The sequence below is a fragment of the Pimephales promelas genome, chromosome 16, assembly GCF_988280905.1.
Source record: "Pimephales promelas chromosome 16, fPimPro1.hap1.1, whole genome shotgun sequence".
Classification (NCBI taxonomy): Eukaryota; Metazoa; Chordata; class Actinopteri; order Cypriniformes; family Leuciscidae; genus Pimephales; species Pimephales promelas.
In genome coordinates this window covers 2,330,306-2,402,394 of record NC_142784.1, presented here as the reverse complement: position 1 = coordinate 2,402,394, position 72,089 = coordinate 2,330,306, and the positions used below count along the sequence as shown (strand labels likewise).

At 40.9% G+C, this 72,089-nt stretch overlaps 2 protein-coding genes, 3 long non-coding RNA genes and 1 pseudogene across 5 annotated transcripts; 4 read left to right on the top strand and 2 right to left on the bottom strand.

Annotated features, from left to right (window-relative positions):
• Positions 1–3,533: 3,533 nt before the first annotated feature.
• Positions 3,534–15,218, top strand: rabgef1l (RAB guanine nucleotide exchange factor (GEF) 1, like). The gene is made up of 9 exons (XM_039654096.2): positions 3,534–3,694; positions 4,468–4,644; positions 4,729–4,868; positions 7,513–7,676; positions 7,803–7,884; positions 9,235–9,367; positions 9,537–9,628; positions 13,404–13,660; positions 13,760–15,218. Exons 2-9 carry the CDS (start codon positions 4,469–4,471, stop codon positions 14,102–14,104), a joined length of 1,389 nt encoding a protein of 462 aa, XP_039510030.2. The 5' UTR covers positions 3,534–3,694; position 4,468; the 3' UTR covers positions 14,105–15,218.
• LOC148971926 (uncharacterized) lies at positions 5,421–6,690 on the top strand. Its single transcript, XR_016146786.1, has 3 exons — positions 5,421–5,596; positions 6,291–6,342; positions 6,510–6,690. It is a non-coding gene; the product is annotated as an uncharacterized LOC148971926 (long non-coding RNA).
• A 3,358-nt stretch (positions 15,219–18,576) lies between the features above and the next one.
• Positions 18,577–20,414, bottom strand: otol1b (otolin 1b). The gene is made up of 4 exons (XM_039654095.2): positions 19,985–20,414; positions 19,759–19,848; positions 19,602–19,673; positions 18,577–19,522 (listed from the first exon to the last, which is right to left on the bottom strand). Exons 1-4 carry the CDS (start codon positions 20,382–20,384, stop codon positions 18,639–18,641), a joined length of 1,446 nt encoding a protein of 481 aa, XP_039510029.2. The 5' UTR covers positions 20,385–20,414; the 3' UTR covers positions 18,577–18,638.
• Positions 20,415–41,528: 21,114 nt separating this feature from the next.
• Positions 41,529–42,879, top strand: LOC120477621 (uncharacterized). The gene is made up of 3 exons (XR_016146753.1): positions 41,529–41,755; positions 41,836–41,894; positions 42,603–42,879. It is a non-coding gene; the product is annotated as an uncharacterized LOC120477621 (long non-coding RNA).
• Positions 42,880–60,848: 17,969 nt separating this feature from the next.
• On the top strand, positions 60,849–61,940 carry LOC120476293 (uncharacterized). Its single transcript, XR_005622101.2, has 2 exons — positions 60,849–61,431; positions 61,506–61,940. It is a non-coding gene; the product is annotated as an uncharacterized LOC120476293 (long non-coding RNA).
• Positions 61,941–64,108: 2,168 nt separating this feature from the next.
• On the bottom strand, positions 64,109–65,560 carry LOC148971925 (52 kDa repressor of the inhibitor of the protein kinase-like; annotated as a pseudogene).
• Between the last annotated feature and the right edge of the window lie 6,529 nt (positions 65,561–72,089).

Here is a 72,089-nt window from a genome sequence, read left to right as displayed (position 1 = left end):
ATTGGTTATGTGCTGTGAAAATACTGCGTGGCAAATTAATTATAATAGCGGATCAATTTAATAATAAAATTTGCCTATAGCCCTCCACTAATAATGATAATACAATAATACTAATAATAATTAAATTCATAAATTGAAAATGCTAAATCATCTTGATATGGATAGCAGATGCTTGTTTTGACAATATCTCTGGATACATACACGTAAATAGGCGCAATCCAGGGGGTTATGGCAGATATTACACGTATAGTGTGAGCAGTGAATTCGCAGCTCGACGATCGGACCGTACAGTGTGAGCACATCAATCCTGAACTTTGGCTTTGCATCGCATGTGATTTACTCGTTGAGTGTGAGTAGGTACCTTGCTGAAATCGCACAGACATCGCACAGTGTATGCCCGCCATAAGTGGTTCTCAACTCCAGTCCTCGGGGCCCACTGCTCTGCACATTTTGTATGTCTCTCTTATCTGACACACTCAGCTCAGCTCATAGAGTCTATCCTAATGAGGTGAGGATCTGAATCAGGTCTGTTAAATAAGGGAGACATACACAATATGCAGAGCAGTGGGTCCCAAGGACTGGCATTGAGAAGCACTACACTAAGTGGTCTGAAGCCTATCCTCTAAAAACAAAAAAAGCAGAATAGGTCACGGGGTGCATCCTAAACTTTTTTTTTATTTATTTATTTATTTATTTTTTACAAATTTGGAACACCGCAGCATCTGTTAACCAGGGCAGAGGGTTTGTCAGCAAGGTTGGTTTAACAAAAATCAAGTCAAAATAAATGGATATGACCATAAGAAATATCTGATTTTTTTTTTCCTCAAAGGTCAATTTTAGCCTGTGTGAGAGACTGTGCATCACCTGGAGTCTGTATTCTCATTATCATCCCTAGACAAATGGCCTTGTTCAGAGAATGAATGGCATAATTGAAATGTAATTTATGTGAACATGTGTACAGGCACATGTTCTGTAGTTTTTGAACATTTAATGTTTGTCCAGAAGCCTGAAAAAAAATGGTTGGGGAAAATCCATCAACATGGCACCTGCATCTAAATGCAACAATGTTCACACTAAGAACAAAAAAACATTTGAACTATTAAAAACACAGTTTTCCCCATAATATTTAATGTTTGGGAGAGATGCATATCCATGTTAGGCACCAAAGGATTATGAGGTTAGTGGTTTGTCTTTTTTGTTTTTCTACTGACACTTGATCTTGATGTGAATAATTATTGTGAATATCTTAGATCTGTCATGAAAGATGGAAGCAATAGTTGCAAGTGAGCAGCTGGCTTAAGGGGTTGAGAGATCGGAGGGAGACAATGGAAGTTGTCAAACAGAACATCACAAAGAGTCAAGAGAAAGTACGGAAACGAAAGATGGAAAAAGGGTAGGAGGACAACTTAATGGCTGGGGATAAAGTGTTGGTTAGGAATGTGAGACAGGAGAACAGAAAGGGTGGAAAATGGACCCAGACATACTCGGTCCATTTACTATCATTAACATAGAAGGCAAAAATGATGTGATTTCAACCAAAGGGAAGAAAAAGTTGAAATTCAACATTTATCATCATTTAATAAATTATGTGGAGCCCGAGCCTCAGATTACAAAAAATGGATCCCATCAACCCCTCTCAGTCCTCCTGCTCCTCCAGCCAATCCTTACCCTGCCAAACCTCCATCACCAGCCAATACTCACCCTGCAACACTTCCATCACCAGCCAATACTCACCCTGCAACACCTCCATCACCAGACAATCCTCCATCACCAGCCAATCCTCACCCTGCAACACCTCCCTCACCAGACAATCCTCCTCACCCTTCCAAACATCATCACCCTGCCAATTCTCCATCACCAGCCAATCCTCACCCTGCAACACCTCCATCACCAGACAATCCTCCATCACCAGCCAATCCTCACCCTGCCAATTCTCCATTACCAGCCAATCCTCACCCTGCCAATTCTCCATCACCAGCCAATCCTCACCCTGCCAATTCTCCATCACCAGCCAATCCTCACCCTGCAACACCTCCATCACCAGACAATCCTCCATCACCAGCCAATCCTCACCCTGCCAATTCTCCATTACCAGCCAATCCTCACCCTGCAACACCTCCATCACCAGACAATCCTCCATCACCAGCCAATCCTCACCCTGCCAATTCTCCATTACCAGCCAATCCTCACCCTGCCAATCCTCCATCACCAGCCAATCCTCACCCTGCCAATTCTCCATTACCAGCCAATCCTCACCCTGCCAATTCTCCATCACCAGCCAATCCTCACCCTGCAACACCTCCATCATCAGCCAATCCTCCATCACCAGCCAATCCTCCTCGCCCTGCAACACCTCCATCATCAACCAAACCTCCATCACAAGCCAATCCTCACCCTCCACCAGCCAATCCTCCTCACCCTGCCAAACCTCCATCACCAGCCAATCCTCCTCACCCTGCCAAACCTCCATCACCAGCCAATCCTCACCCTCCACCAGCCAATCCTCCTCGCCCTGCAACACCTGCATCACCAGCCAATCCTCACCCTGCAACACCTCCATCACCAGACAATCCTCACCCTGCAACACCTCCATCACCAGACAATCCTCCATCACCAGCCAATCCTTACCCTGCAACACCTCCATCATCAGCCAATCCTCCTCACCCTGCAACAATGGCACAAACACAAATCAACCCAGGCCCACCAATTACTCACTCTTGCTCCCCAGACACCTTCCCTGTGTTAAAATATCCAGATTAAGGTAAAGGTAAAAATTAAGTGATTTGGTTATATTTCACAGTGCCATTGCTCAGAATTTTACTTTGTATTCATTGTGCTGATTTTAATGATACATGTTATATGGGAGGGCAAGAAACAGAATGTCCTGTGGAGCAAAATGGGCCCATACAAAACCTGATGGGTCTGGCACCAGGCAAATGGTTAGAAAGTGAGGTAGGTAGAATAGTTGCATTATCAAATTATATATGGTTACCTTTTGTTTTGGTTCCTTGTTTTATTTTGATTCTTTTTGTAAATAGGTTGTGAATGGTTATCTACACCATCTTAAAATAACGATTAAGTACAATTTGTCAGTACTCTTTCCACCACTGTGAAAAATATAGGAAAATGTGAATAAATATTGCAATATATAATATGTATAATTGAAATAGACATCATTTTATAATTTGCACCTGAATTCTACATTATTTAAATATTTAATTTAGAATTAAGCAAGGTTGAGGATACAAAGTCTGGCTTAGGGACAGAGGGAAAACAGTAAAAACAATGCATAAAAGGCCTCATATTATATAATAAAAAGAATGATTGAGCCATGGTGCATTTTTTATAAGTTCCCCTTAGGATGAAGTAAATGTGAAAAAAAAAAAAAAGAAGAAGAAATGTTTTTTAGATTTTATTATTTCATCCAGGGACAAGAAAAGTACCATAGTTAAAGAATCACCCATATATATTTGCAGCTGCAATCTTTTATTTTATTTTGGACTTTTATTTTGACGACTGGCGTGCATAAACTGACATCATTTCCGGTGGTGAAGGGATTTCCGTCAACAACACAAATACATTGATCAAAACACCAATGACGATCATAAACTGGCTATTCGTGACCTATTGAGCTTGAAAGGAAAGTTTAAAGTAACAATTTTCAGCATTCACACCTGTTCTACAAGTTTCACACGTAAGACAGAACATTATCATTGTTATTATAATTACTTCTGAATATCTCTCGCTTGTGAACTTATCGCGAATAATTAACGTTACGCTTGATGTTTCTGTAGCTAAATCCCTTGTTATTAATTTCACTGTAAATACACTAGAGTTTTCTGGAGAAGCTTTATTTTCTTCTTATCATAAGACTAATTGTTACTGTGTTTTACTGTGGTACTACAGAGAGTGTGTTATGGTCTTAGTATCATGGCATATTCACACATTGTGGCACTGAACAGTGGCTCGTGTTTGTATGTTGCGTTACCATGGCTGTTATTGAATTGATGACTAATCAGAGTCAATCATCGCATTACAATCATCTGATGTGAATGAATGGCAGCGCCCTGTCACTTAACAGTACTGACTGGGGTGTGTGTGTGTGTGTTTCTGTGAGTGAGTAAGAGAGAGAGAGAGAGAGCGTGTGTGTTTGTCTGAGAGAGATAGTGTGTGTGTGTGTGTGTGTGTGTGTCTGAGAGAGAGAGAGACTGTGTGTGTGTGTGTCTGAGAGAAAGAGAGAGACTGTGTGTGTTTGTGTTTCAGCATGAACTCTCAGGCACAAAGGGGCTTCAGTGTCCAGCAGTCGGACCTTGTGTGTATGCGTGAGACAGAGAGAGTGTGAGTGTCAGAGTGTGTGTGTGTGTGTCTGAGAGAGAGAGAGAGTGTTTCAGCATGAACTCTCAGCACTGCTGGGGCTTCAGCGTCCAGCAGTCGGACCTCATATATGTGTGTGTGTGTGTGTTTCAGCATGAACTCTCAGCACCGCAGGGGCTTCAGCGTCCAGCAGTCGGACCTCATGTGTAAGAGCGGGTGCGGTTACTATGGTAACGCCGTCTGGCAGGGCCACTGCTCCAAATGCTGGCGCGAGCAGAACCAGTGTACGAGAGCCAAGCAGATCGAGGACGACCGGGCACTGGCCGAGAGGTGAGGGCGTGCGTGTGTGTGTGTGTGTGTGTTTGGCTCTGTTGAGTTGTGCTCAGCTGCTGTGTGTGTGTGTGTGTGTGTCAGGTTACAGAGAGAGGAGGAAGCAGCAGCGTACGCCAGCAGACAGGAGGGGGCGCCAGCACAGCCCGCGTCCTCCAGGACACACACCGTTCCCATGGTGAAGAGGCTCTTCACACCCGCTCCCAAAACACCCGCGCGGAGAGGTACAACCACACACTGAATCACATCTTGAAGGGTTAGTTCACCCAAAAATGAAAATTCTGTCAGTATTTCCTCACCCTCATGTTGTTCCAACCCCGTAAGACCTTCGTTCATCTTCGCAACACAAATTAAGATATTTAAGATATTAAGATCGCTCCTGTATACAGTCCATAGGCTTCTTGAGGGAATGACACTTGCTGTCCCCGAAAAGTCATTAAAGACATCGTTAAAATAGTCCAAGTGACTACAGGGGCTCAATCTTAAGTTTATCAAACGACGAGAACACTTTTGTGCGCAAAAAAACAACAAAAATAACGACTTTATTTCAACTATTGGTTTATTTCTCCCTCTGCGCGAGTCAGGTTACTAGTTTAATAGCGTAAGCTTCTGTTATTGTACGTCACACACAGGGGCGGTTCTAGAGGCGGGGCCACAGGGGCCTGGGCCCCTGCTGAAATCTGATTGGCCCCTGATTGGCCCCCCTTCCATCAATCGTCGACGAGAAGAGCAACCGGAGAATTTTTCCACAACGATCACAGATGTAATTCCACCCCCAAACAATTGGCGGCACTGCGGTAGTAATGTGGCAATGTAATTTGGGAGAAGAAGCAGTGCTTGAAACTAATGCGCAAAATCGGAACTTTTGACTACCAGAACATCGTCGGTGATGTTGCCTGTACACAGGAGACATAATCCATCAAACAGTAATCCAACTTAGAGACAACTTTTGGTGAGTCACAAATCCTTGTGTTGGTTGTCATTAAAATATGAAAGTATATTTTAGCTGCTGCTCTTACTTATTTTAGGTTTGTTAACTTAATTGTGGAAGACTTGTTAAAGTTGTTAGCAATGTTAACATGTTAAGATAGCGTTAGCAAAGGTTATAGAGTTTTTAGAGAGTTTATGCATTCACTAACAGCCTTGTATGTAATTATACCTTTGTGATAATGTTAACTATCTTGTTTGGCAGATATAGTGAGCATGAAAAAAGGGACAGACACAGGGAGCTATTCAGAGTTTTTTTTTTTTTTTTTTTACAAGATTAACCCATGATACTCATAGATATATATGATGATACTACTAAAAGTGATGGTTTAAGCAAGGGGACGTCAGAGGACAGAATCAACCAGCAGGCAGCTGAAGACCAGGGTAGCCCAAACCCCTCTTCACCAGATCAGATAAAACATGATGTAGGCAAAGCCAGATGATAGAAACACAATGTTATGTATTAAATGGTATTCAATGAAACTGCAACGAGAAGAAGTGTACTGCTTGCTGAGGGTCTGAACATAATGATGCCAAAATGGATGTTTCTGCTAGCAGCTAGAACCAGAAATGTTAGCAATAATATAACTGCTCATATTAACATAAATTTCAGAAGACTCAGTGGTTATGTTTAATTGTTTTTCATTTGCTTCTTGTAGACATTCCCTGGTGCCTAGCAGAAAAGTTGTGCTGCTCCACCTGGACCTGATGGTATGCCTATATTATCATCCTGTTGAAGTTGTCAATGGACATTTAACAAATTATGCATTAATTAACAATAATTTACTGTTTATAAGCGACAACATGATTATGAAACTTAAAATGTCGAATTCAGAAAGAAGTTATAAAAAAAATCTATTTTTTTTGCTTCTCTCCAGACATTTCCCAGTCCAGAGCAGATGGTCCAGTGCAACCTGTCCTCAAGGTTTACCCCAAGACACAGCATGGGAACAGGAAGAGAGCATTCATTGAGACCTGGCAAAAGACTTTACGTGGCTGCAGTATTCTGTGTTTGGAGCAGCCTTATATCCATAAATAAATAAAAAAAATCATTAAGAACTTTACTGGCACATTTTTTTTAAAAATTAATAACTGCCGAACTGTATTTGCACCGTACTGAATAAATTATTTTGTGTGCATGGATGTACCCTGTACTTGGCCCCTGATTGTAACATCTGGCCCCTTAATGGCCCCTGTTACAGAAAAATCCTAGAACCGCCACTGGTCACACACATCACACACACATGACCAGCGTCGGCCAATAGTGAGCCTACGTGTGACGTAGCTCTACGCAATCACACTACGTTAACTGACTACAGGCTCATGGAGAAGGAAGTGAATAGTTGAAATAAAGTCGTTATTTTTGTTGTTTTTTTGCGCACAAAAGTGTTCTCGTCGTTTGATAAACTTAAGATTGAGCCCCTGTAGTCACTTGGACTATTTTAACGATGTCTTTAATGACTTTTCGAGGCCGGCAAGAGTCATTCCCTCAAGAAGATGCAGGAGCGATCTTAATATCTTAAATATCTTAATTTGTGTTCCGAAGATGAACGAAGGTCTTACGGGGTTGGAACAACATGAGGGTGAGTAAATACTGACAGAATTTTCATTTTTGGGTGAACTAACCCTTTAAAGCAGGCCAATAATGCCCTTTTCACAAGGAGTAAAACAAGTCTGATGTCCCCAGAGTGTGTGTGTGAAGTCTTAGCTCAAAATACCCGACAGGTCATTGATTATAGCACGTCACAATCGTCACTTTTAGAGGGTGAACAAAAACAAGCTGCCCCTGTGCCACAGCTCCCGGCACAGGGGGCACACACCGCCTCATGCGTGCTGTTCTGGAGTCAGTCAGAATGAACTGGACTGTAATGTCGTTGACAGACGCAGGAGCCGCACAGACGCCCGCGAGCCACAGCTCGTCCCTCGGCCGAGAGTCAGACCACGTCACGCAGACCTTCATCGACTTCCTCAAGCCCTTCCAGAGACCGGGATATGACATCTTCAGGCAGTGCCATACCTTCACGGAGAATATCGCACGCAAGAAGGTCAAAACATCCACAGTCATATTCCCACTGTTTTTTATTGCTACACAATACTGTCGGCTTCATCCAGACCATAGCGTGTAGTTGTTATTGATCTTCATGTGTGTTTGTTTTGTGTTTGCGTTGTAGGCTGTTGTCTGTGACGATCTCTCAGAATCTGTGCAGGATTTCTATCAAAACATGTCTGAATACCTACAGACCAACTTTAAAGGTGCGACATGCTAAATCCAGCATAACATAACCTGTCACAAACCTTTTTTTTTTTTTAAAGTTTTTAAATTTAGAGACTTTAAATAATGTTGCGGTGTGATCCTACAAACCTCCCACTCTGTGTTTGTGTGAATGCCGTAGCGCATCAGTGTGTGTCCGGATACCGAGTTAAACATTGATTATCACATTGATCGTGATGCTTGTTTATTTGAGCTGAACGTTTCTGTGGAGAGCTAAGTGGAGACGGGCCTCATTTGCATATTCATAGAACTGTGCATACTAAATGAGGCAAGGGTGTTGAGTTACTTTCAAGATATTTTAAGACAAGAAGACATATTTTCAAGAAAGCAACTTTTAAATGTGTAATTTTGGTGATCAAAGATGGGTTTTAAAGGGTTAGTTCACCCAAAAATTCTCACCCTCATGTTGTTCCAACCCCGTAAGACCTTCGTTCATCTTCGGGACACAAATTAAGATATTTAAGATATTAAGATCGCTCCTGCATACAGTCCATAGGCTTCTTGAGGGACTGGCTCTTGCTGTCCTCGAAAAGTAATTGAAGACATCGTTAAAATAGTCCAAGTGACTACAGGGGCTCAATCTTAAGTTTATCAAACGACGAGAACACTTTTGTGCGCAAAAAAACAACAAAAATAACGACTTTATTTCAACTATTCACTTCCTTCTCCATGAGCCTGTAGTCAGTTAACGTAGTGTGATTGCGTAGAGCTACGTCACACGTAGGCTCACTATTGGCCGACGCTGGTCATGTGTGTGTGATGCGTGTGACGTACAATAACAGAAGCTTACGCTATTAAACTAGTAACCTGACTCGCGCAGAGGGAGAAATAAACCAATAGTTGAAATAAAGTCGTTATTTTTGTTGTTTTTTTGCGCACAAAAGTGTTCTCGTCGTTTGATAAACTTAAGATTGAGCCCCTGTAGTCACTTGGACTATTTTAACGATGTCTTTAATGACTTTTCTATGCCATCAAGAGTCATTCCCTCAAGAAGCCTATGGACTAGTATGCAGGAGCGATCTTAATATCTTAAATATCTTAATTTGTGTTCCGAAGATGAACGAAGGTCTTACGGGGTTGGAACAACATGAGGGTGAGGAAATACTGACAGAATTTTCATTTTTGGGTGAACTAACCCTTTAAGGGATAAACTGATTGGGGATGAAGCGGGCTGTGTGATGTAGATGTGAGGGACTCTATCTTAATGAAACACGTACAGCTCTCTTGCCAATGCTGATCTCCCAACACTGCCATAGTTTACCCAGCCCTGCTCTCCATATTCACATGCACATCTCTCTGACGGCTGTGTGTGTGTGTGTGTGTGTGCTCAGGCTCTCCAGAAGTGATTGAGACTGTGATGGAGGAGGTGGAGCGCTATGTGATGGGCCGCCTGTATGAGCAGCTCTTCTGCCCCGAGCACTCGGACGACGAGAAGAAGGACCTGGTCATCCGCAAGAGAATCAGGTGCGCTGGAGCCGGCCCGATTTGGTTTCGCTATTTTTATTTATTTATTTATATATTTTAAACATTTACTTAAGAATAAAAAAGAGCCAGGGGTTCAGGGACAGCCAAAATGAGAAGAGTAAAGTTTAACACTGTCGTGTGTGTGTGTGTGTGTGTGTGTATGTTTCAGGGCTTTGCACTGGGTGTCCATTGCGATGCTGTGTGTCCCATTGGACGAGCAGATCCCTAAAGTATCGGACAGTGTGGAGAGAGCCATAACAGGTACAGGCGTTACACACTCACTGCTGACACCAGCAGATTTAGGAGGAAACTCGCTTTATAACACAGACTTTATAACATATAAATGGAATGCGTTTCCATTACAGATTTTACGTTAAACTAAAAAACTATTGTGAAATGACGGCGTTTCCATTAACCATTAAGTCATGGCGACGGAGACACGGCAGGCAAAAACATTGTTGTTTTTTTCACTGGTCAATTTTTGAGATTTTGGGATATTTGTCTTCAATAACATGTCTTCTTTCAGACTTGTGATGAAAAAAAGTCTGAAATACACATTTAGGTCTTTATTTTACTACACTTTGTCTGTTTGCGTCTGTAGATTTCTCATAAATTCTTCAAAAGTTGTCGTTATAAATCATCCTGCTGCTCCGAGATCGCGATTTGCACCCTGTCATCGCACACACCGTTAGAAAGCTCTCTTTCTCCTGTACAACGCTGTCAGATCCAAATATGGTAATTTCCTTTTTATTAGCAACCAATCGTGAAAGTAAAAGGGGGGATTTAACTCTAAATGCGCGATCTCATTGGCTGATGCTAAATCTTTAAAGCCAGTTTTCTCAAAATGACTTTTCTCTCATACTCCAAGTCCGAAATCTCCACTTCAGTAGCACCTATATACACACCAAACTTTCCAGTCTTGTACCTAGTTATATTATGAAGACATTTACAGAGGGATTTGTAAATATATTATTCCTAGCCTGATTTATATAACATTTTATTCCAAAAAACATGGCGAATATCATTTTTTTAAGGCAATTGGCAGTATATTCTGATTTACAGGATAATAAAAGCAGATATCCATAAATCGCTCTGTAATTTTTTTCTCATCTAATATGTGAACAGAATGAAAAAAGAATTTTGAACCTGGCTTTATCCAATTTTTTTTTAAATATATGCATATTTAATTAGATAATGCCTCATTTGCATATTTAAACTTGTAATATATATTTTTTCTCATCTTAATGTTGGTAATCAACTGGGAAAGTTTCATGGTGATATCTGCTAGTTAAAAAAATTACCCTATTCACCTGTAGTGTCTCGCCTTATGAGTTTAATGAAGAACTCGGTCTCGTCTTCTGTCCAAACACAGCTCGCCCTCTATAAAGAGTGAGCGACTGTTGCGTACGTCAGGTGACTATAAATGTGGAAAAATGGAGTGAAATATTCCTTTATCGAACTGCCTAAAAAACCACAAAATTCAAGCGTGAAAACGTTGTGATATATGGGAGTTTTTGCGAAATTGACGTGTTTCCATTTGACGTATTTTCACCTCACAATTTCATTTGGCGCAATTTGAAGGGTAATGGAAACACAGCTACTGACAGGCGACGCAAGGACACGGTCCGTAACACTGGTTAAAATAGCTGATTTCTGTGGATTTAAACATTTTTGGAAACATTTAGGAATATGTAAGTTAGAGATGTGCGGTTGGCGGTTACAGCCGTGGACTCCGAGGATAAACCGCGGATCGGGCGGATGACGTGACAAAAAAAAAAAATTTAAATTAAATTCGGGCGGGCGGTTGAACCAAATGATGTGCCAAAATGCGTTTTCTATTAGGCTACAATGAAAATATTGTACAGTAGCCTATCAGATAAGGTCAGTGTGAAGAGGTTCAGAGTGTGTGGAAGGAAGAAGACCGGGTCGGCGTGACTGGGACTCGCGTTTATTCAGAAAAACAAAAAGAAACGAGGCACACACTAGCGCATTCGCCACCATAAACAAAACACGCGATCCAACACTTGCTTCTCAGTCTCGGTTGCAGTAGCCTCGTGCCGCCGTTTATATGCGGTCTCTCCACAGAAAATTACTGCAATCAGACACAGGTGTTTTTTATCATCTGCACTTGACCTACTCACTCACCGCGCGGCTCCGTCCTTTCTCTCCCGCTACAGAATTCGCAAAATCACGCCCCCCTCGCCACAGTCAGGTTTGCCGAAGTGCGTTCCCAGATAGCAAACTGACGTTGAATCAACGTGGAAATATGACATCGAAACAGCGTTGATCTGACATTGTTTTGCTCATCGAATTAACGTTGAACCAACGTCAGACGCGTCATTCTTTCAAAACTAACGGAAAATCAACTTGAAATCAACGCGTTGTTTCAACGTTATGAAAGCAAACCAATTTTCGATTTTCATTTAGCTTTGAAGAATGCCGCGTCTGATGTTGGTTCAACGTTAATTCGATGAGCAAAATCAACGTTGTTTCAATGTCATGAGAGACGTCGTTTCCACGTTGATTCAATGTCAGTTTGCTGTCTGGGTTTAATTTATTTATTTTTGTCCCTGCGTGCCGATCGGAGACTGAGTTCACTGCTGATATTCCGAGAGCTTTCTACAGGGCTCCACATTAAGGTTTGTCCGGGGCAAGTGGACTTTTTGTAGGACAAGTAGAAGAGAAAATTAGTTGTCCGACCGGACAAGTTAACGTAAATTTCAAACAAAATAAAATGCCATGTTACTTCACGTTATGTACCACTCGTTACGTCTATTTTACAGATTTGATTTTACCGATTTGAAACAAACACATTTTTCGCGCTGCCTGTGAATGTCCTGAATGTGACTCACAGAAAGACGCGCGCCAGTATAATGCGCATGCACAGAAGTTCTCTTTCGCGCTCGAACGAACATCAACAACACACACAATTAAGTCAAAATGTCATTTGTCGAGTATCTTCATAACATTAGAGCAGTCTTATGATGGACATAAAGAGTTGTGACTCGTGAGAGAATGACGTGCGTGTGAGATCCGCGTCTCCACAGCGGCTGCTCTTAAAGGGCCAGCTACCAATAAAGCGTTCAGTCAGTAAAGTTAATGAAAGAACAAAGGGAACAGGGAAAATTACTCACTGCTCTTGACTAAATAACTTGTGTAGCTTTAATAAGGAGTAGTCTATGTATAATTTATGTAGCGCAGACTGTTTGAGAACTTTATTCAATTTCTGTATATGTCCTACCTGTAAGACCAGACATCAATGGCTTATTGATCATTATAGGTGTTATCAATCATTTAGTTGTTATTGCTAATTTCAGAATCACCACTAATCTGTGTGTGCATTTGGTTTAGAACCAAACAAGTTGACTCATGAAACCATTTGTTTATTATATCGCAATCGCATATCACAAGCGCAATATTGACGTCAATAATCGCAATATGACATTTTCCCCAAATCGTGCAGCCCTAGATAAAATTATAAATCTTTACCCGGACAAGTGACTTTTGTGCATGGACAAGTGAAACCGAAATTTACTTGCCTCAAAAAGTTAATGTCAAGCCCTGTTTCTAGTCTCCGCGCCTTGTATCGCCCAAATGGGTCAAAAACGTTGGTGCGGATGCATGGCGGACGGGTTATGAGTTTTGTGATGTGGTTGCGGATGAAGTAATAGCCCATCCGCGCATCTCTAATGTAAGTGCACAGGTCAACAAAATAACACTGTTCTTTTGGCGTTTGGATATTTAAATCTAAAAATCGAACATATTGTGCCTTTAAGGAAATGTTGACACATTTTTGCACCCTAAAGAAAATCAGGATTCTTTGATGAGTGGAAAGTCAAAAAAACAGCATTCATCTAAAATAGAAAGCTTTTGTACCATTACACATAAAAGAAATACAAAGAAATCCATACTTTTATTTAATCATGGATTCTGGAGGATCATGTGACACTGCAGCCTGGAGTAATGATGCTGAAATTCAGCTTTGATCACAGGAATAAATGAAATGCTGACAGTTGTATGATGTTTTTGTGAATAGACCTGATCGACTTGGACTCGAGGAAGGTTCCCAAGGAGAAGCTGGCGTGCGTCACCCGGTGTAGTAAACGCATCCTGACGGCCGTCCAGGGCAGTGTGAAAGCTGCCGCCTCCGCGGACGACTTCCTGCCCGCGCTCGTCTACATCGTGCTGAAGGCCAACCCGCCCCGACTGCACTCCAACATCCAGTACATCACCCGCTACTGCAACCCCAGCCGCATCATGAGCGGCGAGGACGGCTACTACTTCACTAACCTGGTAAGAGTTCACAGGTCACGCCACTAGAAGCACCAGTGTGTAGTGTCGCCTTGCTGTGTTTGCTCCAGAATCACGGGTGTTTCTGTGATCACGCTGCAGTGCTGTGCCGTGGCGTTCATCGAGAAGCTGGACGCGCAGTCGCTGAACCTGAGCCAGGAGGACTTTGAGCTCTACATGTCTGGTTCTGCGTCTCCAGCGGGTCCCAAGGCCTCCTCGTCTGGCCACAGCTCACAGAACGGCTCCGCGAGCGGCACGGCAGGGGAACGCAGGCCGGAGGAGGCCGACCTCATCGAGTGGAGCGAGGGCCAGGAACTCTCTGTAATGGGCATTTTGGATGCGGCTCCTGTCCGGACACACGCCTCGGCCCCCTCCACCATCGACTCGGACAACATCGGCGGCGATAGCCTGCCTCCTCCGCTGCAGCCGCAGAGGTTCGCCAGCTAGCTGACGCTCACGGGCCGCTCTCCCCCACGGTGAGTGTCTGGATCCACTTCTGAAGGGGGTCGGCTGGCGTGTGCAGAATTTTAAGTATAGTTTTATGACCTTTGCGATTTTCTTGCGTCATTGTGTGAGAAAAATATTAGGCGACATTATAAAGTATTTATACATCAGGGTGGTTTTTGATTTGTGTAAATATAAATATTGCATCACTACTGAGAATGAGACATGAGAAAATTATGTTACAATGCCAAAAAATCTTAACAGTCCCAAACACAAGTTTAATTTCTTTATTATTTATATTTCTTCTTGTTTTGTTCATTCTGGGAATGTTTTGATTGGAGGTTCGCTCTGATTTATTTATTTAGATTTATGATCACTTGTTATTGAGTGTGAATTTAGACAGATGATTCATCGTTTTTTTCCACTGTTTTTAATGCTTTATGCCAGCCACTGAAGTATGAGAATACATAACTTATTAGAGTAGTATTATTTATTTCCGTTTTTTATTTCAAGTTTCCTGGCCTTTATTATTGGCGTTCTTGGTCACTTGAACTGAGAGTGGAAAAACAAGGACAGAACTGGTGTGGTTTAGGATTATACATCTGCCCTGTCACTCAAACATGCTGTGATGTGATATTACTATGATCATGGTTATGCTAGGATTGGTCACTGTGATCATGTGATGTTATTATGATCATGGCTATGCTAGGATTGATCGAACAGTACTTGGCTACAGGCAAAGCTTGAGTCCCAGGTGTAATTTAATAGGCACCGGCTTTAATTAATATAACAAATTAATCTAAACATGGTAAAAAATATATATATATAATCAAATATTTATTTTCTGCATATTTAACTTTTAAGAAATGCTGTTACAGAATAAAAAAAACAAAACAAGTTTTATGATTTAGAGAGTTAAACAATTACTTATTTTAAAGCTACCTTTTGACCACTTGTTCTATGAAAAATATTGCTTATGCATGCAAAAGTTAAACATGTAATGACCCATTGTGAAGAGATTGTAACCTCATTTATTTATCTAAATGATCTTGGTATGGAGCCCAAAATATGCTATTTAAAAATCACAAATAAAATGAGCTACTGAAGGAACAGAAAACACTGGTGTCTGATTTGATCTCCAGCTCCATTTCTCTCTCTTTCTGTTCATTTGAGTGGAGTACCTGTAATGACTGATCGTTTCACATGATCTGTCACCTCATTTTCATATCTGCTTCTCCAGTCATTAGAGATGGTAATATTTAAAGGTCCCGTATTATGCCCCTTTTCACAACATGTAAAATAAGTCTCTGATGTCCCCAGAATGTGTATGTGAAGTTTCAGCTCAAAATACCCAACAGATCATTTTTTTTACAGCATGTTTAAATTGTTTACTTAAAGGGTTAGTTCGGTATTTGACACTTAAAGCCCTGTTTTAAGATTGTTTCTGATGAAATAGAACGGTTAAGATTGAAATTTGGACAAATGCTGCTGTCCTGAGAATTTCAGGTTTCTGTGTTGGCACCCCCAAATCTACACAATGGTTGTCTATATCCACTGGAACAATCATTCATAAAACACATTAAACTTTAGTTTACAAAGATGTGAAACCCACCGAGTGGTCTGGGGTCAAATCACTGCTAAAGATGCTTTCCAACAGGTTTTATCGTAGTTACAAAAACTACGATAAAACCTGCCGCATAACTTAATCCAGAGCAGACACTTATCTCGGTTGAGATGTGGCTTGGTAAAGGGTAAAAAAATACACAATGCCACCCAGCCTCTCAGGAAGCTAGTGTCGGAGTTGCATGTACCCCATGCACACTTTTTGACCATTTTAAACTTAAAATAACAAGAAAAAACTTAGCTGCGCACTGTGATTGGCTCATCGTGTTTGAGGGCGTGGTTTAGCTATAGGTCAATTGCATGGAGCTCTGTCCTTGCAAGCTTGAGCTGTAGATGACACTCCTTCATCCAGGCAGAAACTAGCCTAGAAATCTAGACGCACCCTAGCGGCAGCAAAAATTATTTTGCAGCAAAGTGTGGTCTAGCAACTCTCCATAGACGTTTTAGCTGGAAAAACCCAACTCTGGTAGGGCCAATCACATCGTGTATAGAGTCGGCGGGCGGGCTTAACATATAAGATTGTTTTGGAAGGAGTGTATTTGTGGGCTGGGCCACAGTGGTTAATTTTTACATGAGAGTAGAGCAGTTCTGTTGTGTATCTCTATGTGTTGTCTAGCGTCATACTATTCTCAGCAACAATCTTTTTTCCAATGCTAAACACAATTTCTTGTGCTAACACATCATTCCTTCCCCCGTGTGAGATGCAAAAGTCGCAGTTACAAAACGCGTGACTGTCCCCCACCCTACTCCTCTTTGTTTCCCTCGCGTTGTCACCATAGAGTTCATCATCTGACCTCGCGGCCTCACCTCAATATCGCGAGGCAAGTGACAGAGCTCAGATTGGGAATGTTCTTTTAATCAGCTCGGGGGTATTATTATACTTTAATAACACAGGTTAAAATACGGGAGGTTTACGGGAAAATACTAACACGGGAGGACGGCGTGAAAGAAGGGTAAAATACGTGACTTTCCCGGCCAAAACGGGATACTTGACAGGTATGGCCACACTTGTCTAGATCTTTCACGCCGCCTTCACACTGGCAGTTGAAATCAACTCCGATGCGGCTGCGAAACGACCGGAAGTCATTCATTTCCTATGGAGATTCGCAGACCGCATGCGAATGGGTCCGAAACGGGTCCGACCGAGTGCGGTGCGAAGAAAATCGTGTCCGTTGGTCATCCGGATGCGTTCAAAAATTTGAACTCCTGCGAAAAGCTACGGACGGTTCCTATCCGACAATTCCAGCGGAAGTTGAGCGTTGCTACGGTACTGATAAACAAACCTGAATTATTAACTTTTAATAAAATAAATATTGATTTTATAACGATAAGTTGTGATGTCATTTTTTATTTTCATGACTTTCTAACGTTTATAAGGGCAGTTAATACAATTAAATTGAAGGTAGACATTGAACTATTGACCACTATATCACATTTTTTAGCCGACCTGACATGTCAACGTCCTGGGCAACTTTCCTCACGCAGCATAACCCTAATCAGAGAGATCATACAGAACTGACAGAATCAAACTTTTTAATCTCTCCGCCATTTTTGTTCTACCCGCGTCCGACGCTTTTCACTGTGTAGTACGACGTCCGTTGGGAACGTATTGCGTATTACGGAGCTGATTTCAACTGCCAGTGTGAAGGCGGCGTCATGCGTTTACTGACATGCTAAAAGCTGTATTCCTCTGTTATACTGGCTTTTTTTCTTCCAAGACGATGAGTGTTCTTCAGATACCAGCCGCACCTTCAGTAATTAAATATACTGGCGCGCGTCACAGTCAAAACCGTCCCGTTGCGACAGGGTCACTTTTATAAAGATGGATCTGAGATTCAGCATATAAGAAAACATTTTCTGTTTTTACATAATTCATAACACAAAATGACTCAATTTGTGATATTAACCATGTGTAAAATGTTTTATACACGATAATTTGAACACTCCCCAGTTGGTGATTGTGCCTGGGCAGGTCATTGTTGGCAAGTATGTAACACCCAGCTGCATGTAAAAGGGAAAGGCTTCATTATGGAATACTATTGCATGAAAAACAACACTTGATTCATTCTCCAACACATGAACTACACATTGGGAATTGAAACATGTTGGGAAAGAAGATGCTGAGCCATGCCAAACCTCTAGAGAGTTGCCTTGCTATGCATTAAATATCCCATTAGGACTTAAACTGAGGATGTGTCAAATACAAGAATGAAGTCTTTGTGTTCAGAAAAGCATAATTTTAACTGAGGAAGTGAAGCCTTAATCAAAGTGATATTCCTTGCTTGATTTTATTATTAAGTGCTCAGAAACCCAACAACCCAAAGCCTACATTGTGATTTAAGTTTCATACAATATATTACATGTTTATGTTGTTGAATCTGTGAGTAATGAACTGTTTATGAAATGATACCTCCTTTGAAAATGTTGAGTGGAATAAACAATATACCCTGTCTTAGAGGCTCATAGATATGTAACTAATTAAAAAGAAGTTGAAATGGCACGTGATATTCAGACAAACCTTTTGTTGTCAAAATGCCTGATCTCTGAACTGTAAATAAAGACAAAATAATCAACTAATTATCTCATTGAAAACAATCATTTTCTCGTAAGAAAGTTTTTAGATATACTGAATGTCCTAAACAGTCTGTAAAGAGATCCACGGCGCTCTTAAAGTACAAACTGCACAATTTGCTGGATATGTTTTTTTTCCCCCAAAATAAGACATTTAATTTCAAAATCAATTTAGCCTTTCTGACGTGGTTAACACAATGGAATCAATAGTGTTGGCTTATGCTCATTTAAACAGTATACTTCTTTCTCTCTATGGTAACAACACTAAATCTAATTCCTCCCATGTCCATATCATGTAATGTTCAGTTCAAGGTCTAGCCCTGGTTTATACATGAAGAGGGTATTAGTCAGGGTAGAGCAAGAACCCAGAGAAGGTGCTGTCATCCTCGCTGCTAGAGTAGACACCATTCCAGTCTCTTAGCGTCTCTACCCATACCTGGTCTCCGACATCTAGCTTCAGGATCACTAGATTGGATGCCTGGTCAATGTCTTGACCTTGTAGAGTGTCCCTCGAACGTACCTTACGCACACCATTCACCACCAAAGAAGCACGAAGTGGCTTGTTTCTCACCGTGATCTGGTAGGAGAACACATAAACTCCCGAGTAGGTGCAGTTGAATTTGCTTGTGACAATGTCATAATGGTTTTCTCCGTTGTAGAAGATCTTGTCGAAGCGAACTGGAAATCCCGAAGGAGGAAAAGACTTGCTGGGATATAGGCCAACGCTGAAAGCAGAACGTACTCTTGAGTCACTTTGACCCATAGCACCCTTCATTCCCTGGAGGCCTCGGTCTCCACGTTTCCCTTGGGGGCCGCGGTCACCCTTTACACCCCTCAGACCTCTTATACCTTTGGTTCCTGTTGGCCCACGTGCTCCTGGCTCTCCCTTTGCTCCAGGAATTCCTGGTTCTCCACGTTCTCCGGCAATGCCTGGAGTTCCGTGCATGCCATGTTGTCCAGATGGACCTGGGTCTCCACGCATACCTGGTGGTCCAGGGTCACCTTGCTCACCTTTCTGGCCCCTCTCACCTAGTAACCCACACTCTCCTCTATCCCCTTTTTCACCCTTTTCACCAGTCATGCCTTGGGGTCCTGGTGGTCCATCTTTGCCTGGATCTCCCTGATCACCTTTTGACACATTCAGATTTGGATCTCCTTTTTCCCCTTTAGAACCTTTGAATCCTGTCAGTCCAGCTGCACCCTTCTCACCTTTAATACCCATCTCACCTGTTGAGTAAAAACATTGATTTCTTATATTCATGTTGTTTGGTCTAACATTTATATTGCCATGGATAATTATGTTCACCTTTCATTCCGGCCTTTCCCTGGTTGCCAGGAGGTCCTGTGACTCCTATGTTTCCTTGATCACCTTTCTCTCCTGTTGCATTCCAATAGGACTGCATGTTATATCTGATGACTGAATAAGGATGATCATTTATGTAATCTACTGCTCAAGTACTTACCTTTATCCCCTTTAGATCCTGAAAGGCCCTTTGGCCCTATTTGACCTGGTAGACCTTTAGGTCCAGGTGTCCCCTTTTCCCCAGGTATGCCTACAATACACAATTAAACAAAATTACAGATAAAAGCTTCCCCCCACCACATCTTTAGCAAACAACATGCTATTTAGTTTCATGTATAAAGGGATGACTTGATACATGTGTGTAGGGACGACTTGACTTAGCTGACCTGGAAGTCCTATGTCTCCTTTGAACCCTTGTGGGCCTTTCTCTGGAGGGCAGCACTCACAGAAGTTGAAGTAGCATTCATTGTAGTCTAGCGTGTAATTGTCTTTCGCTGTAGTGGGAGATACGGTGGTGTCTGTAGGGTAGTCTATATAGCTGTCTGCAGGAACTGTTGTGCTCTCTGTGATGTATGCAGGGAAGCGCTCTCTTGGTTTGGTGTGGTCCACAATCCGTGCTGTGACTGTAGTCTTGGCTGCATATACAGTAGTTTGGACCACCTCTCTAGGGGGTTTCTTGGTGTATTGGTACTTTGGCCTCTGAGTGGGCTTGAATGTGTCACACGAGGGTATAAAGGTCAGTACTATTACAATTAAGAAGGAAGTGTGTACACAGAGCATCCCCATTTTCTATCTGTAGAGAAAGAAGAGAAATGTAAATAATCACAGAATCATTTGATGGGTCTAATTGGACTAAACATCACCTTGTCATTTGCTAAACCTTATTTTCACAAGGTGGTAAAAGAAAGGTAGCACAGACAATTGATTAATTTCAATCACCATTAGATTACATGCTAAACAAGTAATGCAAGGACATCACAACAACTGTATGACAAGAAAGAGAGAAAGCCACTCAGTGCTCTTCCCAAAACTTGAAAACAAACCAAATCATTGATCAACTTGTATATGGAGCCCAATTCAAATATGGCAACACGTCACTCACATTAAAACTCAATGGCGCTTACGTCATGGTGTCATAATGTTAAGTCAAGTGATGCGCTAAAACCAACAAGGTTTAATGTTACTGGCGTATCACCAAATTTGATTTTTGACTTGAGTTGGTCAATGTTTTGATTCAATTTGAGAGTGAATGAGTTATTAAATTTCACTCTGTTCATTATATAATGTTATTGTATTGCTTCAGAATACTGAAGTAGTTTGGATCAACTGGAGCTGTTTGAATCCTTTTTTTACGGTACCTTTATGCCCATTTTCACTTTCACTGCATGAACAAAAGTTTAAACATACTTCAAATTTCTTATTTTGTATTCCACATAAGAGAGAGAAAGTCATACAAGTTTGGACCAACATGAACCTGAGTTTTATTTTTGGGTGAACTATCACTTTTATAACAAGTCATCTGAAACCAACATTAGGCCTAAACAGAAACTGTACACGTATTTTAGTTTGCAGACCATCCCTATTATACTAAAAGTCTCCCTGTAGTCAATCATTTTATCCTTTAAAACTCATCTTTGATCACCATAAAGCATATTTAAGTGTTTTCCTTGAAAAATATTCTTCATGCCTTAAAATAGCTTGAATGTAACTCTTCACCCTTTCCTAATAGACCCTTTTTGCGCCGACGTCACAGTTACGTCACGGCGCTAGCTGGAGGCAAAACAAAGTGAAAACTGGAGGCGGCCAATAAAATGCAAAGGATGCTTTTGGTACAAAGTCGACCTGAAGTGATGGATTTTCTTTTAAAAACATTTTTCAGTCGGGGGACATTTTACAAGTCTTGCAAAATGAGGAGGATGAAGAGGCAGCAAGTACAAATAATGTGGACAGTAATGGAAACGGTATAGAGAAACGTATCCGAGAACGTTGCCAGCTGTGGTGGGAGAATGTGTGTTCTGTACTGAAAATGAATGGTTCTGCAACTTTCGGGTGCGAAGACAAACATTTCAGTATATTTGTGATGTACTTGGCACTCGACTGTATCGCAAAAGCACACAGCTAGAAAAGAGTTGCTGTGGCCCTGTATTGGTTTGCTACAGGTGACTGCTTCAACACACTTGCTCATCTCTTCGGTGTCAGCCAAGCACATGCTATAATCACTATAATTAACTATGATTATAATTAATCACTGAATAATGACAGAGGGGGGGTTTGTGTCATGTCCACCTGTAAATGAAGACACGATGGCTGGAGTGCGTTTACATTACACTGAGATCCGATCACAATGCGTCATCGACTACCTCCGAACCTGGACACGCTGATCAGATAACATTTCCATTAGAAGCGCGTTTACACTTGTCTTTTCAATGTGTATGTGGACAACATCTAGATACAGGTCGCATGTTAATGCCAAGTGTAAATGCAGCCTTGGTGTACATGGTTCTATGAATTTGCAAATGAGCCCTGTCTCCACTCACTCACTCAGCTCAGAGATCCACTCGTTGACGATCACACGTTGATCTGATCTGGTCAGAAACACTAGCGATTTCAAACCGTGTTTTTGAGACTGTCTTTGGTTCACTGCAGTTTTCAAATTAAAAAACACTCTGCAATGCTGTCGACTTATGAATTTACATATGGTTTATCCTAAAGCATATTAAAAACACCACATAGATGCATAAACAACATTAAAAGCTGGGTAGTGCACAGACCACTTTAACTAAAACTTAAAATTCCAAAACCTAACCTTGAAAAAATAGGTTAGATATCTGCGATGTAGTATGTGTGTTGTCAGGGTGACATTATGTGATCAAATGTGAAAAGAAACTTTTTCAATTTTTTTTTCTTCAGAATTTTCATTTTTGCGTGAACTATGCTGTTAAAAAAAGCAATGTTTTTATATCTTGGATATTAAAATATTCAAAATGGCTATATTTGATTTTGCACTTTTTAAATAAATAATTTGTAAAAAATATTATAATAATACATTCCATTATTTTAAAATAGATAGCCACAATGAAATACACAATGTGAGCTTATCTCCCCTCGAATATTTAAAGCTGCATTCCTAGCCGAGACTCTTCTTTATGTGTACAGATGTGACGTAATGACTCAATATAATCTACTAGCTGAGACTCTTCTTTATGTGTACAGATGTGACGTAATGTCTCAATATAGCCTACTAGCCGAGACTCTTATTTATGTGTACAGATGTAACGTAATGTCTCAATATAGCCTACTAGCCGAGACTCTTCTTTATGTGTACAGATGTGACGTAATGTCTCAATATAGCCTACTAGCTGAGACTCTTCTTTATGTGTACAGATGTGACGTAATGTCTCAATATAGCCTACTAGCCGAGACTCTTCTTTATGTGTACAGATGTAACGTAATGTCTCAATATAGCCTACTAGCCGAGACTCTTCTTTATGTGTACAGATGTGACGTAATGTCTCAATATAGCCTACTAGCTGAGACTCTTCTTTATGTGTACAGATGTGACGTAATGACTCAATATGATCTACTAGCTGAGACTCTTCTTTATGTGTACAGATGTGACGTAATGTCTCAATATAGCCTACTAGCCGAGACTCTTATTTATGTGTACAGATGTAACGTAATGTCTCAATATAGCCTACTAGCCGAGACTCTTCTTTATGTGTACAGATGTGACGTAATGTCTCAATATAGCCTACTAGCTGAGACTCTTCTTTATGTGTACAGATGTGACGTAATGTCTCAATATAGCCTACTAGCCGAGACTCTTCTTTATGTGTACAGATGTAACGTAATGTCTCAATATAGCCTACTAGCCGAGACTCTTCTTTATGTGTACAGATGTGACGTAATGACTCAATATAGCCTACTAGCCGAGACTCTTCTTTATGTGTACAGATGTAACGTAATGTCTCAATATAGCCTACTAGCCGAGACTCTTCTTTATGTGTACAGATGTGACGTAATGACTCAATATAGCCTACTAGCCGAGACTCTTCTTTATGTGTACAGATGTGACGTAATGACTCAATATGATCTACTAGCTGAGACTCTTCTTTATATGTACAGATGTGACGTAATGACTCAATATAGTCTACTAGCCGAGACTCTTCTTTATGTGTACAGATGTGACGTAATGTCTCAATATAGCCTACTAGCTGAGACTCTTCTTTATGTGTACAGATGTGACGTAATGACTCAATATGATCTACTAGCTGAGACTCTTCTTTATGTGTACAGATGTGACGTAATGTCTCAATATAGCCTACTAGCCGAGACTCTTATTTATGTGTACAGATGTAACGTAATGTCTCAATATAGCCTACTAGCCGAGACTCTTCTTTATGTGTACAGATGTGACGTAATGACTCAATATGATCTACTAGCCGAGACTCTTCTTTATGTGTACAGATGTGACGTAATGTCTCAATATAGCCTACTAGCCGAGACTCTTATTTATGTGTACAGATGTAACGTAATGACGTATTATAGTCTACTAGCCGAGACTCTTCTATACAGATGTGACGTAATGACTCAATATAGTCTACTAGCCGAGACTCTTCGTTATGTATACAGATGTGACGTAATGACTCAATATAGCCTACTAGCCCAGACTCTTCTTTATGTGTGCAGATGTGACGTAATGACTCAATATAGTCTACTAGCTGAGACTCCTCTTTATGTATACAGATGTGACGTAATGACTCAATATAGTCTACTAGCCGAGACTCTTCTTTATGTGTACAGATGTGACGTAATGACTCAATATAGCCTACTAGCCGAGACTCTTCTTTATGTGTACAGATGTAACGTAATGACTCAATATAGCCTACTAGTCGAGACTCTTCTTTATGTGTACAGATGTGACGTAATGACTCAATATAGCCTACTAGCCGAGACTCTTCTTTATGTATACAGATGTGACGTAATGACTCAATATAGTCTACTAGCCGAGACTCTTCTTTATGTGTACAGATGTGACGTAATGACTCAATATAGCCTACTAGCCGAGACTCTTCTTTATGTGTACAGATGTGACGTAATGACTCAATATAGCCTACTAGCCGAGACTCTTCTTTATGTGTTCAGATGTGACATAATGACTCAATATAGTCTACTAGCCGAGACTCTTCTTTATGTGTACAGATGTGACGTAATGACTCAATATAGCCTACTAGCCGAGACTCTTCTATGTATACAGATGTGACGTAATGACTCAATATAGCCTACTAGCCTAAACTCTTCTTTATGTGTACAGATGTGACGTAATGACTCAATATAGCTTATGCTAGCCGAGACTCTTCTTTATGTGTACAGATGTGACATAATGACGCAATATAGCCTACTAGTCGAGACTCTTCTTTATGTGTACAGATGTGACGTAATGACTCAATACAGCCTACTAGCCGAGACTCTTCTTTATGTGTACAGATGTGACGTAATGACTCAATACAGCCTACTAGCCGAGACTCTTCTTTATGTGTACAGATGTGACGTAATGACTCAATATAGCCTACTAGCCGAGACTCTTCTTTATGTGTACAGATGTGACGTAATGACTCAATATAGCCTACTAGCCGAGACTCTTCTATGTATACAGATGTGACGTAATGACTCAATATAGCCTACTAGCCGAGACTCTTCTTTATGTGTACAGATGTGACGTAATGACTCAATATAGTCTACTAGCCGAGACCCTTCTTTATATGTACAGATGTGATGTAATGACTCAATATAGTCTACTAGCCGAGACTCTTCTTTATGTGTACAGATGTGACGTAATGACTCAATATAGTCTACTAGCCGAGACTCTTCGTTATGTGTACAGATGTGACGTAATGACTCAATATAGTCTACTAGCCGAGACTCTTCGTTATGTGTACAGATGTGACGTAATGACTCAATATAGTCTACTAGCCGAGACTCTTATTTATGTGTACAGATGTAACGTAATGACGTATTATAGTCTACTAGCTGAGACTCCTCTTTATGTATACAGATGTGACGTAATGACTCAATATAGTCTACTAGCCGAGACTCTTATTTATGTGTACAGATGTAACGTAATGACTCAATATAGTCTACTAGCTGAGACTCCTCTTTATGTGTACAGATGTGACGTATTGACTCAATATAGCCTACTAGCCGAGACTCTTCTTTATGTGTACAGATGTGACGTAATGACTCAATATAGCCTACTAGCCGAGACTCCTCTTTATGTGTACAGATGTGACGTAATGACTCAATATAGCCTACTAGCCGAGACTCCTCTTTATGTGTACAGATGTGACGTAATGACTCAATATAGTCTACTAGCTGACTCTTCTTTATGTGTACAGATGTGACGTAATGAATCAATATAGCCTACTAGCCGAGACTCTTCTTTATGTGTACAGATGTGACGTAATGACTCAATATAGTCTACTAGCTGAGACTCTTCTTTATGTGTACAGATGTGACGTAATGAATCAATATAGCCTACTAGCCGAGACTCTTCTTTATGTGTACAAATGTGACGTAATGAATCAATATAGCCTACTAGCCGAGACTCTTCTTTATGTGTACAGATGTGACGTAATGACTCAACATAGCCTACTAGCCGAGACTCTTCTTTATGTGTACAGATGTAACGTAATGACTCAATATAGCCTACTAGCCGAGACTCTTCTTTATGTGTACAGATGTGACGTAATGACTCAATATAGTCTACTAGCTGAGACTCTTCTTTATGTGTACAGATGTGACGTAATGAATCAATATAGCCTACTAGCCGAGACTCTTCTTTATGTGTACAAATGTGACGTAATGAATCAATATAGCCTACTAGCCGAGACTCTTCTTTATGTGTACAGATGTGACGTAATGACTCAACATAGCCTACTAGCCGAGACTCTTCTTTATGTGTACGGATGTGACGTAATGACTCAATATAGTCTACTAGCCGAGACTCTTCTTTATGTGTACAGATGTGACGTAATGACTCAATATAGTCTACTAGCCGAGACCCTTCTTTATATGTACAGATGTGACGTAATGACTCAATATAGTCTACTAGCCGAGACTCTTCTTTATGTGTACAGATGTGACGTAATGACTCAATATAGTCTACTAGCCGAGACTCTTCGTTATGTGTACAGATGTGACGTAATGACTCAATATAGTCTACTAGCCGAGACTCTTCGTTATGTGTACAGATGTGACGTAATGACTCAATATAGTCTACTAGCCGAGACTCTTATTTATGTGTACAGATGTAACGTAATGACGTATTATAGTCTACTAGCTGAGACTCCTCTTTATGTATACAGATGTGACGTAATGACTCAATATTGTCTACAATATTGTCTAATATCAAAATCCTCAAAAGTGGTGAAGAAAACTCAGAACTGAAGACCAGGACACTCTGTTGTATCTTTATTGATGTTGGCTGATTCTTTACTGAAAACACAAGCTGGAGTCATCACTTCTAAGGCTATGTGTAAAGTCCATACCTTTAAGGACTCCCCACGAAATGCCTTTAAAATGCAATGAACAGCTATTTTATTCAGACTTGATGACTGCAGCTACCAAACAGCTTGTGTTCTCAATAAAGAATTCTGCTGGAGATACAACCGAGTCTCCTGGTGTTTTGCTTCTGAGTTTTCTACAGAGGGTGGATCCTTTTACTCTCTGGCTCTGGGATAGCCTTTCTAGAATTGTCCGAGACACGCTCTCTCAGTTTTAATCTAGACTCTAGACCAGAGATAGTCAACACTGATCCTGGAGAGCTTCCGTCCTAGAGTTCATCTCTAACCCCAGTCAAACCAACCTCAGCCAGATTCTACTTACAAATTCTGATTTTGTTGTTGTAACCTACTTCAATCAGTTTGATGTAACTTAAAACAAGGGAATGCTGTTATTGACCCAACATACTATTTCCATTAAAGACCTGGATGGATTATGAGAGTACATTTAGGGATTAAGTGTTATTGTATGTGTTTTCCAGTAAAGGGAAAGATGTTGGTAGTTTTTTGTAATGTTTAATGTTCAGTTGGACATTTAGAGGAGTTTGTGTTACTGAATATTGTGATTGGGACTAAAATGATTTATTTTGAATAAACTCATTTTAGTTGTGTGTAAAAATGTCTTAAATAATTAATTACCCTTATTTAATTTAATTTGTGTTGCATCAAGGTGGTAAAGGTCTTCCATCATATTAAACAAAAAAGATGATGTCAAACTTGCCGGAAAAAATCAGGTTATATCGACAGTTAGTCGACTTCAGTAAAACCTTGTTTTAAAGGTTGGCTGAATTCAGTTAGAATCAGTAATCTTAAATCATATATTTTATTTCAATAAAACCAGTTATTGTAGATTTTACTACATGAAGTACCTTTTCTAAGTTGAACTGACTAAACTTTGTCTACCCATGGTCTAGACTAAAGAGTAAATACTCTTTTGTTTAGTCAACTATACACCTACTCTCTTATTCTTCAATTCACAGTTATGCTGCGTTAGTCAGTAAGGTTTACTCAATCTCCTGCTATAACTGCTTTAAGATTAAACTGAATATAATAACCTATCACTGGCCACAACGTGTACGTGTACTTTATATACTTTTCATTCTTTGACAAATCCTTGATCAATATCATTAAATCCATTTGCAGTGTTGATCAGGTGGCCAAGAGAAGAGAGTAAGAGTGTGAGATCTGTAGCAGTTTTTCTAAGACTATCTTGCACCTTGCTACAGAGGCCACGTTTCTTTATGTCTATAGTGTGTGGTGCTTTTGTGACATAGAATACTGGACCCCATGAATCAAGCCTTCTAACCAATTGCAAACAGGGACAGAAAAAATACTAGTCTTTCAGCTGGACGGCTGGACTCGGGGGCAACGTGACACATGATCTAGGGAGAATTTCTTCTGCAACTCTCTGGCACTAATGGATGGACAGGTGCCAAGCACACGGCTTTCATAGATATATAACAACACCTTAAAGGCGGATTTATCAAACCTGCTACTTGGATCAAAACTTGTCATGTTTTTAGTCTTTGTAACGGAATAGTTTGTGAGTATTACAGGTGGTGTTTGATTCTAGATTTCTGAAGCATTCATTGAGTCCAGAACCTGCCAGCTTAATATAACAGACTCAGTCAGGAAATCAGAGTCTCATTCCAATCTGTTTGGTGTCAATCCAAAAAAGCTTTTGTCCAAAAGAGCACCGATAATCTCAGGAGCTCACTTCAGCATCAACTGTTTTCTGATGGGAAATGGCTTATCCATTGAAGCTGCTTTTGAGGTAAAATGAAGGCTACTGGCACCCAGTGACCATGACAAGCTTAGTTCTGGGAATGTGTGTGTGATGTGTTAGGGGTCATTCACAGAGACGGCTTTTTAAAACTTAACACAGCGTCTTAAAAAAACGAGGCTCTCATACGCAAGATGCTGGGTCAAAGACGTCAGTCCAGCGGATGGTTACATATAAAAACAGAGAGTCAGTTCACGTTAAAAGTGTTTTTCTGCTACAAAGTTGTGCAATACTTAAAGTGGCTATATAAGAATAGGTTGTCTATGAAAGCCTGTAGACTGATTTTTATGTGAAGGACCTGGGCCGGTTGTTCTGAGAAAATCAAAAGGACACGGAGATGAGACAAATGCTTATACAATGTTCAGGATGACAATGAAAGAGCCGCTCTGTACGTGTCATGCAAAGAAAAGGGATTAATTCAAACTATAGTCTCACATAGCCAGATCAATGTAGTCTATAGTCTCAAGTATACTTCATAATCAAATAACAGAATCTGTTGATATGATGCTGATGAATCGCAGAGTTGGTGCAAACATATCCACATCACTGTGATCAGATGCTTTCTGAACTACTGCTTTCTCATCAGTGTCATTTTTGTCATGTGTTTATTTTGTTGTTGAGAAGAAAGTGTGCAGCACATATTTTCATGGGATGGATGTTCATTAACCGTATAGCTGCAAATGTATTTCCAAATTCTTTTCACTTCTAAACGAAGAAGGAAAAGAGCCTCGCCGTGCGTATGAATCACGGTCAGCCTCTTATACGTTAAGTGTGTATTAGGCTTGCCGCGATAGACGGTGTTGACGGTGTTACCGGTTTTAAGCCCCATCACCGGTGACATCACTTTCCCACCGTGACACCGCGATGTCTTGACTTTTTTTTTTAAAGTATTCGTTTTTGCTAAAATATTTATTTGAATTAATTAAAAATAATAATTTTCAATTATTTAGTTCTGAAGAGAGCATTATAATTAAAAATGAACTGCGCAACGCGTGCCGTCACGTCACAGATCAGCAAGCATCAGGATTCCATTTAGCACGTGTGGAGACGAGAACGAGTCAAATTACAGAAAAGCAAGATAATGGCGGAAGATTTGGTGTCAAAACGCAATGCAAAAGCACCTGTTTGGCAATATTTTGGCCAATATATATTAATGTTAATAAATGCCAATTTATAGTGTTTTACTTTTTTTTAGAGTGCTGTCATTTATGTAGGCTATAAGGTCCTTTTTAAAGTTTTTATTTTATATTCGTCTCTTTTTATTTGGTTTTATCTTATTTAAACTTTGTTTAATTTATTTAGGCCTATTTTGTTTTTTTTTATTTGTTAATAAACGTTTTATTTTTTTTGGGCCCACAGTTTGCCGATTTTCACTTTTTTCAGCCTATGCATGGGGTTATCTTTATTCGTTCGTTATGCTAATAAAAGTTCTGTCTATATTTTATTCGTTTATTATTCTAATAAAAGTGCTGTCTAAATAAAAGTTTATTGTCAGCGAGTTGTTTTTTTTTTTTTTTTTTTTTTTTTGTCCATTCCAGCAATTGACGCTGAATTGCAATTGACGCTTATTTCGAAAGTGAAAGTATGTCATTTATGTAGGCTAAGGTCCGTTTTGAAGTTTTTATTTTATATTCGTCTCTTTTTAATTGGTTTTATCTCATTTAAACTTTGTGTAATTTATTTAGGCCTATTTTATTTTCTTATTCGTTAATAAACGTTTTATGGTTCTTATTTGTTTGGGCCCACATTTTGCCGATTTTCACTTTTTTCAGCCTATGCATGGGGTTATTTTTATTCGTTCGTTATGCTAATAAAAGTCTATAAATAAAAGTTTTATTATCAGCGAGTTGTTTTTTTTTTTTGTCCATTCAAGCAATTGACGCTTATTTCGAAAGTGAAAGTATAACGCGCACGCATTTAAAAGCTATTTAACCCCCCTGCCCTGCCCTCCACGGTGACACCGGGATTACCGGTGTTGTCACACGTCGATTAACCGGTGGGAAATTTTCCTCACCGCGGCAACCCTAGTGTGTATGAGGAATAAGTTGCTGGCTGGCTGCATTTCACTTAACAGCCACCGGTGTCGCTAATAAGAAGGGTTTATGAACTCTACATATAGCACCTTTAATATACAGTGGTGCCAAAAAAGTATATATGGACATTTCAAAATGTCTGGATGCCTTTGCACTATATAAAAAAATATAAATGCTACTGTTATTTATTGTAAAAACAGAGAGCAAAAACACATTCATGTAGTTTTTGGAGCTGCTGTACACCTCTGTCATAATTACCCAAGAACCTCTGAGACAAACAAGGCATAAAGGAAATTCAGTCTCTCTTATGTTTCAGACTGGAGCATAGGATATAGAGTAAGTTATGCAGACCACAGCAAGGCAAGAGGCCGATACCCATCGGAAACGTGAGAGGAAGGGCTGCTTCAGGAGGGTAATACTCCACCTTGACCTGCTGGTGTCACTCCACCATTCAACACAAACCCAACCATAGTGCTCACTTTACCCCAACCCATGCAAAGAGAGGCTCTGCTGAACACAGGCCCTGTGCCGCCAACCCCCCCATTACTGAAAACCCTTATGGGAGCGAGACAGGGTAAACCATAGGACACGGAGCCCGTATCACAATACAACCCCAGAGCCCCTGGTGCACTACTTCACAATCAAGATCAACAGAGCGGACAGAAATAGATGGTTTTGAGTTCAAATGATCCTGAGATCGAGAGGTTTAAAATTGCAAATAAAGAGACGGACATTCATTTTATCAAGGCATCATGTCATGAATCTGTAAAGCATGTTTGCTCCTGTTTAAGGGGATCTGAAGAGCATGGAGGATTGAGTGTCACCTGAGCTGGAGGTGTCTTTGGTAACGGTTAAGGCTGTGCTCTACTGGTAAGCCTTTAATGGAGATCACTATGACCTTGTCAGCAATAGAGAGGCTTTTGGACCATTCACCTTTTTTTGCTTTTTTTTCCTCTTCAAATTCCCAAGACAGACAAGAAGACTTTTTGATTCACAGGGTTATGTAAAAAGCAAGGTAAATTTAACAACAATGGACAGAAAGAAAGACAATAAAGAACTGAACAGGCTTTTTTTTTGCTTCTCTTTAGATCATTTTAACTAGTCCTGTGAGAAATGTTAAAAATAATAATACACATATTGCATGTACTCTTCATTAAATATAAAAATGTCATAAAAGCAACTACAATAATTACCTGCCTAAATATAACTAATTCTATAGAAAGAATTCAGAATAACCTGGTTAAACACATAATAAAATGACATGTACGTAAAACACCCAAATGACATTTTGGCTACAGCTCTTGGAAAGAGACATTTGCAATCTCCCTAGGTCAGAAGACTTCACATTTTTGACATTATGCTAAAAAGTTTAGAAATGCACCTAGATCTAAATTAGGTAGATGTACAGTAGTATAATACACATTATAAACAGCACAACTGCAGTACATGATCAGAGATTATCTTTTAAAATGCATTCTAATTTAAAAGTTAAATTAAAATAACTGTAGGAAGCTGAAATGTGACTTTTGCTCTACACCACCACTGCATCCTCAGACAGAGCTGAGATCAAGTCAATGAAAGGCATCAGTAAATGTGTTTACCAGACAGCAGGCTTGTCTCGTGTCCTGTTGCTTCAGTTGTCTCCTTCCGATTGAGCTCAAAACACTGAAGACGCAGAGAGCATGGAGATGCAGATCTGTGTCTGTTTGTCTCTAGCTCACGTATACACACAGATTTTAGGCTCGAGTAAGGGGTGTGTACTACTGTTCTGGCCCAGTGCTTCACAGTTGCAGTCACCCAGACTGAACCTGAACAAAGTGCCGGGCAGTGGTGTTACCAGAACTGACCCAGAAACCTGACCCAGGCCCACAGAACACTGTGCACTCTATTCACCTGCTCGTCCTTCCCATTCCCTCCCATTTCCTCCCTCTTTCTCGCTTTTTCCATTCATTCTCATGTAGGGCTCAGACATTTAATCTAGTACTATGGGGGGATAATAACAGTTTTGTATCCTTTCATTTGAAAAAGTTCCAACCGAACTGTGGGGAAATTATATTTTCACACATCAGACACAAAGGGCCGTTACCAACGTATGGAAGCTTGTTTCTGCCACAGAATAAACCATTTTAAAAGATAACTTTGACTTTTTATCTCATAATTGAACGTTTATATCTAACGATTCTGACTTTATATCTCGCAATTCAGAATTACAACTTTGCACCGCCATTGAAAAGGAGTGGACTAACATTCCACAGGCCCCACACCTTGATATGCCACAACTGTGAGGTGGATGGATTATCTCAGCAAAAGAGAAGTGCTCACTAACACAAAAATACTGTGAACAATATTTGAGAACATATAAAAAGTCTTAGATCTTTGAGTTCAGCTCATGAAAAAGGGGGCAAAAACAAAAGAGTTGCATTTATAAGTTTGTTCAGTGTATATTGAAGGTCACTACATTAAGATTTCTTTGGTCAATCCTTCTACAATCTTCTTTACTATCTTTCCAAGTAATATATATGGTGTAAGTTTAATGTACTTACAAGCATATATTTGATTGGCTTGACTGGATGTCTGTTTTATTAACTCACTTGAGGACTCTTTCAGAATTCTAGGTTCCATTAGAAAAGTGAAAAGAGCAAGGGTTGGATTATTAATTCACCAGCTAAACCAGATTTTATTTACACTGTAAAAACCAATTCGTTCAGTTTACTTAATTTTATTATGAAAACTCGTTGCCTTAATTTTATTAAGTAAGCATAACTTAATTGCATTGCAAGTTATTCTTACTTAATCCATTTAAGTTCTGTCAACTTACTGGTAAGTCTGTCTGTGATCTGAGGAAGTGTACTCCCAGAGTGCATTGCGGCATGAATAAATTAATCGCTTTGTTTTTCTATTTTTGTCTTTATTTTACCATTACAATTTTATTTGCTAACGTTATTGGGGTTATACTTACAAGAGACCGTAAAAACAAAATGGTACTCAAACCATTCAAGTAATGTTTAAGGTTTTTCTGAGTAAAGAAGGCATAGCATGCAAACAGTGCAGATTACTAAGAAATTTTAAGTAAGTTCAACAAATTATTGGACATTAAGTTAAGTTAACAAAACAATTCTTAGTGTAGTGAAGTGCCGCTGTTTGTTGATGTTCTCTCTCTAGATTGAGACTCCGCCCTAGATGCACGCAGGTAATCAGCACTCAATTCATTGATAGATTAAGGTAATTCATTCCAAGGGGTATATTAAAGTGGTGTCACCGGAGATGGCGTGAATGTGCGACCGCGTTCTAGCACGTCATTATTTTTGCGACTGTCTGGTGCTCTGGCTGAGGTGAGTGTGACGGCTGTTTTTTTTTTTGTTTTAAGGCTCGAGCCTAACGAACAGTAGATTGAGTGTTACTCTTGTCAGGTTCTGGGCTGTTTGCAGAAAAGCACTCGTTGTGCTGAGGGTTGCATGCCTGGCAACACGCGCTGGTTGCCGTAGACGACCGTTTCGGGTATGAATTGCATTCAGCATCGGGGGTGTATTGCTGCTTGACTTCCTGGTAGGTCTCTCTCTCTGGCCCTTTCGGCTGTATTTAATTAATGAGCGTATAGTTATTATTATGGGGTTTGTGTATTCCAGCTTATCATGACTGTTCATCTCTTGCCGACTGGACGAGTGGCGCGATCTCCGCATGTTTGGTATGTGCCAGCATTTGTACAATAGTAAATTAATGCTATGCATATTTTAGCTCATAGTCAGGCTTTTGCAGGTGACTTGATCTGCCGTTTTAAGGGCACTTGAAGACTACACTTACCGGCTCTAGGACTTGTCGTCGCTGCTGTTTTGTTCCCATTACAATTTCATTTAGTTTTTTTTGTGTTCATTCCTTTACCAACATGCTTCAGTGCAGTTGCTCACGTCTGAGCACGCCTCCGCACTGCTAATGTTTTATTTTGTTTTTGTTGAGTGATTTGGCTGTATTAGTTGGGTGGGGGTAATTAATTAATTTACATTCTGTGTTTTTCTTGGGGTTGTTTTATTATTTGTGATTTCGTTGATGTATTGTTTTGTTTATTATTTTTGGGTGCTTGTTTTGTTTGGATTGTGAATAATGTTTATTTTTCTTTGCTCACTGTGATTTATCCCTGACTGGTTCCAAGGAAAAGAGGGATTGTGAGTGGTAACCGGCCTAGGGAGACTGTTCCTGTGGGCCCGTAGCGATCCATTCACAATCACTGACACTGATGAGTGCAGGTTTGAGTGGATTGTGGAGTGTCTTGTCTAGTTGCGCATAGTATTGTATGTCTCGTATGTGGTGTCCTGTACATTGGGTACCCATGAGTATGATTGTTTGAATTAATTTTTTTTTGATTTATTTTTGTAATTCTTCATTTCTTGTGTTTCAGGCACGGTGAGCCCGGAGCAGGAGGGCTAGTTGTCCAATTTTGGTGACGGGTCCTGATGAGACACAGTGTGTGGTCTGCAATCCATAGTGATTGGTCTTAGTTGACGTGATTGAGTGTGAAGTGTGGTGCACGTGTGGGTGCTCCTTTACCATCGCTAAGACTAGCGACGTCTGGCACTAGCCCATCCTGCTTCTGGTGATCACGAGCCCTGTGAGCTGTTATTGTGTGAGGTTCTAGTTAACCTAACTGACTGGCACACCAGCATTTTTATCTTTGTCTAAATAAAGAATCTTTTTTTGTAATTTTCTATATCCACGTCTCAGAGTCTTTATATAAGGGAGACACCGAACCTGTGTGTCTTTAATAGGACACTTTCCCTGGCTTAGCGACCAGGGTGGCGTAGTCGATTTTCTTTCTGGTTCTCTCTCTCTTTTGTACTGCCCGCCACATTTGGCGTATAGTCGGCAGGGTTTCCTTTTTTTTTTTGATCTGAGGCGTGGATATATTTGTTGTTGTTTTTTTTCTTAGGTGTTGGGAGCAGGACAGCAGCGGGGACAGTGACCACAGGTAACTCTATTTGGGGGTTCTTGACTAGTTTTCCTTCTATTGGGTTTTGTGGACATGGAAGACGAGTTGCAAGAATTGAGGGAGCTCGTGGCCCAATTACGAGCTGATAATGCAAAGTTGCAGCAAGATCAAGCTCTTGCAGGGCCTTCAGATCTGGGCCATGGTTCCTCTTCAGGCTATTGATGTGGGTACTATTCCTACGGAAAGGTACGTTTTTATACCGAGGGACCGAAGGTGCCCTAAATTTAATGGTAGATCTGGTATAGGAATTAACGAATGGGTTGAGGAGGCACAGGCCTGCATGCGGTCCCGTCATTTTTCCACAGCCGACAAGGCCTTCTTTCTTTTCGACCATTTAGAGGGGGAGGCACGTGATGAGATAAAGTATAGGCCTGTTGGGGAGCGGGAAGATCCCGAAAAGATTATTACGGCTTTGAAAGAAGTGTATGGCTGCTCTAAATCATATGTTGCCTTGCAGGAGGCCTTTTTCTCCAGGAGGCAACATGATGGTGAGACTCTGTTGGAGTTTTCACTTGCTTTAATGAGCCTTTTGGAGCAAGTCAAGCAGCAATCGCCTACGGTCATGTCAAATACCGAAACCTTGCTTCGTGATCAATTCGTGGAGCATGTGGCCGATAGTGCTCTTCGCCGCGAGCTTAAACAGTTGGTTCGGCGTCAACCTAGTGCCACTCTGTTGGAGGTTCGCAGGGAAGCTATTAGGTGGGAGCAGGAGGGCATGCTGGGTGGGGCAAGAGGCCGCAGTCATTCTCTCCCCTCGGCACATGGTTTTCAATACGGTGTACAGGGTGTTCGTCCGGGTGGTTGTGACTCTCCTCAGCGGTCTGAGATGGGTGAGTTGAGAGAGATGTTAAAATTGCAGCAACAGCAGCTAACTCAACTCACACAAAATCTAGCTCGGTTACAGGACCCGTTTCAGCGTTCTCGTAGTCAAACTCGTCCTTTTCGCAACAGTTCGGTTATCTGTAGAAGGTGTCAAAAACCGGGGCATTTTGCGAGGGAGTGCGACGGGGAACGCGTTCCATGTCGGGCTCCCGCTTCTAGAAGAGACGATCCGGGGGCCAGTGAGGGGGAGTTGCATCATTCAGGCCCGTTGCCATCGGAAAACTAGCCCCCGCTGAGTTGCAGAGCCACAGCTCGGTGGGAGGGAACATCGGCTCAGATGTGTTGGAGATTCCTGACCCCATGTTAAATTTGATGTCACCTTGCCCTCATATTAATGCTCTTATGGGTGGCATTCCATTACCATGTTTGATCGATACTGGGTCAATGATATCTACTCTTACGGAGAGTTGCTTTTTAAAGTACTTTGAGCCATGGGGACAGGAACACCTTCGGACCTGTCAATGGTTGCAACTTAAGGCTGCAAATGGACTTTCCATTCCATATATAGGATATATGGAATTGGATATTGAGCTTTGCGGGAAATTAGTACCGCAATGTGGTGTGCTAGTGGTCAAAGATCCTCCGGGTGGCATGAGTGCTAAGGTCCCTGGAGTTTTGGGGATGAATGTACTGGGTAGGTGTTACCAGGGACTCTTGGGACAACATGGCCCCTCCCTTTTTGAATTTCCGCCAGTAGCGAATGCTCCCGGCTCTGTTGTTCGGGCATTGCAATATTGTCACCAAACCAGCGCTTGTCCTCCAGTTGTGGAAACGGGTCCGGTTAAGACCCGCGGCCCTCGGGCATACCGCATACCTGGTGGCACCATTAAGCTGGTAGCCGCAACTTGTTCGGAGCATTATTCTAACGTTACTGCGCTCCTTGAACCTCCAGAATTTGGGCTCCCTATGGGGTTATTGGTTTCTCCTGCTTTGGTTCGAGTGGTTAAGGGCACTGTTTATGTTCCAGTGGTTAATGTAGGGAGTGCTGATGTTTTGCTTTTCCCTCGCCGAGTAATAGGCACTTTAACGAATGTGAATGTGGTCAGTTTGCCCCCAGGCGTCACTGAAGTGAAGTCTATTTCCTGTAGGATGTGGTCCATCACCCCGCAAGTGAGTATTCCAACGGTTCCAGGCCAAATTGATGCGTTGGACTTGTCCCTCCTGTCCAGCGATGAGCAACGTAAGGTTAGGGCTCTCTTGGTGAAGTATCAGTCGGTATTTTCTGCTTTTGAAGGGGATTTGGGGTGTACTAATATCATTGCACACGATATTCCACTTATAGATGACACCCCAGTTCGACAACGGTATCGGCGAATCCCCCCATCGGAGTATGAAGTGGTAAGAGCACACATTAATCAGCTGTTGGATGCTCAGGTGGTACGGGAGAGTTGTAGCCCCTATGCCTCTCCAATTGTGCTTGTAAAGAAAAAGGACGGTAGTCTGCGCATGTGTGTGGACTACCGTCAACTAAATTCTAAGACGAGGAAGGACGCATTTCCATTGCCTCGGATTGAGGAGTCACTGGACGCCCTGACTGGTGCCCGCTGGTTCTCCACTTTGGATTTAACCAGCGGGTACAATCAGGTTCCCATGTCAGAGGGGGATAAGCCAAAGACTGCTTTTTGCACCCCATTCGGGTTATTCGAGTGGAATCGAATGCCGTTTGGGCTCTGCAATGCCCCCAGCACATTCCAGCGACTTATGCAGCGACTATTTGGTGACCAGCAGTGCCAATCATTACTTTTATACTTGGATGACATTGTGGTGTTTTCTTCCTCTGTAGAGCAGCACTTGGAGAGGCTAGAGGTGGTCTTGAGCCGATTGGAACATGAGTGCCTGAAGGTTAAGATGGAGAAGTGTGCGTTTTTCAAGACCGAGGTGAGGTATTTGGGCCATGTTATATCCGCCCAGGGTGTGGCAACCGACCCTAGTAAAACTGAAGCTGTGGCTCAGTGGCGTCGTCCAAACACGGTCACCGAATTACGCTCGTTTCTTGGATTTGCCAGTTACTACCGGCGTTTTGTCGAGGGGTTTGCTAGGCTGGCAGCCCCCCTGCATAGGCTAGTGGCTGAGTGTTCTCGGGACAAACCAAAGTCTAAGAAACGAAACGGTTTAAGTTTGGAGGGCGCCTGGGATGAGCAGTGCCAGTCAGGCTTTGAGCAATTAAAAGAGAGACTAACCTCAGCCCCAGTGCTTGCATACGCTGACTTTTCCTTGCCCTTCATCCTGGAGGTGGATGCTAGTCATGGAGGGTTGGGAGCCGTCCTCTCACAGGAAAACGAGGGTAGGGTACGTCCCATTGCATATGCGAGTCGCAGTCTTAGGCCCACTGAGCGTAATATGGATAATTACAGCTCCATGAAGTTGGAGTTTCTTGCGCTCAAGTGGGCCATGACTGAGAAATTTCGTGAATATCTGTTGGGTAATAAGTGTGTGGTCTTTACGGATAATAATCCTCTCAGTCATCTGACCTCGGCAAAACTCGGGGCGGTGGAGCAGCGCTGGGCTTCCCAGTTGGCGGCTTTTGACTTCGAGATCCGGTATAGATCAGGAAGGAGCAATAAGAATGCTGATGCCCTTTCCAGGCAGAATCCACCCGAGCAAGGGGGCGTAGGCGACTTAGTCCCAGGGACGGTGGTACCAGTGTCATTGCAGCAAGCTGTGGGGCTGCAGCCAATTGTTGAAGCAGTACAGCGGGTGATCACTACAATGCCTGGTTACTCACCTGTCGATTTGAGTTTGTTACAGGAAGAAGACCCTGTGATTTCTGAGATTTTGACTTTTTGGAGACGCAAGGCACGTCCTGGGTCTGAGGAGCGACGACGCATGTCTACTCCAGCCGTGGTACTTCTCCGTCAGTGGGATCGCCTGTTAGAGAGGGAGGGGGTACTCTATCGCAGGGTTAGGGCTCCGAGTGGGGGAGAGGAGATTTGTCAATTGTTATTGCCCGCGGTGTTGAGGTCTGATGTCCTCAGGCAGTTACATCAACAACACGGACATCAGGGCATCGAGCGTACCACTGAACTGATTAGACAGCGATGTTATTGGCCTGGCTTGTCATCAGATGTGGAGCGGTGGTGCCAGGAGTGTGAGAGATGTCAGGTAGCTAAAGATTCGCATCCTTTGGCTCAAAGCTTTATGGGTCATTTGTTGGCCTCTAGGCCTAACGAAATTTTGGCCATAGACTTTACACTGTTGGAACCTTCTAGGTCCGGAGTAGAAAATGTGTTGGTAATGACAGACGTGTTCAGCAAATACACCCTTGCTGTGCCAACTAGGGATCAGAGAGCGGAAACGGTGGCCCAGACCCTGGTAACTGAGTGGTTCTATAAGTTTGGGGTGCCCAGTCGTCTCCACTCTGACCAAGGGCGAAATTTTGAATCTCTCTTGCTTCGCCAGCTTTGCAGCCTGTATGAGGTAGATAAGTCTCGCACCACACCCTACCACCCAGCTGGTAATGGCCAGTGTGAGCGCTTCAATCGAACTTTGCACAATCTGTTGCGCACACTGCCCGTTTCCAGAAAGAGGGACTGGGTGGCTTGTCTTCCACAGCTCCTCTTTTCCTACAATACCACCCCTCATCAAGCCACCGGGGAGTCTCCACATTTTTTAATGTTTGGCCAAGAACCCCGTTTGCCAGTTGATTTCTTGTTGGGTAGGGTGCAGGAACCAGTGGCAGGGAAAGTGCATGAATGGGTCGTCGAACACCAAACTAGGCTGCAAGTGGCATTTGAAGGAGCACGGCAACGTTTACAGATGGTAGCTGCGAGGCGTAAGGAAAGGCACGATCAGCATATCAAGAATGACCCTCTGGTTGAGGGACAATTAGTGTACCTCCGTGACTATGGGGTAAGGGGTCGCCATAAGATTCACGATCTATGGAGCCCAGTTGTCTACCAGGTAGTGAGAGGGCCTCGAGAGGGGGGTGCGGTTTACACTATAGCACCAGTGGAAGATCTTAATTCAGTGAAAACTGTTCACCGCTCGCTGCTTAAGAGTCGGACCCAGAGGGAGCCCTCGGGTCTTGCCCTCCCCAGTAATTCGGGTGGTCCCCTGGTCCCGGTGTCACTGCAGGAAGAGGAGGAAGAGGAAATGGATCTGGTGAGAGTGTCTACTGGAAGTTTCTCTGGTGGCCTTGGTGGTGTGCAGCTAACTTCACCTAAGCAAATTGCCCCACCATTGGCAGCAGGGTCTTTAGACCCCATCCCCAGGGGACGAGTGGTTATCCCTGATGAGACTAGTCGGGACGAAACTAGTTCAGTGGTGGGGTCCATGCGATGGGGTAGGGAGGCCGGGGGGGGCGAGGTACCGCAGCGGAGGACTGGAAGAGTGACTGCCGGCCGTCACACCAATCTTTACCATCTCCCTAGGTCTCTGTTGGATGTGGCATCTCCAGAGTCCCATTCTGTAACTGCAGTGTTCAGTCCTTGGATCTGAATAACGTGATGGTTGGATGGTTCATCGTCGGGGCGACGATGCAAAGGGGAGGGGTAGATTGTAGTGAAGTGCCGCTGTTTGTTGATGTTCTCTCTCTAGATTGAGACTCCGCCCTAGATGCACGCAGGTAATCAGCACTCAATTCATTGATAGATTAAGGTAATTCATTCCAAGGGGTATATTAAAGTGGTGTCACCGGAGATGGCGTGAATGTGCGACCGCGTTCTAGCACGTCATTATTTTTGCGACTGTCTGGTGCTCTGGCTGAGGTGAGTGTGACGGCTGTTTTTTTTTTTTTTTAAGGCTCGAGCCTAACGAACAGTAGATTGAGTGTTACTCTTGTCAGGTTCTGGGCTGTTTGCAGAAAAGCACTCGTTGTGCTGAGGGTTGCATGCCTGGCAACACGCGCTGGTTGCCGTAGACGACCGTTTCGGGTATGAATTGCATTCAGCATCGGGGGTGTATTGCTGCTTGACTTCCTGGTAGGTCTCTCTCTCTGGCCCTTTCTGCTGTATTTAATTAATGAGCGTATAGTTATTATTATGGGGTTTGTGTATTCCAGCTTATCATGACTGTTCATCTCTTGCCGACTGGACGAGTGGCGCGATCTCCGCATGTTTGGTATGTGCCAGCATTTGTACAATAGTAAATTAATGCTATGCATATTTTAGCTCATAGTCAGGCTTTTGCAGGTGACTTGATCTGCCGTTTTAAGGGCACTTGAAGACTACACTTACCGGCTCTAGGACTTGTCGTCGCTGCTGTTTTGTTCCCATTACAATTTCATTTAGTTTTTTTTGTGTTCATTCCTTTACCAACATGCTTCAGTGCAGTTGCTCACGTCTGAGCACGCCTCCGCACTGCTAATGTTTTATTTTGTTTTTGTTGAGTGATTTGGCTGTATTAGTTGGGTGGGGGTAATTAATTAATTTACATTCTGTGTTTTTCTTGGGGTTGTTTTATTATTTGTGATTTCGTTGATGTATTGTTTTGTTTATTATTTTTGGGTGCTTGTTTTGTTTGGATTGTGAATAATGTTTATTTTTCTTTGCTCACTGTGATTTATCCCTGACTGGTTCCAAGGAAAAGAGGGATTGTGAGTGGTAACCGGCCTAGGGAGACTGTTCCTGTGGGCCCGTAGCGATCCATTCACAATCACTGACACTGATGAGTGCAGGTTTGAGTGGATTGTGGAGTGTCTTGTCTAGTTGCGCATAGTATTGTATGTCTCGTATGTGGTGTCCTGTACATTGGGTACCCATGAGTATGATTGTTTGAATTAATTTTTTTTTGATTTATTTTTGTAATTCTTCATTTCTTGTGTTTCAGGCACGGTGAGCCCGGAGCAGGAGGGCTAGTTGTCCAATTTTGGTGACGGGTCCTGATGAGACACAGTGTGTGGTCTGCAATCCATAGTGATTGGTCTTAGTTGACGTGATTGAGTGTGAAGTGTGGTGCACGTGTGGGTGCTCCTTTACCATCGCTAAGACTAGCGACGTCTGGCACTAGCCCATCCTGCTTCTGGTGATCACGAGCCCTGTGAGCTGTTATTGTGTGAGGTTCTAGTTAACCTAACTGACTGGCACACCAGCATTTTTATCTTTGTCTAAATAAAGAATCTTTTTTTGTAATTTTCTATATCCACGTCTCAGAGTCTTTATATAAGGGAGACACCGAACCTGTGTGTCTTTAATAGGACACTTTCCCTGGCTTAGCGACCAGGGTGGCGTAGTCGATTTTCTTTCTGGTTCTCTCTCTCTTTTGTACTGCCCGCCACATTAGTAAGAACAATGTTAGATTTGTAAGCAGTAACTACCCTTACAAAAAATAAGTATACTTATTTTACTTATTAAATAAGTTCATTTTATAAAGTATACTTCAGTAAAGTTCAAGTACATTTTTAAGTATACTATATCAATTTAGTAATAGTAAACTTGTAAGTGTACTATTTCAATACTACTTGTGTCAGAAGACTGAAGATGATGAAGATGAAGGTACACAGGATACGATACGAAGGTACACAGGATACGATCCCAGATAGCAAACTGACATTGAATCAACGTGGAAATATGACATCGAAACAACGTTAATCTGACATTGTTTTGCTCATCGAATTAACGTTGAACCAACGTCAGACGCGTCATTCTTTCAAAACTAACGGAAAATCAACTTGAAATCAACGCGTTGTTTCAACGTTATGAAAGCAAACCAATTTTCGATTTTCATTTAGCTTTGAAGAACGCCGCGTCTGACGTTGGTTCAACGTTAATTCGATGAGCAAAATCAACGTTGTTTCAATGTCATGAGAGACGTTGTTTCCACGTTGATTCAATGTCAGTTTGCTGTCTGGGATATGATACGTGATTTAATAATACAATAAACTCAGGAACTGTAAGAAAGTGTTACAGAGTGTGAAATTAAGATTGATACACACAACATGCAAACATCAACTGAAGACTGAACACGGAGGAAGTAAATATACAGAGGTGACTAAATGATGTGCAGCTGTGGTGGAAGATTAGTGGAACAGATGAGTGGCGGGAAACATATACAAATGTAGCCTGTGGGTTTGAGACGTTCTGTGTTTATCTCTCTTTCTCTGTATCATCTCGCTTTCGCTTTCTCCCTGCGTTGCTGCGGTAGCTAATGTGGGTGGGAGTGGTTGGAAATTGAGAGCAGGCAGGTATATAGGCACCTGGGGTCCTCATGCCGGTAGCAAAACATTGTAGCTAGCTGCTAATGGGTTGGAGTGCAGCAGTATTCCGGGGTGCGGTGTTTAGCGCAAGGGATTGCGAGTGACGACCAACAGCGCTATGGTTTGTGTTTATGCTCCCGAAACATGCTGGAATGCCTAGATTGATGAACACAGAGGAGCGTTTCGCGACCCTGGTGAGATTGTGAAGCTGCAAAACACCGTCTGCCCATACGATTGCTAGCCGGCCGACAGAAGCTACAGCCAGTCCATTGTCGGCTGCTGTTCTCTTTGAATGTGTATGAATGTTCAGGTTCTGCTTGTTAGACATTTTGTTTGATACTGTTTTTGTTCGTTTCTTTTCTTTTTTTCTTTTCCACTAGCCGGTGGGTTGTAAAAGACTTGTGTTGGTGAAACAAAGTGTGACCACCGGCTAGTGTTATTTTTCCTTTTTCTTATTTGTTGTTGGTGTCTTCCCCTTCCCCAGTAATAGTCTTGGGGTGGATCGGGCCCATAGGAAAGACTAGCGACCAGGTGCTAGCTTAGTTTCCTTCGTGTGGCACCCATTATTGGAACCATTGTGTGTAGTGTAATGCTGTGAGTGTGCACCTCTTAGAAGTGGCTCAAAGAGCATGATTGCTGTGATTGCTGTGATTGTGTAAGCGGAGTTTAGGTTTGGCTCTACCGTAAGGGTGTGCTCTAGTTCACGGGTGGTATTGAAACCTAGGCCGGGGTAAGCTTGTCATCCGGTGGCCCGCCCTCCCATGCCTTATCCCTATGTCACGTGATGTATGTTCAGGTTATTTATTTGCAACCCTAAGTGACTCAATTTTAACTTAAATAAAGATTGTATTTTTTTTTAACTTTGTTAATCCAAGCCTGTGCATGTTTTTTTTGGTCCCCTTGCTCTGACTAGTCTTGTCCAAGGGGTGGCGTAGTGGTCACTAGTGTAATTATTACTGCCATTGCTTACGGGGGGGCTACACAAAGAAACACGTAACTGATGAACACAAACTGAAAGTCCATGAAAATGAAACTAAAGATGAATGAGTCCAGATAACTGCGACAAAATGCCCCCTTCCAGTAGCCGGGACCTTGCACCGTAGTAGCAGAGGTGAGGGAGGGATGGAGGGGGCCAAGGCTATGACACCAGGAAGACAGGGGATGAGGGGATGGTGCAATATGGATGACAAGACCCCAGCAGCAATGATGAAGGGCGTCTTGTAGCAATGCTACAGCGTCAAATAATATTTAACTACATTAACCCTTATGCTGCATTAGGGACATTTTTGGTCTTTTGAAGTTTAATTTCTTTGACCATTTTGGCTGTTTTAATGCAAATGGTATGAAATTTGGCAAAATTGTGACTTTTTGGATTTTATGCAAAAATTTTTTTGCAAAATATGTATAACACACAATGTGTAGATCAAATAGTAACACTCAGCACCATAAAGACCAAAAATGGCCCATTGAAACCCATTAAAACGTTGTTTAAATCTGAGGCTGTCAGTAATACATGAAACATGATTATTGCACAAACATCCTTTCATTTTGAAGCAAAAGCATTATATTTGCATTATATAGTGTATTCCACCAGATGACGTCACTACATATTTATTCCCTATGGGTGGAAATGCACCTCATTTTAGGCAATAGGCAATGTTTAATAGGTGGCCATTTTTGGTCTCTAAGTGGGATTTTTTGCAAAGTGGGACTGTGATAATCCAAATCTAAAGTTTTCTCTTTGCATTTAGTTTATTGAAAATAATTTAATTTTTGTGTTTTTTCCTCTTATACAAATCGATGGTTTCGCAAACAAAACTGGTAATTAAAGGGTTAAAATCCTGAAATTGAATAAATTTTTGGTAGTTATGATGAGGACTGATGCTGGTTAAAAGATTTAACTTGGTAAAAGTGGAAAATAATAATAATATATAATATTTTAGGCAATGTTTAATATGTGGCCATTTTTGGTCCTTAATGCACTCAACGGTGTTAAAAATCTAATGCAGCACAAGGGTTAAATGACAAAAAAAATAAATAAATAAATAAATCTACACAACTTCATAATATTTATTAAAATTCGTACAAACGAAAACCTAAGTATAGTAACGAAAAAAGGTGGGGTTTGGTGATTGGGAGGAAAAGAAAAGAGGAAGTAGAGAAACGGAAGGAGGAAGGCCGGTCGGGAAGTTGGGATAGCGTCTGAGAAAGTTGAAGGAAATCGAGGCCGTTGTTTCAGCGTGTCGTGAAGATTCCCTGTTGGATTTTCGTTCATGTGGGTGATCCGAATTCTTGCACTGCAAAGACGGGAAGGGACGCGCATGTACGGAATAGACGGGGATATTCGCGAGCTGAAACCTGAACGTCGCCCGAAAGAAAACAAAGCCAAAGAGGATTCTGACAGTGAAGTTGAAGACCTGTGAGTGTTGTTCTTTCACTTCGACGACCTGAGACACCTAGCCCCAGAGGTAAAGAAACATTGGCTTTCCCGTGCCTTCTCGGTGAGGCTTCTGGTCTCCATAAACTTACAATTACCAAACTCCCACACTTTTATCAGAAGAACAATTACTAACACTCCTTACCGACTTCCATTAACGGTGGTTGAACAAATTTCGTTTTCATTAGATGTTTATTATTTTTTGAACTGTTTTGGGATTACTTTTGTTGTAGTTTTGACTTATTGTGAACTTTCTAAGTCTGAGCGCAACCGCGCCGGTAAATCAGAGTAACGAACTGATTCATTATTTGTTTTTGGTTTTTTTTGTTGTTGCTTTTTGAGAATTTACTGCTGGACACTGTATGATTTAAATATTTTTTTTTGTGTGTGGTTGGTGAAAATTGTACGAATGGACTTCATGATCTTGACTCTTGAGATGGATTTTCTGTGTTTCCCGTGATCGGAAAATGAATGTTTTGTCAGTTTATTTAAACTGTCTGGCGCCCAATATGAACATTTAAAAGTTTAATAAAACCACGTAACCCACTGTTACAGTCTGACAAAACAGACCCAGAGCCCAGAGACAACAGCCCACGGTGGAGACGAGGGAGGGAGGAGCCAAGGTAGAGTAATGGCTGACGTCAAGTGGGGGATGAGCAACATCACTGACATAGGAGGCCTTAGGTGATGCCACAGGGACAATCCTCTGAGGTGGAGTCAGACTGCCTAAGGACTGAGGCGATGCCGGTGTGATTGAGGACCAAGGTGTATACGAAGGGAAGGAGAAGCCCGCTGCACCCGCAGGGGTAGAGAAACAGAGCATAGCAGAAGATCTGCAAGTCCGTGGTGGAGGTCATGTGTGATGACTGACCGAAAGGGCAGGGGTGTCTGGTGGAGCTGAAGGTGTAAGGTGCCAAGGTAGAGCCGATAGGTTGACAGGCCTAATGGTGGTTAAAGGACCTGAGGCTCGACGTGACTGCTTGGCAGAATCAAGAAACCGTGATGATAAAACAGAAATAGGATGGGAGATGATACCTCTGCGCTGATGTCCATCAGCCAGTCCTAGTCTCTATTTCCACGGGCTTCTATTTTGGGCTCTGTCTGACACATCGCGACGGGTGGTAGCTCTCCGTTTGCGGGCACTCGCACGATTCCTCCATGGCCGATGGTGGCAAAACGGGCTCTGGGTGACGCTGGATGATAGCGAACGAGGTGGATTATGGAATTCACTGCTGCTTCAATGTACACTCACCTAAAGGATTATTAGGAACACCTGTTCAATTTCTCATTAATGCAATTATATAATCAACCAACCACATGGCAGTTTCTTCAATGCATTTAGGGGTGTGGTCCTGGTCAAGACAATCTAATGAACTCCAAACTGAAAGTCAGAATGTGAAAGAAAGGTGATTTAAGCAATTTTGAGCGTGGCATGGTTGTTGGTGCCAGACGGGCCGGTCTGAGTATTTTTACAATCTGCTCAGTTACTGGGATTTTCATACACAACCATTTCTAGGGTTTACAAAGAATGGTGTGAAAAGGGAAAAGCATCCAGTATGCGGCAGTCGTTGTTGATGCTAGAGGTCAGAAGAGAATGGGGCGACTGATTCAAGCTGATAGAAGAGCAACTTTGACTGAAATAACCACTCGTTACAACCGAGGTATGCAGCAAAGGCACAACAACACAACAGCATTTGTGAAGGCACAACACACACAACCTTGAGGCGGATGGGCTACAACAGCAGAAGACCCCACTGGGTACCACTCATCTCCACTACAAATAGAAAAAAGAGGCGACAATTTGCAAGAGGTCACCAAAATTGGACAGTTGAAGACTGTAAATATGTTGCCTGGTCTGATGAGTCTCGATTTCTGTTGAGACATTCAGATGGTAGAGTCAAAATTTGGCGTAAACAGAATGATAACATGGATCCATCATGCCTTGTTACTTGTGTTGGATGGAGGCTAGACTATTTTGGATAAAATCATAGTCGTGATTAATCAAACAAGTCACCTCGATTACGATTATTAAACGATTATTTTAATTTTTTTCTTTCTCATATGTCACTGGCAAGGCTTATACTGTAAATATGTTCACGGTTATTTTTTCTAATGAAAGAGTGCATAATCCTAACTTTGTGATTCTAAAATAAGGAAACACACAGATAGCTTTTAATGCTTATTTTTTTTTAAAATATTTCAAACAATTGAATAAAAAAATACAAACAGTGCTTGAAATAAAATCAAACAATACATACAATGCTTGAAATAAAAACGTCTTATAAAAAGTCATTAAGTTTTAATGTAAAAAGAATGGAGAAAATAGTACATTTTTGTAAATAATAAATTATTGTAAATATTGGCATCTTAAAAGTAAAATATATTCGTTTCAGTACGTCATGTGTCAGGTCAACGGTCACTCTTTCGCTGTAAATCGATCCGTAAAGCCAATGTGTTTCATTTTTGGGTATATTTCTATATCCCTTTCATGCATGAATTATGATAACCTTTTGATAACTTTTTTCCTACGTGTTTTTATTGCTCTTAGGTCATGAAAAACAACATTTGACTTTTTAGTTTATCTTTTTTACACATTTTTCAAAGAGATTTTCAGATGTCCACTTGAGTGGACAGCATGCGTTTATGATTTATACTAGCCTGGGAAAACCCAGACAACTTCCAGCAAATTTGATTTGCTCTGAAAGTTAGTCTGGCAAAGAGCTCATCCAAGCCCATTTCCAATCCGTCGAAATTGCAGCACCAATCAGAAGCGTTGGGGCGGGCTTTACACGATGATGACAGTGCTGGGATTTTGAAGCAGATTTTGTAGCCTACATTACAAAGATGGATGACGCCGTCGAACATCACTTGTTCGAATCAGCTATCGCGTCTGTTTTAAAAACCGAGCAAAGAACAACGCTTGGAGATGTTTCTCCGCCGGCCGCCGCTTTGCATACGTCATCTCCTTCATCGCTCTGATTGGTTTAAGGTCTACCCACGACGTCCGTTGGTGATGCCCCTCTGGAAATGATTTGTCTATGATGCTTTGCCAGACCATATCTCAGTTACAACTGAGAATGGACTGGTTTTAACCTGGCTAGGTTTAAACTGATACAATAATCAAACAGATATAGTGATAAACGAATTAATAAAATTATTTCAAATCGTGTGAAAACTAAAAAATATTTACAAAAAATATAAATGTGAAATATTACAAAGGCAATTGAACTTCATACAAGTTGAATTTCATGTGGGGACGTGATTCCCTACAGCCTTTCAAGGTACAACTGTGGAACCACTCAGAGTATGTCAACTTACCCTTATTAGCTGATAATTCTGATTATGTTAGAGATGGACACATTTCTTGTCACATGCCTGTCCTGTCTTGTGATGCACATGGGAGTTTTGTTATTTTGAGCCATGTGCTCTTTTCATTGTTTGATCCCTCCCCCTTGTTATCTGATTATTGGTTTATTTCCTCCACCTGTCTGTCTCGTTACCCTCCTTCGTTTGCCTCCCTATTTAGTCTTCCTGTGTTTGCTGTCCTGTGCTCATTCGTTGTATTTGTTACGTGTGTTCGTTGTGTTTAGTTCTATGCCTGTTCTTGCCTTGCCTTGCCTTGCCTTGCCTTGCCTTGCCTTGCCTTGCCTTGCCTTGCCTTGCCTTGCCTTGCCTTGCCTTGCCTTGCCTTGCCTTGCCTTGCGTCTTATTAAAATCACTCAGAGATTGCTCACGTTCCGTCTGCCCAGTCTGAGAACCAGGGTCTGCTGCTCCGGAGCTGGAGACAGAACCAGTGTCTGCTGTTCCAGAGCCAGAGGTAGAGCCAGAAGAAGAGCCAGAGGTAGAGCCGGAGGCAGAGCCAGTGCCTGTTCCAGAGCTGGAGCCAATGTCTGTTCCAAACCCAGTGTTTGTTTCTATGTTTGTGTCTGTCCTTGTCACCATTTCTGTTCTAGTGACTGTTCCTGAGCCGGTGTCTGCAGTTCCTGAACCAGTGTCTGCTGCTCCAGAGCTGGTGTCTGGTCCCGAGAGGGCATCACTTCCCTGGCCGCCCGATGGACTCTCTGTTTCGCCCTGATCTGATGGATCGTCTGGTAGCCACTCTATGGGGAGGGGTTATATCATATGTCTGTCTTGTCTTGTGATGCACATGGGTGTTTTGTTATGTTGAGTCATGTGCTCTTGTCGTTGTTTAATCCCTCCCCCTTGTTATCTGATTATTGGTTTATTTACTTTACCTGTCTGTCTGTAAGTCAAGTATATTTATATTTATAGTTAATTAATTTGAAAATCCCCAACTGAGCAAGCCAAAGGCAACAGTGGTAAGGAACCGAAAAACTCCATCAAGTGACCAAATGCGTTACAAGTAACGTGCATTATATAATCAGATCAGATTTATTTTAATGTTACGAGTAATGTATTACAAGTAAAATGCATTAAATAATCAACTTACTTTTTGATCTAACAAGTAAAGAAACGCATTACAAGTAACATGCATTACGTAATCAGATTACTTTTTTGATGTTACAAGTAATGTGTTACAAGTAACATGCATTACATAATATTGTTTTGATGTTACAAGTATAGTAATGCATTACAAGTAACGTGTTACATAATCAGGTTACTTTTTAATCTAACAAGTAATTAATTACAACTAATGTACATAATGTAGTTAAATTAGCCTACTTTTTGATGTTACGAGTAAAGAAACGCATTACAAGAAAAGTGCATTACGAAAACAGTTTACTTTTTGATCTAATAAGTAAAGTAATGCATTACAAGTCACATACATTATGTGATGTGAAAAAAGTTACTGCAGATCAAGTATTTTCAAAAATAGCATTCAGAGTATAAGTATTAATTTTAGTTGAAATATATTGATTCATGAGGTCCACTATAGTCGAAAGATGATTGATCAGATTCTTCTCCCAATCCAAAATCAAATCTTTGATATGACTCATTAGATATTGCTTGATGCTGATATATATATATATATATATATATATATATATATATATATATATATATATATATATATATATACTGTATATATAATATATTCTGGGGGCATCTTGGTTCGGAGGGGGAAAGAAATCGACACTCAGTGGTTGCCACTTGGTTGCAATGTACTGTATAGGATGATGCACCAGTATCCACTGTAGAGATTGATGTCCAACTAAACCCATGCAAATAAAAAAAAAGCTTTTTTAAATAGCTGTCCACTGTAGTGACCTCTAAGCATGAAAGGGATATTATATTTGTTTGTTTTTAAACAACAAAAAATATTCCAGTTTAAGCTTTTTTTGGTAACTCTTTATAATAAGCATACAAGAATAAATACATACAAATTATTTTGCAAACTATTAGTTTAATGTTAATTCATAGTTTATATTATACTCTCTACATTGTTATTATATTAACAGGCTGTATACAAATAGTGAGTTCATCATTCATTGCCACTGTAATTATTAAAAATGTTAAGCAAATTCCTAAATACACTTCTAGTGGACAAGCCTACACAAAAATTCAGATACTCAGAATTAGGAACATATCTGTTTTCTTTATAAAAAATATTTTCAAACAATGTAAGTTTATAAGACCGTATGTAAAACTATGTGTAAAAAAAAGGATTTCAGCAAGTCTTGCAAAAGTGAATTGGTACAGTAATTCAGTGCCCTGATGCATTAGATTTCACCACTAGAGGGAAGTGTTCACAATTCACAAGCAGTCCATATTGAGCAACAGCAATAGGGTCTGTAACTGTGTATTGTTTTTGATGCGTGTTCGAACTCTATTTAAACACTACACTCTTTAATGGCAGAAACCTTTTGTTGTCAATGTACTTCATGACTGCTTATAAAAAATATATACACTTAAGTATTATTGAATGTGTACTTGATGTGAGTTAATCTTAAAAAGCACCCAGGTTATAGAATTATATTATAAATATATAGATTAAATGATTTGCATTGATGCCTTAGTGTAATGTAAGAGAATACACTAATGAATGTATGTCTTTAAAATTATATGTACATTTTTAACATGTGCGTTATTATTTTATATAAACTAGAGATTCGATAAGGGATGGATCACTATCAAGCCAAACTCAGTGTTTTTTTGTTTTTTTTTTTTACTTCTAAGTCAATTAGAGGTAATTAGTTGCTACTGGAGACGGCGAGAGCGAGCAAGTTCTTTTTACCTCGTTTTGTTCTATTGCTTAGTTTATTATTTGCTGCTCGGAAGTATTATTTTGATTCTTTGATCATTTCTATTTTCTACTTTTACTTAGCTTGCTTTTGTTGTTGTTATTGCTCGTAATTCCATTTAAGTGCTGTACTGTCCCGCATTAGTTTCTCATAGGCTTTTGCTGTGCTAAAGTGTGTTTAATCTTTATTCACTCAAGGGTTGTAAAGCGGTATATTTATTTAGTAAGTCTTGTGTTCAGCCTCTTTGTGTGAAGACTGAAAGACATGCGACTCTACCTGTGACATCAGTGACATCTTTCATAAGGAAAATGTGAGGCCAAGTGACTAAAAAAATCATGTTTATTATTTTATTAGTTCAGAACTACTTGTTAACTCAAAAATATTAAATATAAATAAATGAATACTTATAACTTTATTATACCTTTATTTAACCAGAAAAAAACTCGTTGAGATTAAAAAATCTCTTTTCCAAGAGTGTCCTGGCCAAGACAGGCAGCAGCAAAAATAACAAAGTTGCAGATATGACAACAACATGGAACATATAGCATAAACATAAAACATAGAAGCAAGAATCATCCAACTAATTATTCATAGCATTTACAAACAGTATGTGTAGCCTCTATATCATTTAAAAGTCTTTTAAAAGCAATCAGTGAAACTGGTTCCTGAAGATGTAAGACATCTTGTAGTTGATTCCATGTGCTAGGGGCCGCATACATAAATGACCCTTTTCCCGTTTCAGTCCGGACATGAGGGACGGACAACAACAATAAGTCCTCAGAACGAAGACAATATCGTCCTGTGCCTTTCTTTACAATATAAGATTGAAGGTATGGGGGAAGCAGACCAAGAATACCTTTATAAATAAGAATATTCCAGTGATTATGCCTACGGGTGGACAATGACGACCAACCAACACGCTCATACAGAGAGCAATGATGGGTAAGTGCTCTAAAGTTTGTAATGAACCTAAGGGCTCCATGGTAGACAGTATCCAACAATTTCAGGCATTGAATGGATGCATGCATGTATATAACATCACCGTAGTCCAGTACTGACATGAAAGTGGCAGCAACAAGCCTTCTTTTTGCCTCAAAGGAGAAACATGACTTGTTTCTAAAATAAAAACCCAGTCTCAGCTTCAGTTTTTTCACCAACTGCTTGATATGAGGTTTAAAAGAGAGAGAATCATCAATTAAAATACCAAGGTATTTGTATTGGGATACAGTCTCAATCTCGAACCCCCGAGAAGTAGTAATGGATGGAAGGTTATGTAGCTTAGATTTCGCATTGGAAAACAACATAAGTTTAGTTTTATCGTCATTCAAGACAAGTTTTAAATCAAACAAGGTTAATTGTACAGTATCAAAAGCAAGTTGTAGCTGAAAAAGAGCTTGGTTTGGTGTGGCAGCAGAGCAGTATATAACAGTATCATCGGCATAGAAATGAAAATTTGCATTGGAGACATTTCGATCAAGAGTGTTGATGTATAATATAAATAGTAGTGGTCCCAGTACTGACCCCTGGGGAACACCCTTGGATACACCAAGAGTGCTGGAGGTGAGACCATCTATTTGTACTCTTTGTGTTCTACCTGATAGATAATTTTCAAACCAGGCGACTGTTTGTTTTGACAACCCGACACTGAGAAGTCTCTGTTTTAGTATTTGGTGATCCACCGTATCAAATGCTTTAGATAGATCGATAAAAAGAGCTGCACAATGTTGTTTTTTATCTAAAGAATCAATAAAATCATTTACTACTTTTAGGGCTGCTGTAGTTGTGCTGTGTCTTTTACGAAAACCTGATTGATAGTTAGACAAAATATTGTTAGTAGCTAGAAACTCTTTTAATTGTTCATTTACCAGAGTTTCCATAACCTTAGCCAGGACGGACAATTTCGAGATGGGTCTATAGTTGTTTAAGTCTGTTGGGTCTCCCCCTTTTAACAGAGGAATAACAAATGCAGATTTCCATAGAAGAGGAATTTCGTTTGTGTCCAGAGTGAGATTAAAAAGGTAAGTCAGAGGTGGTGCAATAAAATCTGATGCTAATTTTAGAAAGTAAGGCTCTAAGTTATCAGGACCAGGTGATTTTTTAATGTCTAAAAGTGTAAGGGCTTTATGCACTTCTGAGACTAAAAATGGTTTAAAACTAAAAGAATTACTAACTGGATTATGGCCATAAGTAAGACTGTTAGGGTGATTCTGATGCGAAGTATTAAGGGAATCAAACAGTGAACTAGAGGCAATAAAATGCTCATTAAAACAACCAAGAATTTCAGCCTTATCAGATATCTTACGTGAGTCCTTCAGAATACATGGTGGCAGCTCAGTGCCAAATTTATTTCCAGCCAGTGATTTAATCGTCTTCCAAAATTTTGAGGGGTTATTTAGATTGTTTGAAGATTCTGTTAGATAATGGTCTGCTTTAGCTTTTCTAATGGCAACTGTGCACAAATTGCGCAGTCTCCTAAAGAGTAGCCAATCTGAGTCCAGGCCTGTTTTCCTAGCTTTTGCCCAGGCGTTATTGCGCTCGTGAAGAGAGTTGGCTAAGTCAAGGGTGAACCATGCATTTTTACGGCCTTTTACTCTATATTTTTTGAGGGGGGCATGCTTGTCAACAATTTCTTTAAAACCATCATGAAAAAATTTCCAAGCATTTTCAACATCAGCAAAGAGATACATTTTATCCCAGTCAAAATAAAATAAGTCATAGAAAAACCCTTGTTCCGAAAAATGTTTCATGTCACGCTTAATGATGATATGTGGCTTGGTTTTGGGAATTTTGGTGTTTCTGACTGTAGCAACAACACAGTGGTCACTAATGTCGTTTGCAAACACTGAAGCTGCCGAGTATTTATATGGAACGTTGGTTAAGATAAGATCAATTAACGATGATTTTTCTGGACATTTCAGATTAGGTCTAGTAGGACTATCGACGAGCTGAAAGAGGTTAAGCGAGTCACAGTAAGCTTTGAAATCATCAGCTACTGGATGTAACCAGTTCCAATTTAGATCTCCAATGACTACAATCTCATTGAAATTCAGATCTGATAAAAGCTGCATTAAAGAAGGCAGAGCATCCTTGACAGCTGAGGGTGTCCTATAGCAGCCAACTACTGTAATGTGAAGTGTCCTAGAGACCTCAAGATCGAGAGCTAAGAATTCAAATTGCTTACTCATAACTCAATAACTAATTAAATAGTAAATGTATTGAGTCGAGTTACCATAGACAAAAGATTTTTCTAGTCGACTAATCGCACATTTATATTAAACATTTTTATTTTAAACTTAACCTTTTATAATTCCAAGACAGAAATGTCAACATAACAATGGAAACCATGGAGTAAAAAAGGTGACAGTGGCGCAATGACGACAACACTAGCGGTGGAACGGTACACAGAAGTCACGGTTCGGTTCAGACATCACGGTTCGGTACAATTTCGGTAAAATGGAGAGAAAAGCAAAACAGAAATATAGAAGGCATTTTTTATAAATGTCTTAATCCTTGTATTTTATAAATAAGTTTTATTAATAAAGGCATAGAATCAGTTTATTTATAGTGCACTGATAATAGTTTTATATAATTAGTTTATTAATTAAACCATAAAGACTTTGAGATATGTTTGGTAATTGTACCTGAATGAATTTTAAATATATATTTGTTTTCCTTAATTTTAATTAACCCTAACTTTATTCTCATCAGAATTATAAATGATTGATTTCCATATAAAATAATACTACCAACACATTTAATTTTCTTTTTTAATCAATGTGTAACTGAAAAATAAACAGATTAGTGCCTTGTTATGATGACAAGAAAGGAAAACTAATACCAGTGATATGATGAAAACCAAACCAGTGATATGTTGCGATCGAAGTGTTTACACGTTCTCTCGATCGGATTACAAAAGGAGTAAACCACCTCATTCAATACGATCGAAATTACACTCCAATCAAGCTTAATCGCATCGATTTAGGTGTTTACATGAAGGTTTTTTAGTCCGATTGAGCCGTCAATCCAATTATAAGGGTCCATGTCAACGCAGCTAATTTGAGCAGGAAAACGCACTGGATCATCTTTGGAGCTGTGTCACTATGAGAAGACAAAGATGCACACTGGTGTCTTTTGCACCTTATTGTGATGATACATATAAAACCCACTTAAAATATGTTGGTAGAAAACAGGGGCAAAGATTATGTTGTCCCCACTGTAATCTGTGCATTTAAAAAAGAAAAAAACGTCTCAGGTTACGACTGTAACCTATGTTCCCTGAGAACAGGGAACGAGACAATACGTCGAATGACGCAATGGGGAATGCCTCAGGCATGACAGGTGTCTGAAATCAAATATCAACTCACAGTAATCAGGTTGACCGGCGAATGGAGTGGGACCCAAAGTGAAGAACCGGAGTCTGAACCACATAAGAAGGGACTGAAGTGTACCCTCACCATAAGAAATGGATTTTATAAAGTACACATGACATCTCGTCGTGTGACTTACCACAATAACAGGTGAAGTATGGGTTCGTGTACTTCACTCTGAATTCAGGAAGGCCTGTTGAGGCCTGTAACCTGGCTACCACAGTGTGTGGGAGCTCATAACCTGGCGACCACAGTATGTGGGAGCTCATAACCAGGAAGGCCTGGTGAGGCCTGTAACCTGGCGACCACAGTGTGTGGGAGCTCATAACCTGGCGACCACAGTGTGTGGGAGCTCATAACCAGGAAGGCCTGGTGAGGCCTGTAACCTGGTGACCACAGTGTGTGGGAGCTCATAACCTGGCTACCACAGTGTGTGGGAGCTCATAACCTGGCGACCACAGTATGTGGGAGCTCATAACCAGGAAGGCCTGGTGAGGCCTGTAACCTGGCGACCACAGTGTGTGGGAGCTCATAACCTGGCGACCACAGTGTGTGGGAGCTCATAACCAGGAAGGCCTGGTGAGGCCTGTAACCTGGTGACCACAGTGTGTGGGAGCTCATAACCAGGAAGGCCTGGTGAGGCCTGTAACCTGGTGACCACAGTGTGTGGGAGCTCATAACCTGGCTACCACAGTGTGTGGGAGCTCATAACCTGGCGACCACAGTATGTGGGAGCTCATAACCAGGAAGGCCTGGTGAGGCCTGTAACCTGGCGACCACAGTGTGTGGGAGCTCATGACCAGGAAGGCCTGGTAAGGCCTGTAACCTGGCGACCACATTGGGTGGGAGCTCGTACTCAGGAAGGTCAGTGAGACCCAGCCTGGTGTACCTGAAAAACCACACCAAGTGGGAGCTACTTCCAAAAGTTAGCTCTTAAGAACTCTTAAAGTGGGATCCGAGGAAAGACCAGGGTCTGAGCATATAAGAAGGGACCGAAGCATACCGCGCGTGACCCTCACCATAAGAAATGGATTTTAAAAAGTGCACAAGACATCTCGTCGGGTGACTTACCACAATAATAGGTGAAGTATGGGTTCGTGTACTTAACTCTGAATTCAGGAATGCCTGGTGAGGCCTGTAACCCAGCAACCACAATATGTGGGAGCTCATAGCCAGGAAGGTCAGTGAGACACAGCCTGGTGACCACAACCTGTGGGAGCTTACTCCACCAAGTGGAAGCTACTTCTTCCAGAAGTTAGCCAGAGAAGGGTGTCCCTGTAGCCTACTTAAGTGACAGGACGGCTCTTAATGTGGGACCCAAGGGAAGACCGGGGTCTGAGCCACATAAGAAGGGACTGAAGCATGCCGCTCGTGACCCTTACCATAAGAAATGGATTTTAGAAAGTACACAAGACATCTCGTCATGTGATTTACCACAATAATAGGTGAAGTAGGAGTTTGTGTACTTCACTCTGAATTCAGGAAGGCCGAACTTGAGGCCTGTAACCTGGCACCCACAACATGTGGGAACCCATAATCAGGAAGGCCTGACAAGGCCTAACACCCGATAGTCCCAATGCGTGGGGAGCTCACATTCAGGAAGGCCGCTGAGGCCTGCAGCCTGACATGTGAAGACTCACAACTACACCTTAGCGACCACGATAAGTGGGGGTTTCACATTCAGGAAGGCCTGGTAAAACCTGACATGTGACAACTTACAACCAGGAAGGCCAATGAAGCCTGGTGACCACAGAGTGGGAGCAAAGTGCCCTGGAAAGGTAGTGAGGCTGTAGTCTGGCTACCACAGCATGTGGGAGCCCACATTCAGGAAGGCTGGGTGAGGCCTGTAAACTGACTAACACAGTATGTGGGAACTCATAACCAGGAAGGCCCCTTTGAGGCCTGTAACCTGGCAACCACAATGTGTGAGAGTTCGTTTCCTGGTGACCACAGTATGTGGGAGCTCATAACCAGGAAGGCCTGGTGAGGCCTGTAACCTAGCGACCACGGCATGTGGGAGCTCATAACCAGGAAGGCCTGGTGAGGCCTGTAACCCGGCAACCACAGTATGTGGGAGCTCCCACAGATGTCTCTCCGTGGCCACCATAGCACCGACGGAACAGCAGATTGCTTGGTGGCCCGGAGTCCCGCAGCAAATCAGTCTGGTAGGCCTGAGGACCACAAGGGCGTGCAGAACCGCACCTGCCTGACCTGCTGCCGTGTACGCTCTGTTATTCAAGCATGAAGATGTCTTGAGCAGCTTGGATGGCAGGATCAGAGCTCTTAGTGAAGAGGACCAACCAGAGGCGATATTGTTAGCCAACGTCTCGTCCACTGGCGGCATCGACACATATCCGTGCTCCACGGCTCCCTCCACAGCAGCGAAACTAGCCCGCTGATGCAGATAGAGACGTGAGGAAAACGGATTCTTCCATACCCTCTCGATCGCAGCGTGGAGATCGGAAAGGAATGGAAGGCTCATCCGGGCTGGTGGCTTATGGGTGGGGAGGAACCGGTCATCCAAAATACCATGAGCGGGTTCCTCCCAGACGCGCCTCCACTGCAACTGCAATCTGTCTGTGGCGCGCCCCATAATGTCAACCAGCTCAACGTACACTGGGCAGGAGGGCTGGTCTCAACCAATCTGACATCCTTTTCTATACATGTATGCATATATATATATATTTTTTTTGTTTTGTTTTACAGCCAACTCTGGCCCTGCCCGAAGAGAACAGTTAAAGATTCACCAGAGAGAGAAAGCGAGATGTTCAACATTAATCTGTAACTCCCCCTCGTCAGCTGGTAGATCATCCGCGAGGTTAACGCCCCTCTCATCTCAAGCTGATGTCGCCAGTCAACCTGATTACTGTGAGTTGATATTTGATTTCAGACACCTGTCATTGCGTCATTCGACGTATTGTTGAGTTCCCTTTGGAAGGGAACTCAAGAAACAGTTGAATATTGAACCTGATATCACTGCACGTCGCACCTTCAAAGCCACTGTATTAACCAAAAAATGCAGTTTTTGCTGTAACAAAATCGTCTAAAGGCCCTTGTATAACTATTAATTTTACAAAAAAAAAAACATGGAGCATTTTCCACAAAGTGAATAATGAACTTGATGTCTGCAATTCTGTAATGGATTTTAAAAGAAGTGAAATGCGATCTTGTCAGTGTACACACTTAAATTACTGCAGATCTGATACTGGAAATGCTGTCCTGCATTAAGAGGCTTTAAGAGAAATGGTACAACACAAATGGTTTTCAGAGGAACGCAAAAGACATTTAAAAAATGCTCAGATAAAAAGCAGAAGAACAAAATGTGTGTTTTGCAATTGTGTGACTCTTGGAGGTCCATCCTATATGCACTATGTTTCAGTTTTTGAGTCAGACGTTTCTTTCTATAACCGATTGGAAAGAATCATGGTTGTTTATAATGCAAAAAACAACACATGGCATTGCCCTTGTACTCGGCCTAGACGCTCCTGTATACACAAGGCTGTGTGCAAATGGTACCTTTTCCAAACCAACAGAAAAAATGTTTCAAAGAGTGGGGAGCACAGAGGTGGAATTGACCTGCAAGACTCCATTGCCAGTGGACACTGGACTTTCTAATTCAGCAAAAGATTATACTGAGAACAATGTGTACCCTCCAAAAAATGAGGACCTAAAGAAAATGGTATATCTTTACAAAGAAAACAATACCTTTTTCCTTTTAGATGAAAAGGAATTCCCAAAGTTTTGGTTTCAGATTAAATGCACTGTTCATCGTGTTCAGAACATGTACCCCTAAGTAGTCCTATGCTCATCTCTAATAAAGCTAAAATTGTAAAACAGTTTAATTATTTTTCATAAAAGGGATTTGTTGTCATTTTGTGTAGAGTAATAGACTGGATTAGGTATCACATTTGTAACAGTAACTATACACATCGCTTATGTTTAAATGTTTTACAGATATGTCTACATGGTCACGTCGTGTGGAAGTGATCTCTGCACAAGGAATGCATGCCGGCGACTTCCTACTTAGCACCAACATATTGTTGTCTGGCAACAATTACACCAAGATTGCTTTGCTATTCAAGTTCATGAACATGAGAATAGTCAACCAGACAACCTTCTTCTGGATCCAGGATCACTTCTGCATCGACCCAATAAAAGAATTTTGGGACAAAAAAAGGAAAGAAATCATAGTGTAAAGCAAAGTGTTGTAACGGACAGAATCTGTTACTGTTAATTTACTGTTGTTGGAGCACTAGTGTGATGTTTTGGGTCATGTGTAGTTTCATCAAGAGCCACTTGAGGGTGCTATTGCCAGATGGTAACCTATATAAACACACCTACCATAGAGGAAGAGAGTTCGTTTGGTAGAGGGAAATCCATTGTTTGGTTAACCTCATGCTACCTACTGAATTTTGTTGATGGTCCTTTGTTGAGAACCTTGAGTTTCTGCTCAACTGTAAGTATGGATGATGTGATGTATGGATAATGTTGTACTTATTTCATTGATGTTAAGATGTGCTTTCTTTTTAGAAAGGACTTTTTGTTCACATGTTCTGTTATGAACATTGAGCAGAGGAATGGACAGTAAAGCCAAGTGGAAACTCCATTGGCAGTGAGACTACACCACATGGACAGTATCGGGGTACAGGGAACAAACATTGCACTGGCTACTGTGATGTAGGATGTGACTTTTTCTCACATTGGTGGATAGTTGGATCACAATCATTGCATCGCACTCAAAATTGACCTTGTGGAGTATATGTTCATCGTCATCGTCATCATCATCATCATCAGCATCATCAATGTAACCTCTCAAAGGACTGGACATATCAGAGTTAAGTTTACTTCATTGAATGGCTTCATTGTTAAAGAGATGGAGATCTTGAGAGTGCTTTGTTATCTGTTTATTGAGAGTTTGGCACATGGATTTAGCACAGTGGTGTAAATAAAAGAGGTTTAATGTTATTTTGTTTGTGAGGATATTTCTTAATCAGTACAGGTTCAAAGATTTCTGTTGAACCCCTCAGAGTAACAGCTTTAAAAGAAATGAGGTGTTACAGTGTGGTGGCCCTGGGTAAGTCTCGTTTTGAAATAACTCTGGCCTTGACTGCGCAATTAATCTCATGGGCCAATATAACTGCACTTCTATTCTCTCAGGAGTTGATAAGTTAAAATTCATGTCAAATTAATCATTGAAGTGGAGAAGTACAGGGAGTTGCATGACCCCCAGCACACGTACTACAAGGACAAAAGCAAAAAGGAAAAATGTTGGGAGGCTGTAGAAGCAGCAATCGGATCAACGGATCAAGTATAGCCTATCGTTTGAATCAAAAAGGTGTCCCACAAGTAATTTGCAAAAATAATTGTCCATAGATTGTGAGATATTTCCTCTTTAGATTAAATAATATCCTACATCTTCAACACTGTGACCAAATTGAATCCGGCTACAGGGGCCACCAGACAGAGTCCCATTAACCCCACCATCCCCAATTACCTGTTCCAAGAAAAATTGTCCTCAGCAGCCATTTGCTCTCCCTCCTCCAGCTTCATTTCCAAGGCGCATTCCACCACCATTCTGGCCCTAGACAGTCTGTAGTTGAATATCTTTTGACACCGACCAAGGCGTTGCCCAGGGAATGGCCCCATCAAGTACCTCTTCAAAGGGAAGGCAGCATCTCCCACCATGGTGTATGGTACTGGCCCTTTTTGGACGGTTCCTGGTAGAGGACAGTCAGCAGGAACATGCAACGTTTTGTTCTCCATGCAAATTCCCAAATCCGGTCCACTGTACACACCTCCAACACTTGCCTGTCCATAGTCCCCCACTTGGATGTTGATGAAACGGTAGTTTGCGTCTACCAGTGCTAATAAAACGATGGAAAATGTTTTTTTTTTATAATTGAAGTACTGACTTACGGTTTTTGAAGGTGCTTTGATCTTTACATTTGTCCCGTCAATGGCGCCAGGGCAGTTTGGAAAATTCCACTTAATCCAGAATGCAGAGGAGATGTCTCTCCACATCTGCTCCATGGGCCTGGGAAACTGGATGTCCATCATCTGCCTCGCTATTGCCCGGCAGGTCATGTGTATGTGGTGGACACAGTTCTTTTCCCTAACCTGTACTGGAAAGCCAGGCTGGAAAATGTTTCCCCTGTACCAAAGCATCTGTGGAAATAAAGAAAATGTAACTGAATTTTTAATTATATCTGTGGGATAAAAGCAGGAAAAAAATGTGAGCCTGACGCCAGGAGGAAAAGTGTGTAATTTAGCCTATGTAAAAGTAGATGATTCAAGAACAACTGTAAACTGTACTTAGTACTTAACAAGAAATATAACTGTAAAAATATAACATAAATACAGATAATATTGAAATGAGTCATTTCATTGTTTACTATTAATTCATGCATGTTACTGTCACAGTGGAAGAACGCAAAAGGAGATGGAAACAATTACGGGACACGTTTGAGAAGAACAAAAACAAATCTGCTTTGAGTGGGTCCGCTGGGGGCAGTGCAAGGGACTGGAAATATAGCACTATCATGTCCTTTTTGATACCTTATATGCAACCCCGAAGGTTAGTATTTGTTTTTCTAAATGGAGGTATTTATTTTTGATAAATATATTTGATCTTGTGAATTTTCATACTCATTGTTGCAAATTAAAAATTTTTATATTTTGGTTGTAGCCGATATATCATTCATAACAAAAGGTTTTTCTCTTTTTTTAAAGCTCGTAAAGTACTCTATGGCCTAGTGATCTGAGCAAAGAGCGAAGGGGGGGTCAAAGGGGTGGCAAGAGGTCTTGGCAGGGTGGCAAGGTAGACGGTACATGGGAATCACTATATGTGATTTGCTTTAGCAAAACAAACACAAAAAACACAGTAGTTATAGTTTAATCATGAACATACACACTACTTTAACACAACATGAATAAGCCCAGTGCAGCGTTCAAACACAACAAAACTGCATCTTTTAAAAAGTAAAAGTATAACAAGAAAAATTTAAATATAAAAAGAAAAGTACAAGATGCAGTGGACTACAAGTAAAGAACAGTGGTCAATACTATAGTTATTATTATAATTAAAAACTTATAAATATAGTCCACAAATGAAATGACCCATTCACCTATCTTTTTTAGTAAAGCTTAAGGCGACGGTTGTTGTGCTTTGCAGCAAAACGTTTCCCGAACAAATCTAAATCTAGTGCTTTTGCACGCTGTTTTTCGATACTGAGAACAGCCAGATTTCTCAGACGGTCATCTGCCATGGTTGAGCGCAGGTGAGTTTTTACAAGCTTTAAAGTTGAAAAGCTTCGCCCAGCAGTACTCACAGGCAAAACAATAGCGATCTTGCACAGGCGAAAAAGCTCAAAGAAAGCCTCTTTAAAAGGCACCAAGAACGTCACAAACTCAGTCAAACTGGACGGGTTTACTTTGCTATTTGCTCTGTTTCTTTCAAGAAGTCTTTTTGCCTGGTGTATCTTAGTTTTCAAGTCTTGCAAGTCAGAGCCATATTCCTCACCCACTAACAAAACCAATTCTTCCTTTAAGAAGTTTTTTTTTGATGGGTTTTTTTTAAAGCTTGTATACCCCTCATTATCTTGCTGCTAGAGTTTGAAAAGCGCCTGTCCATGTCACTGATTATCGAGTCTATGATGGGAATGAATATACCTATTCTAAAGGCATCTTTGCTGTCAACATGTGTTTGCTGTCCAAGTGTAGAAGTGACAAGAGTATCATGTAGTCTCCTAAAAGTGTGTTTGGTTCTTTTTAATTTGACAATGGTAGAAATGTTGCAACCATTGCATGTGTCAATTGCTAGACTCCACAGCTCATTAAAGCTCTCCTCTTTGCGATAATCTTCCAATGTCTGTCTGAGGGTTTCAGTAAGGTCAACTGCTTTGGTAAGGTCCACCATTAGTTGACTGGAGCATCTCAGCTAAAAACTTGGTTTCACCTAGCACTTTTCTGAAGACTGCAAGGAGCCCTGTGAAATTAAAATCAATTTGAGAACGTAGTCCTCTTGCGTCTACAGCTCTCTGTGGATTGGCCTCATCTGAACTTTCATCCAGCACTCTTATTACTGCAGGCAGCCTGTCCATAAGGTTTCTACATGCAGCATAGCGACAGGCCCATCTAGTGTCACTTAGCCTTGGAAGTTCTCGTGATGCCCCACCACTGAACATTTCTTTTTGAAAATCTATCCACTTAATGTGGACATATGAGCCTGACATGAATGTGTACAGTCTTTCCAGCAAAGTGAAAAAACATGCAGCTTCTGGGACATTTTTTACACTGTCCACAATGACAAGATTCAAACAGTGTGCCCTGCAGTGAACATAAAATGCATATTTGGCAACTTCCTTGACCCTTGTTTGGACCCCAGAGCACCTGCCACTCATTACTGCAGCCCCATCATAGCCTTGGCCCACCAGATTCTCTTTGTATTCCAGTCCATACTTTTCCAGACATGAAATAAGTTTCTCTGTCAAACTGGCTGCATCTAAGTGCTCTGCTTTCTGGTACTCAAGGAAGCTCTCCTGAACCACACCATTATAATAATATCTTACGACCAGAGAGAGCTGCGCCTTTTTGGAATGTTTTTAGTCTCATCGGCTAAAATAGTTAAAGTGCTCACTTTCTTTAACCTCTTTTATAATTTCCTCTCTCACCATTTCTGCTAAACACTCCAAAATCTCATTTTGAGTGCTTTTGCTTACGTATGTAGCATTCCTGGGACACTGTGACAGCCGTTTTTTCACTAAAGCATCATGTCTACTCACAAGATCTAAAATCTCAAGGAAATTTCCCCTGTTTTTTGAGTTTTCCGATTCATCATGGCCACGTTGGGAAATATTCTGAGTGGCTGTCAACAGCAAAGTTTCATCCAAAGTTTTAATGTACTTTTGATTTTCGATTACTTGTTTCTGATTTTCATTTCCCATCATTCCCAAGCCCGTTGTATTTTTCTTGGCCATTCTTTTGAACTCCATGCAATCATCGCATTCACGTGTGTGTCAGATCTGACATGTACACTAAACCCACTGTTTTGAAGTGGCCTTCTTCCAGTTAGAATAGCCATTTTCAGATGGGAATACACTGCTTTTTAAATGTGCAAAATGTCTACATGCAAAGCAGTATGCTGCATCTTTAGACATGGAATACTCAAGCCATGGCCGAGAACTGTACCACTCCCTGTGGAAGCTTCTTTTTGCTGCTCCATGTTGTGTTTTTGGGAATGTCTTTAAATCAGGCTGCACTGCTGCATCATCTTTGTATTTTGATATATCTTAAAAAAGACAGAGGAGAGTGCCAAATTAATTCTCTAATGCAATTGAACAGTACATGGACATGGCCAATGCATACAACCCTTACGAAAAAGAAGTTTAAGTGTTCTATTAGCATACTTCTTTTAAACTAAAAATAAGAAAGTATACTTTTATATACTTCTCAAAAATATAGTTAGAATTTCCCTTAACAAGTTACCTGCTGATCAAGCTTGTTGAGTAGATCTTCCATTTCTGTTCCAAATGCCCCCTTTCTTGCTCTGTATAGCTTGAGGAGTTGTGGAGTGTGCTGGTCTATTGATGCTCTGAATGTCTCGAGGAGATCCACACTGGTGATGCGTTTGAACTCATTACATAACTGGTGATAGAAATAAAACAGGTCTTGGTTGTAACATTGTTTAACTGGCTTCAAATGGCTTACAACAGACATTTACAAGCAACACAACAATAACATGCATTAAAGATCATCTACATCCAATTAAGTCCACTTCAACCTTCTTTATTTTACCTTATTTGGAAGAAACAGGGCAGGCCATCGTTCCAGCACGTCAGATACCATTGGCACTACTTCCACAATCTCCTTTCGTCGGAGGGAGAAAGTCAAGTTCATTTTCTGATTGATGAGCACTTCATTCTTGGTTTTCTCCGTCATTTCCTCTATCAAGATGAGCCTTTCCTCCTCCAGAGAATCATCAGACTGGCCTTTAGGATGATCTGGCAAATAATTAACCTCTCCTCGTTTGGCCTTTTTCACAGTACTTGTCCTGTCACCTGCTCCTCTTTTCCTGTTGATACTCACTTCGTTGCAACCATCTGAACGGAGTTTGGATCTGTAATTGCCAAGTTTATACTTTATGCTCATTTTCCAGCCATCATATCCTTTGCCAATACCTGGCTCTTTAAGGCAGGGATGCTTCAGTACGAGTGCAGAAGCAACATCTTCAATTTCCTCAGGGAGTGGATATGCTTTTAAAGCAAAGATTGTCTCTGCAATTTTTTCCAAAATGTGTGACTTCATTTCTCTTGGTACACTTAAAGCTTTGTTTGTTTGATCATAAACATCATTTCCTTTGTGAAGCCTCAGCTCGACATCGTACGAAAAAGTCGGAATTGGAAAGGATGATGGCCACTGTGAGGTACTTCTCATATTGCTTTGAATGATGGCTGATGGGGTCTGAGGAGAAGCAGATGACGACACACTGGCAGTACCAAGTGAGGAAACCGATTGTGCATCAGACTGATCAAGAACAGATGAATCTTTGTCCCACACAATTTTGAACACAGCCTTCTCAGCAGGCAGTTCAGAAATGTCTGATAAATTGCACAGTTCATTTCCAAAGTCGGGGTCTTCATATTGCAGCAAAAAGTCTCCCTGAAGCTGCAACTTTGATTTCAGCTCTGCTCGTAAATCGTCCACCGATTCTGGCAGTTGTGGAAGATGGACCTTCCTAATATTTTGGGATGAGATGTAAACTCGAAGCAACATTTCTGTGGAGACAAGAAATCCTAAATGTGTTGTTTATATGTGCGAAAGGCAAAACTACAACTTTACACACTAAGCTTGTGCAAACTATGACAATACAAGTGTGGAGAGCAGGATGAGGTCTAGGGCCGTGAGAGAATGGTGTGAGGCCGGTGATGTGATTACTGATGAGAAACACGTGCGCAACGCACCAGTCTTGTATCTCTCTTGGAGAAACAGAAGCATAAAAGTAGGAGCTACGATCGTGAATTCTCATCCTTCACTGTCGTCGCTCCAACTTTTATGCTTCTGCTCCTCCGTAAGAGATCCAAGACCGGTGTGTCGAGCGTGTCTCTCATCAGTAATCACACCACCGGCCTCACGCCATTCTCTCACGGCCCTAGACCTCATCCTGCTCTCCACACTTGTATTGTCATAGTTTGCACAAGCTTAGTTTAGCTAAGTTTATTTACTTTTTCTTATGAACTAGACAAGGAAGTGAAAAAATACTATAAAAAGCACTTACCTTTTAATGGAGGAGGAAGACTTTTGGAGATACCAGCAGCTTTCTTCCAACTTTGTATGCGTGCAGAGGGTTGGGATCATTCAAAGACACAGGCTCCAGAAGATCAATCGGTGCGTAACTGCTTTCAGTAAGTTCAAAGGATCTGTAGTGTTCCAAATACCAGGATGAAAGTTTTTTAGAGATAAATGAAACATTGTTTTCATCAATCATAATACTAACAATCCTAAAGAATTCTGGCAAACCACTGCACTGGCTAGCAGAAATGATCATGTCCCTAACATATCGGACACCTTGCAGACGTACATCCGAGCATTAAGAAACAGTTTTCTTATGAGGATATTTTTTGTGACTGCTTGCCTCAGTGTGGTATCTAAAGAACTGGTCTCAACCACTTTAACCCTCTGGGCTTCTTCGTAAATGGGTTACACTTAGCTTCCTCCCGGTCAAAAACGGACGAAGCCTTAAAATTTTACTTTACTTCTTCCCAGGATAACCATTCAAATATATTTTTGTTCTATAATATTTTCTTATTATTATTTAGAATTTTTAAAAACTTTTATGATACTTTGCATTAATTATATAATTTTTATGAGCTATTTTTTCCATTAGAATTAATGTACATATTTTTATTTTATATTGTTTTTTATTTTTTTTTCAATAAATACAACATTTCACATCAAAATAGAGTGTCAGCTAATAAAAAAATAATAATTCAAGTAGAAGAGCGCCACCTAGTGGCTTTAAAAAATAGTTACATGTGTGCAATGTCCTGTACAGCCTGTAGGCTGCCTATAGCTTCCAATTCAAATACATAGAAAGGCTTTTTGATTCTTTTTGTTGGTTTAGACATGATTTCTCATGTGTGTGTGCATGTGTGTGTGAGTGCGCATTTGAGCAAGATTTTTTTCTCATTTATTGATTTTATTTTTCATATTCTACAAATTTGCTGGTGCAGTCTTGCCAGTTTATCTGTGTATGTGTGTGTGTGTGTGTGTGTGGGGGGTCTTATTTGCACTCTTGATGTTCTAGAGTGTCACCCCTTCATTGCTGTACACTTTTTTTCTGCACAGTTGCTGATCTGTAGCTTGTACCACCAAAAGTGTCTCCCTGAGTTTTCCTATTTTTCCGTATTTCCCATTCAATTCCTATGTCGGTCATTTTTGACCGGGAGGAAGCTAAGTGTGACCTTTTTTTTTACGACCCTTTAACAAATCAGAATCATCTCTTTGATTTTTTTGTGTGTTCATATAGGTAATACAACAAAAGTCACCAAGTTTCAGCCCGATCCAATCAAGCAAAAAAATTAAACATTTCAAAACGCAACAGTTTTCGGTCATTTTTGACCGAAGAAGCCCAGAGGGTTAATGTTCTCAACATATAACTGTGGCTTGAAGAGAGAATGTCCTTCTAAATAATATGCAGACATTTGCTGGTGCTTTGTTGCCAGAGTGAGAAGCACATTTTTGAAATTGTGGGTATCATGCACCGCTTTTTTTGAAATAACTGTGCTTTGCTTCAAATCTGACGGTCCATAATTCCACTAATGGCCCAAAGCAGCGGATCAGGTAAGGATAATGATCGACAAAGTGGTGTTTTGGTCGTATTTTTAACAATGGAAAGGTCTCTGTGAGTAAGTTACGATGTTCTGCTATTTTAACCTCCAAATAGCATAATGTCTCTTCGTAAAACTTTGTAGATACAACCAATTCCACAATCTGTTTAAGGTCCATCAAAATCTCCCATGCGGGTCATTTTCAGGGATACTGCTTCTGATAATGAGAGGTAGCAATCGCAAGAGGGTCCAATTTTCGTGCCCATTGCCACCAATTGTTCCCTTGGCAAAACTAGATTTGGGAATTGTCTTTGGTTTATTTACACGGTCTGCATATTTGTAAGGGAATGACTTGATACAACTGTTCAGCTCATCTAGCGATATAAATCCTTTTGAAATCAAGTCCTTTAGACACAGAGATAGTTCAACAGGAATAATCCCTTCAAAAAAGTCATGCAAAACATCTGCAGGAAATCCTGTGATTGGATGGAAGTAGGATAAGTGCTTACTGAGAACAAAATTCTCAACAATGAAGCTTTCTTGGAAGCCTGCAAGGCCATGGGCACCAAGATTGTCTGCACAAACGCAAAACACAATACCCTTTATGTACTGCTGTAAAGCTGGAGCAAATATCCCCACCTGTTCTAGGGACTTAACATCCTTTATTAATGGGTCAAGGAACTTTTCATACCCAAACAACCGCACATCATCACTCTTTCCCAGAGCTGCAAGATTAATTAAATTGAGAGTGGAGCGACTTTTTGATGGCAAATTCAGAACGACCCAATATGCAGCAGTAATTTTATGTATCTTTCTTGAGGTGCCGAGAGGGTTGCAGACTTCAAAGTCATCAATGTATAACCCTAAAGAAATACTAATTTCCTCTTCACCTAAAAGTTTGTTCTCTTTGTAGTATCTTCCATCTTGAAAAGATTTGTAATGGCCGGGCAAAGACTCCTGATTAAATACAACTTGTCCAAAAACTCTTTATGGCCAAGTAAACATTCTAGCTGCTTTGTAATAGAAACATAAACATAAACATTTTTTTGACTTGTCATACAAATATTCAGTAGGTTCAATCACTGCAAATTGCTCTTTAAAATATAAATTTCTTCTGTAATCTGTGTAGATAATTTGCCTCGCGCAGATGTAGTTACAAGAAGAGGATTTGTTTGAAATATTGCATCTGTAATGTCTGTGACAACCCGAGAATCTGATATGTTATGATTTGCAAGTATTTCTCTTACTTTATCAATAGCAAGGAACTTTGAAAAATATAAGATGTCATGGAACTGCTCCACAATTTTTTGTATTGCACTTTTAGAAATATGCAATACAGTTTGCATAGAAAGAAAAAGATGCGCAAGTTTATGTTCAAGCGCCTCAGCATCAACACTTTCTGAGTTCTGTTCTGTAGATTTTTCTTGATCAAGTGATGAAGGTCCTTCTTCAGGATCACTGTTCACCTCCGGTTCTGTGTCATCTAAGTCTTTTTCTGAATCCTTACATACTAATCTGAAATCGTTGATGGTGTGATTTTTATGTTTTCTTGTTCTATGACTGCTAAAGGTTGAGAGATTGTTAATTTTGAATCCACATCTCTGAAAGGGGCACAGAAGAGTTTCTTTATTCCTCAGATGTTTTCCAAGATGAGAGAATAACTCGGTTTCAGTGCAGATCTCGTTGAAATCACACAAATCACACAAAAATGTGGAATTTTCTATTCTTTTTCTGCTTGTGTTGTGTATTTTGGAAATATGTGATTTAAGTGAACTTGGGTTTTTGAAGGTGCAGACACAATTGTCATAAAAACAGGGCCAATTTGGTCCTCCTCCATGTCGTAGTCTAAAGTGTTTCAAAAGGACATCTTGAGCAGAGTGGGAAAATTTGCAAATTTTGCATTGCATGTGCTGACGACTGCCAAAATCTGAAATGCAAACACAAGCCCACTGCTAGAGCAGAATTGGGTCAGTGACGTTTTAGAATTTCAAAACGGTAAAAAAATAAAAATTAAAGGACAAAGTAAATATAGCATTTTTTGTGTACATCTATGTGTATATTTTTTGTTTTTATTAGTGCCCTTTATAAAAAATAACAATATATGACATTTTAATGTGTTTCTTTGTATACAGTCCTTGAAAATGTCATACGGTAAAACGAAGTGATTTTTAGGAATAAATTAAATTGAATATTCATGACACAGTTAAAAACAACCATGAATGTAATAGTTGATCTGTAAGTATTATATAACAAGTTGCAAAATATAACCACCTACACCACAAATACTAGA

What these genes read in the sequence shown, in the direction of transcription:
- rabgef1l (XM_039654096.2), top strand. Translation starts at nt 4,469, where the DNA reads ATGAACTCTCAGCACCGCAGGGGCTTCAGCGTCCAGCAGTCGGACCTC. An exon ending in CCTACAGACCAACTTTAAAG is followed by an intron (nt 7,885 to 9,234) that starts GTGCGACATGCT and finishes GTGTGTGCTCAG; the next exon opens with GCTCTCCAGAAGTGATTGAG. An exon ending in GTCATCCGCAAGAGAATCAG is followed by an intron (nt 9,368 to 9,536) that starts GTGCGCTGGAGC and finishes TGTATGTTTCAG; the next exon opens with GGCTTTGCACTGGGTGTCCA.
- otol1b (XM_039654095.2), bottom strand. Translation starts at nt 20,384, where the DNA reads ATGGGGATGCTCTGTGTACACACTTCCTTCTTAATTGTAATAGTACTG. An exon ending in AGGAGACATAGGACTTCCAG is followed by an intron (nt 19,849 to 19,984) that starts GTCAGCTAAGTC and finishes TGTGTATTGTAG; the next exon opens with GCATACCTGGGGAAAAGGGG. An exon ending in AGGATCTAAAGGGGATAAAG is followed by an intron (nt 19,674 to 19,758) that starts GTAAGTACTTGA and finishes GGAATGCAACAG; the next exon opens with GAGAGAAAGGTGATCAAGGA.